At 34.4% G+C, this 72,089-nt stretch overlaps 2 protein-coding genes, 1 long non-coding RNA gene and 1 other non-coding gene across 6 annotated transcripts; 1 reads left to right on the top strand and 3 right to left on the bottom strand.

Moving 5' to 3' along the window:
• Positions 1–2,125: 2,125 nt before the first annotated feature.
• Positions 2,126–2,232, bottom strand: LOC121228470 (small nucleolar RNA R71). The gene has a single exon (XR_005926046.1). It is a non-coding gene; the product is annotated as a small nucleolar RNA R71 (small nucleolar RNA).
• Positions 2,233–18,633: 16,401 nt separating this feature from the next.
• On the top strand, positions 18,634–21,231 carry LOC107948591 (protein MET1, chloroplastic). Its single transcript, XM_016883202.2, has 7 exons — positions 18,634–19,558; positions 19,922–20,028; positions 20,123–20,217; positions 20,327–20,403; positions 20,526–20,646; positions 20,826–20,885; positions 20,975–21,231. Exons 1-7 carry the CDS (start codon positions 19,179–19,181, stop codon positions 21,116–21,118), a joined length of 984 nt encoding a protein of 327 aa, XP_016738691.1. The 5' UTR covers positions 18,634–19,178; the 3' UTR covers positions 21,119–21,231.
• A 16,780-nt stretch (positions 21,232–38,011) lies between these two features.
• Positions 38,012–47,265, bottom strand: LOC107948590 (tRNA-specific adenosine deaminase TAD2). The gene is made up of 8 exons (XM_041111222.1): positions 47,259–47,265; positions 47,140–47,176; positions 45,890–45,956; positions 44,623–44,782; positions 44,407–44,503; positions 39,173–39,273; positions 38,452–38,498; positions 38,012–38,364 (listed from the first exon to the last, which is right to left on the bottom strand). Exons 1-7 carry the CDS (start codon positions 47,263–47,265, stop codon positions 38,461–38,463), a joined length of 507 nt encoding a protein of 168 aa, XP_040967156.1. The 3' UTR covers positions 38,012–38,364; positions 38,452–38,460.
• An 8,057-nt stretch (positions 47,266–55,322) lies between these two features.
• Positions 55,323–59,323, bottom strand: LOC107948589 (uncharacterized). Of its 3 annotated transcripts, XR_001697474.2 has the most exons (5): positions 59,028–59,323; positions 57,514–57,628; positions 57,099–57,322; positions 56,980–57,011; positions 55,323–56,203 (listed from the first exon to the last, which is right to left on the bottom strand). It is a non-coding gene; the product is annotated as an uncharacterized lncRNA (long non-coding RNA). The 3 variants fall into 3 exon arrangements; XR_005925696.1 differs by having other exon boundaries at positions 55,323–57,011; positions 57,099–57,384; positions 59,028–59,303; XR_005925695.1 differs by having other exon boundaries at positions 55,323–57,011; positions 59,028–59,270.
• Between the last annotated feature and the right edge of the window lie 12,766 nt (positions 59,324–72,089).

The following is a 72,089-nucleotide window of genomic DNA, read 5'->3' as shown; positions in this document are numbered from 1 at the left end:
AGGGAATTTAAGCCCTCGAGTGCTACGATGAGGCCTAAGAAAAAGGTCAAATCTGATGGGCCAGTGAGAGTGGGTGATAAACCATAATATATACATATTTTAACCCCATGCTTGGCATATTTTTGGAAGGATTATCATAAGATTTAATGAATTTGATGCTTCTAATCCTTTGATTTCATGTTTTATACATAGGAGAGTTAGGATAGAAAAAAGAGCAAGAAACGGGCCAAAAACGGACGAGTTGGGCCGAATTTAGTGTTCCTTACGGCCTAAGCACTTCCACAAGGGTAATCCACATGCTCGTGTGTGACACACGGGCAGGCCACACGCCCGTGTGTCATGGCCGTGTCGACATTAAACCAATTCAAAATTACATATAGCCTGAGCACCTTCACACGGGCGTGGCACACGGTTGTGTCCCTGTCAAGCCAATGTCTAATTCTATTCAGAAATGGCTAATTTAGGGCTATTTTGGGCATTCCAAAGTCTATATAAACACCCTAGAAGAGGATCAAAGTGACACGTAGTGTAAAAGGCAGAAAATACTCAAGGACAGCCATCGGAATCAGCTCGGAAGCAAGATCTACTTCAAGACTGAAGATCTCTATTCAATTTCCTTAGAAGTTCTTTGGGTTCTTTATGTTTTGTTGTTTTTCCCAATTTTCAGATGTTTTCCTCTATTGTTATCAACTAAACTCCCTAAATACCTAAGGGAGATGAAACCTAAGACGAATCTTATTACTATTTAAATTATATGATAAATACTTGTTCTTATTCTTAATTGTGAGTTTTAGCCCTTGCTTTAGTATTCATGGATATTAATTCAGGTTTTTGATGTGCTTATTCAGTGGAGCAGAAGTCCCTGTTTAAGAGTAGATCATTCATAATTAAGCGGAGTTGCATGCAATCCTAGAGATTGGACGACATAAATCTACCGGATTAGAGTCAAATCTAATAAGGGAATCCATAGATCGAGTTAATGCGACAATAGGGGTTTTAATTAGAAAGAGATTTCGATTAATCAACCTAGAGTCAGTTGTTTTTAGTCTTGAGAGAGATATTAACATAAATCGGGGATTTCTACGGATAAAGTCAAGTGAATAAATCGTCTAATTCAAAAGTAATAAGTGAAGTCTAGGTGGATTCTTCTTTGGGTATTGTCTCCTCCATCGATTTTCCAAAAGTATTTTCCAACTTTAATCTCTATCGTAATCTTAGTTAATTAGATAATTAGTCTTAGATAAAACACTATCTTAATTGTTAGGCTAGATAATAAAAATATAGTAATTACTAGTACTTTTAGTCCTAGTGGATACGATATTTCCAGTCTCACCATAACTATACTACTGTTCGATAGGTGCGCTTGCCTTAAGTCAAATTTTTAGTTAGTTCCACGACCATCAAGTTTTTGACGTTGTTGTCGGGGACTAAGATATTAGGAACGCTTGATTTTTATTACTTTAGCCATTTTTACTTTTATTGCAATTTACTTTTTCTTTTCAAGTTTATTTTTTCTTTTTAATTGCTTCTGGCAGGTGTCTCTAGTTTATAACTAGGAAGAACCCGTCAGGACCTTTGCTTTTTGACAGTGAGATCGAGAGCATAGCTCACAGAAAACAAAGAGAAATAAGGCAAAGTCTATAATACATAGAGGAAGAGCGAGAGGACGATATCCATACTACAACCAAGGAGATGACTAATAATTAGAATAATCTGCTACCTTCTGTGGTTGCTGCAAATCTAGTAAATCAGGATCCTGCTCCTCGTACCATGTATGATTATGCTAAATCTACTTTAACAAGAACTAAATCGAGTATAGTTAGACCTACTATTGCTGTAAATAATTTTGAACTAAAACCTAACACGATTCAAATGATACAACAGTTTGTTCAGTTTGATGGTTTGCAGGACGAGGATCCAAACACCCAATTAGCAATTTTTTTGGAATTCTGCGACACCTTTAAGATCAATGGCGTTTTTGATGATTCGCCTTCGGTTATTTCCCTTTTTATTAAGGAATAAGGCTAAACAGTGACTGAACTCGTTACCACAGGGATCAATCACTACTTGGAAACAAATGACCGAAAAAATTTTACTCGAATATTTTTCGCCAGCTAAAACAGCTAAATTGAGGAATGATATCTCTTCTTTTGTGCAGATGGATTTAGAAACACTATATGAGGCATGGGAGAGATACAAGGATTTATTGAGAAGGTGCCCTCACCATGGATTACCTTTATGGCTACAGGTTCAAACTTTCCACAATGGTTTGAATCCCTCGACGAGACAGGTGGTCAATGCAGCGGCCGATAGAACATTAAATAATAAAAAAGCTTATGAGTTCATTTAAGACATGTCACTAAATAATTATCAGTGGCAAGTCATGAGGACAAAGCCTAATAAAGCAGCCAGTGTTTTCAACCTCGGCGCGGTCACCATGTTATCAAACCAGGTAGAACTCTTAAATAAAAAGATTGATGGCTTATGTGTCTCGACTCAGGTACATCGGTGATGCAATACAGTACAAATGGGGGAGGAATGAATAATACAGAATGCCTAGCCTACGACCCTAGCACTACAAATGAACAAGTCAACTATATAGGTAACAATTCTAGACCTCAGAATAACCCTTATAGTAACACTTATAATGGAGGTTGAAGGAACCATCCCAACTTCCCTTGGGGTGGTCAAGGTAATCAAAGACCACAACCCCCTCCAGGTTTTCAACCACCATATCAATAGGAAAAGAAGCTGAACTCGAGGAGATGTTAACAAAATTCATCTCAGTGTCAGAAATACGTTTCCAAAACACCGAAATAGCACTTAAAAATTAGCAAGCTTCGATTCAAGGTCTCGAGACTCAAATAGTCAGCTTGCTAAACTGATCTCAAAAAGACCACAAGATAGCTTGCCCAACAACACCAAGGCTAACCCAAGAGAGTAGCTTCATGCGATTACTATTCAATATGAAAAAGGGTTAGTTGAGTTCACACCAGAACCAAGGCAAGAAACAGTGGTAAGCCAAAATAAGGTGGATGAATGGCAGAACAAACAAATATCAGTAAGCAGAGAAAACACACCTCGCGTGCCATACCCGAAAGTGAAAAAGAAAGACCGCACAGATGAACAATTCGATAAATTTCTTACCATTTTAAAAAAGTTACATATTAACTTACCGTTTATTGAAGCCCTTTCGCAGATGCCCAACTCGGTTTAATTTTTAAAGGAGCTTCCGGCAAACAAACAGAAGTTAGATGATTCATCGTATGTGGAATTAAATGCAATTTGCTCGGAAATTCTACAAAATAAACTACCCAACAAGTTACAGGATCTAGGGAGTTTCACTATTCCTTGTTTAATCGGTAGTTTAAATGTTGATAATTCTTTAGCCGATTTAGGGGCAAGTATAAATGTCATGCCCTATAAAATGTTTAAACAACTAGGTATTAGGAAACCTAAACAAACTAGGATAAGTATACAACTGGCAGATAAAACTATTAGATTTCCTAGGGGTATTGTTGAGGACGTACTCGTTAAGATTGATAAATTCATTTTCCCAGTAGACTTTGTTGTTTTAAACATGGAAGAGGACGGTGGCGTTCCTTTAATCTTGGGACGACCCTTTTTAACGACTACTAGGACTATTATTGATGTTGGTACAAGAGAATTAACGCTTCGTGTATGTGATGACACGATTAAACCCCAAGCTCGTGATTCTGTCAAAAAGACTAGTGATCGACATGATTACACAAGTTCTTTTAATAGTAGTAACTTTGTTGTTCAACCCTCTTTACAGGAAAAACTTTCGAGAAGTACAAATGAGCCACATTCCAATCCATGTAATGATAAGACTATCCATGAAGAGCGAAGGCTACAAATCAAGGAACTAGATGAATGGCGAACACAGGTTAAGGAGAAACTGAGAATACACGATGAATCAAGGCAATGCCATGACAAACTTAAAGGTGAATCGAATCAACTTAAGGTTGGAGACAAAGTACTGTTAGATGAAGCAGACCCTCGTGTTGCCACTTCTGAACCTAATGGAGAAATCCCTTTTTACGATACTCAATGTTTTCCCATACGGTACAGTTAAGGTAACTCATTCCAAATTCGGCACTTTTAAGGTAAATAGTACTCGTCTAAAACTTTATTTTGATAAGATTTATAGCAGGGATGAGGAGTTTCAACTCCTTGAACCACCATGATTGTGCAAAAATGAGCTGAGTCGAGCTTAGACTATAAATAAGGCTTCTCGGGAGGCAACCTGAGCACTAACACCACTAACCCATTTATTTTATCTATTTTTCGTGTTTTTATATAGGTACAGTGACTCACACGGCCTGGACACACGGACATGTCCTTGGTCATGTGGAAACAGGGTTGAAATTTCCCAAAAACCGACATACACATGGCTTGCGATAAATCCACACGAGCGTGTGACATGGCCGTATGGTCGGCGTGTCCTAGACCGTGTGCAAACTGGAGCTAAATTTTCAAATTTCATACAAGTCAGAGAGTTACACGGATAAGGCACACGGTCGTGTGTTCAGACACACGGGCATGTGAGAAACCACATGGGCGTGGGAGAAACGAACAACAAAGCACACAGTCGTGCGATACGACCGTGTGGCCCAACACAGACCTCACATGATCATGTCCCCTATTAAACCCTAACCCCTCTTTTCTTCTTTCTCTTACTTTGTCTTTTTCCTCTCTTCTTCAACTCCCAGCCACCATAACTTTTACCCCAATTCCGGCTACCATAGTTCCTTCTCACTCAGTCTGACCACTATAGTCCCTCACCCTCATCTCGCCGAACCCGTCTCAACCACCCTCTCTCCCTTGCGCACAAACACCTAGCCACCAGTCAACAACCATTCCCTCCATCCTGATTCGGACCCCCCAATCCCACTCACGCCTCAAGCCCCACGCCCTAGCCGTTTGATCGACCCATTAACTCAACCCTCTCATTTTCCTCTTGCCTCGCACGTCAGCCCCATTCCCCTCGGCCCTCATACTTCACCAGCCACCCTGCGCGCACCTTTCATTCTGACCAACCCTCGCCTATTCAGCTACCCCCCTTCTGTCGACCACCGTTCGTACCCTTGTCAACCATTCTACACGCCGTCGGTTAATTCTTCCACCATTTTCTTTCTTTTGTTTATCTTATTTATTTTTAATTTTCCTTTTTTATTATCATTTTATTTTTATCATCCTTTATTTGTGTTCATTATTTTGACTTTAAGTTGGTTCTGATGATTTCTATTTTGATGCATAATAATTTAGGTCAGTTCTTATTATTTTAACTCTATTATTGCTGCTATTCCATTCTTCATACCCCTTGTTTAATTCATTATGCTAGTCGTATTTGTCTCATTCAACCGATTTGTTTTAACATAGTTTTTTACTTACTTATTTCTTCTTTTAGTTACTTTTCTGATTAGGATTATTTTATATTTTTAGGTACATCATGACAAACACTCGAGGCAAGAAAACTGTCGTCCCCGCATTGAAAAAATGGAAGGGCCCTGGTTCGACCTCCTCTTCCAGCGCACCCACTGAGATTCGTCAACCTATCTCCGATTTTAGGCAGGCCCCCATGAGGACCTATACTAGCACATCGAGTTTGACCACTTGGGTTGGGTCGTTGCATTGATTGGGCCGCTTTGGAGTAGGTCCAATTAACCGATGACGTGCGTGCCACCATCGCTACCACTCCTTTGGATCACTTCTTCAATATCGTCATATCGATTTATACGGAGCTTACCTTGGAGTTCAGTGCCTCCTTCTCGGCCCAGCAGGTCATGGCAATCCACAACGAGCCAAACACTATTTTTTTCCGCCTCGGTGGCCTGATGCGACACATGAGTGTCCCAGAGTTCAGTGTTGCCATGAGAATCTACACGGAGGAATTCATCTCTACCTAGAACTTCCTTCGACTTCATCGACACATCCATCACACACCTTCGCGTTGTTGGACCGATCTTACCAATAGCCAGACTACATATGACGCGAGTCGCTCAAAGGCGACTTCTCTCCCTCCAGTCTTACGGTACATCCACGCCCTTCTAGCTCACACTTTAACCGGTTAGAGAGAGAGCACCGGTATCATCAGCACTTACGACGCATACTTCCTCTGGAGCATGGCCTACGGCCATATTATCGATTTGGCATACTTCGTCGTACTATCATTATGCCATCAGATTGAGTGACATTGGAGGGCCCCCATTTGCTTAGGCTCTGACGTGACTCACATCACTCGATATTTTGGTCTCCTTAACACACCGAAGCAATACTCAACGCTTACCTTAGCAGGCCAAATGTCCCCTCAGAGCATCTCGAACATGACACATATGATGATGATCGAGCGACGCCGTGGCGTAGATCCTCCTCAGTACCGATTATTGTATTCTGACACTCAGAATAATGATAAGGACTTCGCTGATGATGTTCTTCCCTATCACGAGGATCCACCACAGCCTCCACCATCAAGTCACCACCATGCTCCTTCTGCTACCAGCTTTCGAAGAGTATCCTTTGAGGAGTTTACTGATTTTTGTCAGTACTGTACTCAGAGATTCGATAGTATTGATGTGAAGCTCGATAGTTTCTATGTGACTTTGCAGCAGATTCGCGAGCACCTTCATATCGCTCTTTCAACACCACCGGCTCACGACTCTTATGCTGAGGACCACTGAGTCCACTTGTGTTATTTTTATTTTTATTTTTATGTTCCTTTTTCTTTTTATGTTTATTTTTCTCTTATATTTTGAACTATGTGTTTATTTTAAATAATTATTCCTAATCGAGTTCTAATCCTTTAATCCCCTTCGACAAGTTGTATTTATTTTCTTAATAGTAGATCCAACTCATGCACATCATTAGCCATATCTACAATTTTCAATTTCATTATTCCAAGGATTGCTTCCAAAAATTCAGGGTAGTTTCACTTCTCTCCCTTTCTTATGATATTATGCATCTATTGTTATCTATCTTTGTACATTGAGGACATGTACATCTTAAGTGTGGGGAGGTTATTTATATAATTATCAGAAAATCCCTAAATTTTTATCTCATTCTCAAACAATTTTCTCATATTATTATTAGAGTGAATTCTGATTGAATTATAATTTTTATTGATATGTTTTGAATTAAATCATAGGAAATTATGCATTGATTGTTTAAACCTTAAGACATTAGGGAATCAAGCAAGATAAGTTGACTTTTGAGAATTAAAATTGCTAGGTTATTTCCCTGAATTGAGATATTATCTTGAAGTTTTGAATTTGCAGGATTGACATCAAAAGTCATAATTTTAGTGAGATCTTAAGCATGTAGAGCATATATCCTTTCTTGCTCACTTTTATTATTGCTTATGAGTGTGTCAATACTGATCTGTTATTCTAGAACTTGCTTCGATTATACATGTCGAGACCACACCATTGATTTGATATACCGAGATGACAAAGGCACTTAGGTTTTAACCCATTTACCCCATAAAAAGCCTACCCACATAATTGGCCTCTGGTGAATCCCTTTGAGCCTTAACCATTGCTTCTTGATTTTTCCCCTTAATGTTAATCCACAACTTAACCCTTTTTGATTCGTTAAGAATTTCTCCCTTTTCATTGATTCCTTTTTTATTGAGATTTGATTTGATTAGTTACCTAACTATTTTCGTTCATTCCAGTTGCTGAATTATTTCTTATTATGTACTTTTCATTATTGTACTTGTTCTTATTCTTAAAAATAAAAAATTGTATATTTATATTCATTCAATTACATATTGTTTTTAAAGAGCTTGGATAAGTTAAGGTTATTATATTGAGGGGAAAGTTCACTTCATCTTAGAAAGTTTTATTTCTGGCACCTGTTTGTAATTCAGTAATTAGCTTTATTCTTCTAAGTTGGGTAATTTATTAAATTAATCTCGATTCTAACCTTCTTTTCAGCCTTCATCACACCTTTAACCCAAGCCCCATTACAACCCTATTAAATACATTTTGATTCGTGTATCGTTTTATTTATAGTGGTGGAGATTTGATTTTCATGCAAGCCTATGGTAATAACTTTTCATGTTTGACTATTGAGTGCTTAATTATTGAACCTTAAACACTTCGAGTGATTTGAGTGAATCTTTAGTGAGGATGCCAACTCTTGTCAATTTGGAATTAAAGGTGATTACTTAGATAAAGGGAGATACCTATGATTTTATGATTAAAATGCTCAACTTGGATTGTTTGAAACTTTGATGTTCTTTTAGTTGAATTCTAAATGTGTGATTATCTGTGGATTACTTCGAAACATTTTTTTATGAGAATTATAAGTTAAGAAGAATTAATTTTAATTGTGAGTTGAGAATTTTGCTTAAGGACAAGCAAATGCTTAAGTGTAGGGATATTTGATAAACCATAATATATACATATTTTTACCCCATGCTTGACATATTTTTGGAAGGATTATCATAATATTTAATGAATTTGATATTTCTAATCCTTTGATTTCATGTTTTATCTACAGGAGAGCTTAGAATAGAAAAAAGAGCAAGAAACGGGCCAAAAATAGACAAGTTAGGCCGAATTCAGTGTTCCACACGGCCTAGGCACTTCCACACAGGTAATCTATACGCATGCGTGTGACACACGGACAGGCCACACGCCTATGTATCATGGATGTATCAACATTAAACCAAGTCAGAATTACACACGACCTGAGCACCTTCACACCGGCGTAGCACACGACCGTGTCCCTGTCAAGCTAATGTCTAATTCTAATCGAAAAAGGCTAATTTTGAGCTATTTTAGGAATTCCAAAGTCTAAATAAACACCCTAGAAGAGGATCAAAGTGACACAGGCAGAAAATACTCAAGGACAACCATCGGAATCAGCTCAGAAGCAGGAACTACTTCAAGACTGAAGATCTCTATTCAATTTCCTTAGAAGTTCTTTGGGTTCTTTATGTTTTGTTATTTTTCCCAATTTTGAGATGTATTCATCTATTGTTATGAACTAAACTCTCTAAATACCTAAGGGAGATGAAACCTAAGATGAATATTATTACTATTTGAATTATATGATAAATACTTGTTCTTATTCTTAATTGTGAGTTTTAAATCTTGCTTCAATATTCATGGATATTAGTTCAGGTTTTTGATGTGCTTATTCAGTAAAAGTCCCTGTTTAAGAGTAGATCATTCATAATTAAGCGGAGTTGCATGCAATCCTAGAGATAGGATGACATAAATCTGCTGGATTAGAGTCATATCTAATAAGGGAATCTATAGATCGAGTTAATGCGACAATAAGGGTTTTAATTAGAAAGAGATTTCGATTAATCAACCTAGAGTCAGTTATTTTTAGTCTCAAGAGAGATATTAACATAAATTGGAGATTTCTACAGATTTAGTCAAGTGAATAAATCGTCTAATTCAGAAGTAATAAGTGAAGTCTAAGTGGATTTTTCCTTGGGTATTGTCTCCTCCATCGGTTTTTCAACAGTATTTTCCAACTTTAATCTCTGTCGTAATCTTAGTTAATTAGATAATTAGTCTTAGCTTAAACACTCTCTTAATTGTTAGGCTAGATAATAAAAAGATAGTAATTACTAGTACTTTTAGTCCTCGTGGGTATGATATTTCCGGTCTCACCATAACTATACTACTATTCGATAGGTGCACTTGCCTTAAGTTGAATTTTTAGTTAGTTTCACGACCATCAGTGGGGCCTCCTGCTACACCTTCTGGGGTGGCGCTATGTGCGCACCATGGTAGACGCCATCCAGGCGAGTGTTGGAGGACTACTTGGGTGTGCTTGAGATGTGGTTGACTGAGCACCGCGTTTGGGATTGCTCGTTGAGAACTGATCAGGTGCAAGCTCCTAGTTCTTGTACTTTACAGCCACCGAGGGTAGTTCAACAGCCATCTAGTGGCCGAGGTCAGGCCAAGGGTGGTAATGGTATGAGTCAAGGTTAGAGAGCAACGAGCAGAGGTGCTAGATCGACTGAGGTGAGGCAGCCTGCACTGGTTTATGCTGCACGTCGCTATGAGGACCGAGATGCTCCGGACATCGTCATGGGTATGTTTTTAATTTATAATGTACCTTTTCTTGCATTAATAGACATAGGCTCTACACACTCCTAAATTGCTAGCAATGTGTCTGAAACTTTGGGGACTCTAGTTGAGAATAATGATAGTGAGGTGACTGTGTTGAGCCCATTGGGACAATCTATCTGAGTTAGTAGGTTGTATAGAGACGTTCCGTTAGAGGTTCAAGGAACAGTATTTCTGGTTGATCTGATGAAACTTTCGTTTGGGGAGTTCGATTTGATATTGGGGATGAATTGGCTGGTAAAGCACCGAGTAAGCTTGGATTGTGTGACAAAGAGAGTCGTTTGAAGAACCGAAGAGGATATTGAGGTAATTTTGATTGGAGAGCATCGAAATTATTTGACTAATGTGATTTCTACGCTGGTGGCAGAAAAGTTTGTTCGGAAAGGATGTGAGGCATTATTAGCCTGCATTAATGTTTCTGATCCTGGAGACTCTTCCGTTGAGGTTATTAGAACTGCGAGGGACTTTCCAGATGTATTTTCTGAGGAACTACCGGGTTTGCCTCTGAGCCGAGAGGTGAAGTTTGAGATTAAGTTGATTTCTGGTACAGCTCCAGTGTCTATCGCACCCTATCGAATGGCACCGAAAGAGCTGACAGAACTTAAAGCTTAGATCTAGGAGCTATTAGATCGCGGGTTCATTCACCCCAGTGTGTCTCCATGGGGAACACCTGTTCTATTTGTAGAAAAGAAAGATGGGTCAATCCGGATGTGTATCGATTATCGGCAGCTGAACAAGCTAACAATTAAGAATAAGTACCCACTTCTAAGGATTAATGATTTATTCGACAAGTTTAGAGGGGCTTATGTGTTCTCCAAGATTAACTTGCACTATGGGTATCATCAGTTGAGTGTAAATGAGGCTGACGTGCATAAAGCAGCATTTAGGACTCGTTATGGTCATTATGAGTTCTTAATGATGCCCTTTGGGTTGACTAATGCACTAGTGGCATTTATGGACTTAATGAACCAAGTGTTCTAAACCTATCTGATCAGTTTGTGATGGTGTTCATCAATGATATTTTGGTGTATTCTAAGTCTGAGGATGAGCACGATGGGCATCTGAGAGTGGCATTGCAGATTCTACAAGAGAAACAGCTGTATACGAAGTTCAACAAGTGTGAGTTCTAGCTTCGAGAAGTAACATTCTTGGGACATGTGGTTTCAATTGAAGGGATTCACGTTGCTCCTAGTAAGATTGAGGCTGTGTTGAGTTGGAAACAGCCAAAGAATGTGTTTGAGATCCGCAACTTTCTGGGGCTAGCAGGATATTATCGACGTTTCATATAAGGGTTCTCTTTGATCGCAGCTCTGATGACTAAGCTTTTACGTAAGGAAGTTCCTTTCATTTGGACTGAGGCACAGTAGGAGAGTTTTGATAAGCTTAAGAATGTTCTGACTCAAGCTCCTTTTTTGATACAACCTGAGCCCGATAAAGACTTTGTGGCATATAGTGATGCATCATATGTGGGTCTGGGTTGCATTCTGATGCAAGATGGTAAGGTAGTTGCTTATGCGTCTCGTCAGCTTAAGATGCATGAGGCCAACTATCCGACGCATGATCTGGAGTTGGCAATAATAGTCTTTGCCCTGAAAATTTAGAGGTACTATCTGTATGGTGAGAAGTGTACTATTTACACTGATCATAAGAGCCTCAAATATCTCCTCACCCAGAAGGAGTTAAATCTTAGGCAGTGTAGATGCGTTAAACTACTTAAGGATTACGACTGCACTATCGAGTACTACCCTAGTAAGGCCAATGTGGCGGTCGATGCGTTAAGCTGTAGGGCTATGACTGATCTGAGAGTGATGTTCGCTCGACTTAGTTTCTTCAACAATGGAACTCTGTTGGTAGAACTTTAGGTTAGACTGACATTGATTGATCAGATCAGAGATAAACAGATAGGGGATAAGTCTCTAGAGTTGCGTTTCTGTTAGGCTGAAAGTGGTACTGCTACAGAATTTGAGATTAATAAGGATAGAGTATTGTGTTTCCGCGGTCGGATTTGTGTACCGAATGATAAGGACTTAAGACAGTCGATTCTAAAGGAAACGCATAGTAGCCCTTATGCTGTGCATCTCAGTGGGAACAAGATGTTCTAAGATCTGTAAGAATTATACTAGTGGCCAGGGTTGAAGGGTGAGGTTACTGACTTCGTTGCTCACTGCTTGACTTGTCAGCAGATTAAGGCTGAGTATCAGTTACCTTCAGATTTGCTGCAGTCGATTAAGATACCGTTATGGAAATGAAAGCGCGTAACGGTGGACTTCCTTAGTGGGTTGCCTCTAACACCCACTAAAAAAGATTCTGTCTGGGTTATCGTAGATTGATTGACCAAATCTACGCACTTCGTCCCGGTCAGGACAGACTTTTCTTTGCAAAAGTTGGCTAAGCTTTATATTTCTAAAATAGTGAAGTTGCATGGGGTACCTGTCTTGATCATCTCTGATAGGGATCCTCGTTTCACGTCTCGATTCTAAAAAAAACTATATGAGGCTCTAGGTTCAAGGTTAGACTTCAGTACTACTTTCCATCATCAGACAGATAGTCAGTCGGAGAGGGTAATTCAGATACTGGAGGACATGTTAAGGAGCTGTGTTATTGATTTCTGAGGCAATTGGAAGGAGTACTTGCCATTAGTAGAGTTCACCTATAATAACAGCTTCCAGTCTAGCATCCAAATGGCAACTTACGAGGCACTGTATGGTCGTAAGTGTCGTATTCCCTTGTGCTAGACTGAGTTGGGTGAGCGACGTATTCTAGGTCCGGAATTGGTTTTTGAAACTAAAGATAAAGTTAGATTGATTTGGGAGTGACTGAAAGCGACTTCTGATAGGCAGAAGTCATATGTAGATCTAAAATATTGAAAGATTGAGTATGCTGTGGGAGACTTCATTTTTCTCAAGGTCTCGCCATAGAAGAAGGTACTGAGGTTCAGTTGTAAGGGCAAGCTGAGCCCTCAGTTTATTGGGCCGTACTGGATTCGAAACGAGTAGGGTCAGTCGCTTATCAGTTAGAGCTACCTCTGGAGTTGGATCGGATTTATGACGTGTTCCACGTCTCTATGTTGAGGCGCTACTGCTCTGATCCCACGTACATTGTGCCTGTTAAGGAAATTAAGGTTCGATCAGATCTGACCTTTGAGGAGGAGCTAGTTCAAATTCTGGAGCGTGACATTAAAGTTCTGAGGAGGAAATTCATTCCATTAGCACTGAGGACGCTACGTGGGAGCCTGAGGATGCAATGCGTCAGCAGTATCCTCACATGTTCTGATCAAGTAAATTTCGAGGCCAAAATTTACTTTTATGGGGTAGAGTTGTAACGCCCTAAATTTTACGTTTTTGATTTTGCGATTAATTGACACAACTGTGTATTTGCTTCAGTGGTTAAGTGTTCTGGGTATGTGTGAAAGGTCCCAAGTTCATGCCTTGGCTTTGGAAAATTTTGGCTTTTTCCTGAATTAATCCTTAACTTCCAGTCAACAGGCTTGTATTTAACTATTTGTAATTCTTATCAGGATGGGCCTGTTAGTCTGGTGGTTAAGATGCGTGTTGCTGTGTGGGAGGTCTAGAGTTCGAATCCCTGTGCAATCAAGAGAGTTTATTTTTGTTCGATGGCCTGTCAGAATTTCAATTGGATCGAAATTATGAGTAGTAGAGATAATCAAGGGATTTGGGGGGGAAAGTTATCAGTTTTCATTTTTGTTTCTCTAAAACTTTTTACGTTTCCTTCTTCCATCTTTCTCTATTGAAATTCTCCTAAAATTCTCTATTTTTTCTTTTTTTCATTTTCCCTTTCTTGAGTATTGATTTTCTCTTGCATCGAGGAATGCGTTAGTGCGGTTTCGATAAGTGGTTTTGGTGCCTTAAAGTTATGGTTTTTAAGATGATAATTGGGTTTTGTTTTGTTAATTGTTTTGACAGCCGAAAATCTAGTGTAAGAGGTTGTTCTAGTGTCGAATCTTAGTGGGAAGCATTCGTGATTCACAAAGTAAGGGTTGTATGTTCGAAAAGTGTCAAATCTGTTTTAGGGTTTTTGTTCAATTCGATCGTTTAAGGGATTAACTGAGTAAAACATGTTTGAGTATAGGTTTAGGTTTACTCGGGAGTGATTACACATCGAAGTTAAACCAGGTGTGTACCTAGAAACACAGAAAACGAGAATCGACGAAAGTCGAAAAATGAAACTATCGATGCCACACGGGTATGTGATCGACAAAGTAGATTATGCACGTGTGGAATTCTGGGCCAGGCCGTGTGATCCATACAGCCAAGGCTAATTTGGGCCATGTAGGCTACATGGGCGTGTGGGCCCACACAGGCAGGCCACATGGGCGTGTAAGCCTAATTTTCTGAAATACTCTGAATGGTTGCTCGGGTCGCCTAAGTCGATTGAGACCTACTGTAGAGTCGATGAGAGTTACTTGACCCTTGATTTCGTGATTTGATTATGTTATATACGTGCCTTAGCATACACACCAATTTGTATGTATGATCTATTAATTGCATATTTGCATGTCATGTATTGTATGCTGCGTTGCATCAAGGTTGGGTTAATGTATATGGAAGAAGTGTTCTGAAAGGCTCCTAAGCCTGATATCTAGTAGCACAGCTGCAATTATCTGATTATGTGCTGCACTCGGTACAGCATGGTGTGTAGGGATGAGTGGGTCGATTTTATCCCCACATGGTGTGTAGGGTTGGACAGAGCTGGTGTGTAGAGGCTGGTGCGTAGGACTTTGTTTAATCTGTTCTGTTCTGCATATTGTATCTAGGATGGGCCAAGGCCCTAATACATATGTCTGATTCTGTATCTGAATGGGCCAAGGCCTACATTGATTTCTATAAGGGGCTTTGGCCAAGACTGATTCTGATTATGATGTAATGTATTGTTGTATGCATGATTTTCTTTGGGGATTACACACCGAGTTGCGAAGACTCACCCTTTTTCTATTTAATCTTATAGGTAATCCCCAAACTTGACGAATCAGTGAGGCAGAGGACTCGTGGGTGGCCACACATAAATATTTAGACTGTTTTTCCATTAAATCCAGTTTTTAATTATTTATTTGGAGTTTTTAATGTAATTCTGGAGTTAGAGCATTTGGTTTTCATTCGAGACTTATTACAGTTTTGTGATTATTTAAACTGCAACTCATCAAAATATGGTTTTCCTAAAACTAAGGTTTTTGTAAATAAAAATGATTTTACTTAAAATTAATTATTTGGGTTTCAAAAGCTTCCACGTAAAAGAGATGGTTTGAATCAAATCAATTAGAACTGGGATTCCCAAACAGAGTAAAAGCTAATAAATGGAACGATTTGAAGGTCAATACATTTTTTTAAAACACTCTCATGTGACTTCACCAGATCCGACCATAACATCCAGGTCGGGTTTGGGGTGTTACATTTAGAGCTTTGCACTTGATCTATTAGAGGAGGAGCAAGCCGCATTCTTTGCAACAAATGTCTATGTTGAAGTTTGGCATAAGAGGCTTGGGCATTGCAATCATCCAGCTATTGTGAAATTGCAAAGAAAGGAATTGATTAAATGTCTCCTTTGTCTTGAATCTGAAATTCCAGATTTTAGATCTTGCCAACAAGGAAAACAATTGAGACTTCCATTCAAGCAATCAACTTGGAGAGCTATTGAAAAGATGCAATTGATACACACTGATCTAGCTGGACCTCACAACACCCTATCTCTCAATGGAAGTAGGTTTTTTTTATCTTTATTGATGACTACTCTTGAATGTGTAGGACTATTTTCTCAAATTCAAGTTAGAAGTTGGTGATGTATTCTTGCAATTCAAGCAAAGGATTGAAACACAAAGTGGACACAAAATTCTAGCTTTGAGATCTGATAATGGCAAGGAGAACACCTCCAATCAATTTAATATTTTCTACGACGAAACAGGGATTGAATATCAACTCGTTGCTCCATACACTCTGCAACAAAATAGAGTCAGCGAGAGAAAGAATTGTACCATAATAAAGATGGCTAGATGTTTGATGTTTGAGAAGAACTTCCAAGGGAATATTGGGTAGAAGTGGTGTACACTGCAGTTTTCTTTCTTAATAGGCTTCCTACAAAAGCTGTTGGAAGAATAACTTTATATAAAGCCTAGTATGGTTTTAAACCTTCTTTAAAAAATATCAAAGTATTTAGATGCTTGTGCTTTGTTTATGTTCCTTAGATCAAAGTGGATAAATTAGCTAAAAAGGTGAAATAAGGGATCTTCGTTGGCTACAGTAGAATCTCAAAAGCTTACAAAATTTTCCAACCAAACACTAAGAAAATTTTGTTTAACAGAGATGTTCATTTCATGAAGAATGATGAGTAGAATTGGGTAGGAAAACAAGTAGCTATGGTACCTAATCAAGTTTCAAAATTGCAACTCAAGGAAGATGAGTTGGTTGATGATATGCCCGTTAGAGGTATGAGGTCACTTTCTAATATTTACCAAAGATGCAATGTGGTTGTACTCGAACCAACATATTACTAATAGGTTGAGAAGGATCCAAAATGGATTACAACACTGAAGAAGGAGCTCATGATGATCGTATAAAATAAAACATGAAAGTTGGTAAAAACACCTACAGATAGAAAAGCGATTGGAGTGAAGTGGGTATTTAGAACCAAGCTAAATCTCGATGTCTCAATCAACAAGCATAAAGCTAGACTTTTTGCGAAAGGGTATGCTCAAATTTTTTATGTTGATTTTTCTGATAGTTTTGCTCCTGTAGCTACATAAAAGGGCTGAAAAGTCTATCAACTTGATGTTAAAGCAACATTCTTCAATGCCTTCTTGGAGGAAGAGATTTACGTTGAGCAACCTGATGGTTTTGTTGTGAAATGGCAAGAAGATGATATGTACTTGTTCAAAAAAAGCCTTGTATAGCCTGAAACAGGCGCCAAGAGTGTGGTACAGCAAAATTGATGAACATTTAATGTAATTGGATTGCAAAAGAAGTCTCAATAAAGCTACCCTTTACATAAAAGGTAATGAAATCAATTTTATTGTTGTTTCCTTATATGTGTATGATGGTCAGAAAAAGTAATAAAGAACTTGTGAGAAAGTTCAAAGAAGATATGGAGCAAACTTTCGAGATGACGGATTTGGGAGAAATGACTTACATTCTATTAATGGAATTAAAGTAGAAAAATGAAGAAGTGTTCATTGGTTAGAAGAAGTATGCTAAGGAAATTCTGAAAAAATCTAGAATAGATGAATGCAAGAGTGTAGATACTCCAAAAGTCGCAAAGAAGATAAAGCTGAAAAGTCGATGAAAACTTCTACAAAAGTCTAGTTGATTGCCTGATGTATCTAATGACTACAAGACTTGATATCTTACATTTTATAAGTCTAGTATCCAGATTTATGATTTGTGCAACTGAAACACATCTTACAATTGCTAAAAGAGTCCCTAGATATGTGAGAGGGACATTGGATTATGGAACCGAATTTTGTGCAAATCAAGATTATGTTTTGCAAGGGTATTCAAATAATGATTAGGGAGGTTCACTTGATAATTTGAAAAGCACTTCAAGTTACTGTTTCGAGTTTGATTCAGGTGTGTTCTTATGGTGTTGCAAAAAGCATAATATGGCGTCACAATCTACAACAAAACCTGAATTTTTGCAGCTAGTGTTGTTGTCAATCAAGCTTTTTGGTTAAGAAAAGTTTTAGTGGATTTGAATCTGAAACAAGAAGGATGCACAGAAGCGTTCGTTGATAATCAAGCTACAATTTCTATCTCTAACAATCTTGTTTTTCATAGGAAAACGAAACACTTCAATATCAAATTACTTTCTCTTAGAGAAGTGCAGAAAGAAGGTTTAGTTGGTTTAAAGTATTGCAAATTTGAATTTCAACTAGTTGATATATTTACAAAACCCTTACCAAGAAGCAAGTTTAAGTTTCTTAGAGAGAAACTTGGAGTTTGCTGCAACCAAAGCAATGAGGAATGTTGAAGTTGTACTTCAGCTGCTGCAAGATTTGGTCAAAACAAATTTTACTATTTTTTTTTCATTTTTTAAACCGTTTCATTATTTTAACTAATTTTAGAAGTTTGTTGATCATGAAATCGGGTAGTTTCTTAATTCTAGAATGTAATTGTTATATTTTTCATGTATTTAAATAACACTTCAACTGAATAAAAATCAACTGAATAAAAAAAAGTAACTTCACTAACAATTATTTCATTTTTTTCTTCTGCTGATATTTATTTTTGTTTCTTTTAATTTACAGGAAAATTTATTCCGACAATAATGTACTGAGATCAAGAAATAGAGTAGCTGACTGGGTGGTAAAGAGAACTAAGTTAGGCTCTTATCCCCTTTCTGGAATTTTTCTATTCCTGATTATCTCAAAATCCTCTTGTAATTCTCTCTCATGAATGAAATTATTATCTTTTGTTCAATAGCTGTGTAGACCATTGAGTGAGATGAGAGGAGGAGAGAGAGATTTTTCTTTTCCCTTCTTTTAAGGTCTCGCTGTCTTTGGGTGATGCACTGCGCTGATTTCTTTTTTATAATATATATATATTGGTGGCTGCATTAAAGTAGGTAAGTTTTACTGTGGCAATTTTTTCAGGAACCGTAAAAAACCCCTCTCTTTCGCTCTGCCAATTCTTGGAATGGAGAATTCATAAACTCTCACACTGCCCCCCCTGCTATATTTCTTCTTTGGCTTTTCCTTTTTTTCGATCTGATTCAATACTTCTATAAAAGTCTGTTCTTTTTCCATTCTTGAATGTGGGAATTTCTTTCTCTTTGGTTTGGATAATGAAATATATTGTAAATCTCTTTCCTTTTTTATACGTATGGGAAGAAATTGCTGGATCTGGGAGTGCCACGTGCTTTCATTTGGTTCAATAGAAAATTAACGAATCCAATCCACATCTGGTTTCCGACCAATCATATCATTCCTGTGATACAACCATGGCATTGGCTCCCACCACTTATCCCTCCTATCCTTGCTCTAACACTTGCTCACTGTTACCAGAGCCACTCAAAAGTTAAAAAACCTTCTGTTTTGTTAGCGTAGCAAATAGCAATACAACCATGGCTTTGGCTCCCACCACTTATCCCTCCTATCTCTGCTCTAACACTTGCTCACCCTTACACAGAGCCACTCAACCTCTCCTTTCTTCAACCAGGCATGTAGGAGTTAGATTCAACAGCAAGTGTTCAGCGTCTTTCTGCAGTGGCAAGGAGCAGCTAAAGCCATGGATTTTGGTAGCGAAAGCATCGGAAGGTGAGTCCCAAACCACAGAGCAGGAAGAGCAGCAGTACGAGGAGTATGAGGTAGAGATTGAGCAGCCTTATGGGCTCAAATTCAGAAAAGGCAGAGATGGTGGGACTTACATTGATGCTATTCAGCCTGGTGGAGCTGCTGACAAGGCTGGGGTTTTCACCGTTGGGGACAAAGTACTTGCCACCAGGTTAGCTTTTCTATTCATTCTTTTTCATTAGCAAAAGCAAACCTGCTGATAGCACCCATAGCCAACCTACTATTGCTAATTAAGAGGTGTGGACTTTAGAAGGCATTGCCACACTAATGTATTAATGAAATGAAAGATTGCCAGCTGCCCATCAAAAGACTCTACCAGTGTCAATTTATGGGCAATTTGCCTCGGATTAATGTTTCACCGTGACCCTTTCTCACACCTTCAACCATTTTTATCACATGAATCAAATTTTGTCACTGAGTGTTGTAATTGAATATCTGGTTAATGTTCAAGCTCTCGGTCTCATAGAGTGTTAAAATTAGAAGGTGACTTAATGAACCATTTATGGGAATGCAGTGCAGTGTTTGGAACAGAAATATGGCCGGCCGCCGAATATGGGAGGACAATGTACACCATCCGCCAGAGAATTGGTCCATTGCTTATGAAAATGCAGAAAAGATATGGTAAGTTATTATCCTTTGTTCATAATTAAATTGCCCCTTATGAACACTGCATCATAAGCTAAAAAATGTCAGCATTTCTTATATATTTTTCCAGGGAAGGTTGATGAAGGAGGCGAGTTAACAGAGAAGGAGATTATTAGAGCTGAGAGGAACTCAGGTGTAATTAGTGACAGAGTGAGGGAAATCCAAGTAAGTAGTACTTTCACTATCATTTTATAACCTTCACTGTATTAAAGTAATAAAATTTTCTGTGTCATAACAACAATATAATGTCCGCAACTTGCTGCTTGAATCTCAGATGCAAAACTATATGAGGAAAAAGGAACAAAAAGAACGCAGGGAAACGGATCTTCGTGAAGGGTTGCAATTATACAAGTACTCTTGTGACTTGATCTCAGAACTTTACTTATCCTTTGCTCATGCTTATATCATATTTCACCACATAACCAATTATATTTAAGCACTAAATATCTTGTTCGTTTTCTATCATCGGGAAGGAGCGGCAATTACGAGCAAGCGCTGGAGAAATTCGAGTCTGTACTGGGATCAAAGCCAGAGCCTAATGAAGCAGCTGTAGCAAGTTACAATGTTGCTTGCTGTTATTCAAAGCTTAATCAGGTAGGTTGATAAAAAAAAATTTCCTTGCATCTTTCCCATACTTGATTCCTTGGTATAATTAATATAATTCATCTCTTAATATCTTCATTTAACATTGAGAATAATATCATACAGGTTGTAATATAACTTTAATGCAATGTGCACCTCATATGGTTGTAATACATTGGAAATGTTTACAGATTCAAGCTGGTCTATCAGCACTTAAAGATGCCTTGGAGGCAGGATTTGAAGACTTTAAGGTGATAATCAATTGCGTTGCATTACATTGGTGTCGAGTTTTTAGACGAGCCTATTAACCGAACTTTGTTGTTAATTTTGTGTTAAACAGAGAATCCGGACGGATCCAGACCTGGCCAATTTAAAAAACTCAGAGCAATTTGAGCCACTGCTTAAAAGGTTTGATGAATCATTTATCAATGAGAATGCCATCAATGCCATTAAATCTTTATTTGGCATTTTCAACCAGAAATAGAAAAAGCCCTACACCAAAGGATATTTGTGTTATAGTATAATTTTGCTCACAAGTTCGATTTATTTTCGTCAATCCATCTTTAATAAAAATTGGGGTTTTGTCCATTTTTGTTATTCAAAAATGTGTTGATGGTATCTGCAGTTTACAAAACGTTCATTCTTTCTGCCTTTCCAATTATATTGAAACTTCATTCATGCTTTTCATCTGTAAATACCAAAACAGGATTTATTCGTGCTTAAAATATTTGCAATGTATTATTATGCCATACATCTTTAAAAATGATTCTTGGTTTTTATTTCCAAGGGAGATCAAAACAATTTGAATATAAAATAATCCCAACTTAAATTAAATAAATTCTTAATAAAAAGGCTATTTTACTTGGAAGAAAATATTAAAATTTGTACAACTTGAATTACGAAATACTTTTTGAAATTTAATTCCTTACTAGTGTAATAATAGTTATAATATAATAGTTAGATATAAAATAAATAATAGTTAATACAAATTTAAATTTGAAATTAGAAAGATGATTAATAACTTGTAAAAAATAAAATCTTTAAAAAAAAACGAAATTTTTTTCTTCTCTTTGCTAAAAATAAAGTATATGAGTGGTAATATATCAATTAATTTAATTTATTACTAATTCATAGTAAAAATAATACTCCCATCAAATTTATTTCTTTATCACTCAATAATTTCATATTTATATACAATTAGAAAATAACCTGCACAATGTTATCGTCGGATAGAATTATTATTCTATTTATCATATTAATTTAAAACAGAAATTTTGATTTAATATAATTATTATATAATTTTCTTTATAAAAAAATATAATGACTAAATAAGAACAGAAAAGAAAAAGGAAAAAAATGAATTTGTTTGGAAAGCTACTAATAATTAAATTTTAATATAATTACTTATAATTACATATTTTTAACATATTTGAATAATCATTTCAATTAGTAAATTTGATAAAACATCAATTCTTATGAGTAATAGGAGGAGGAGGTTGAAAATGGAGGGATTTGCACAAGTTGTTATTCGTAATGAATTAAAACTTTTTTTTCTTTTTATTCATTTAAAAAGGTGTAATTCCATTTAAAGAGGTAAACATATCTAGAGAATTAAAATTCTTTATTATTACAGCTTAATTTAATTAATATCTTAATAACTACACTTTCTTACAATTATATTATCAAATATCTAAAGACATTATGAATAAATTGAACAAAAGTAATTATGATAACTTAGTTTATTATAACAAAGATAGATGAATACAAGATGAAACATAAGAGTTTGTCTTAATATGAACAACAATTTAGAAAGAAAGGATGAGTTTTATGGGGCAAAGCTAGAAATTTAATGTTGGGATCAAAATAAAATTATAATTGGGAAGGACTAGACTTGCTTCTGTTCTATTTAAACAAGGGGCCAAAGCCCTTACCTTCATTACGCCGTAACTATCCACTAATTTTGATGCTCAACCATTCACCTCTTTCAAATTATGGTTTGGTTTTCCCCTCAACGATCTCTATATGTTATATCAAATTCTTGATGTCACTAGTGGTCAGGATGAGCTTCCCTTCTGCTTTAGAATTTTTTAAATTTATATTGATCCATTTCTTACCTCTATTCAAGAGTTTACATTTGCTAATTTCTTGATCCTCCATATACAAAAAAAATCAATCTCAAAAGAACTCTTGCTTGGAGTTGTAAATTTGCATAAAATATTCTACAATAGAAAATTGCATGATTGTTATTGTCTTTCACCATAGCCATGCCCCTAATGCTATCTTGTTCTCTCCCTCTTTACATTGGCTGAGACAAATTCCAATGGATTTCATTGCCATCTTCTTTTCTCAATTCTTTAATTCTATTGGAGTTATTACATCTATCATTCATTTTCCTTGCTATATCTTCTTCCGCAAATGTCTTCGTTATAAAATTGTAGTAGCATCTAATAAAACAAATAGTACCTATTGGGTTGGTTTTAGATCCTCTAAAGATTAGGACATTTCTCACCCTCCAAATTCCCCAAAAGGTACAAGTGAAGAGTGATCAATAGAATTCTCTAGCTACTTTAATGGTCGGGTAATCCAACGTGAGCTGCTATAAGATCCATTTCACAACCATGTTAAGACCAAACTCTTGAATTCTAAGAGAAAATTGGTGTTATGAATGAACCAAAGGCCACCGAACCAAGGAACCAAACTGAACCTCCATCCAAAACTATCACGGCCATACGTCAAAGAAGGCTTCCTCTGAAATTCAAGTATTTTGTCATATAGCCCACATCAGCAAGAGCATAACGGCTATAAGAATACTATAAGAAGAGCAGAAGGAATATGATTGGAATATGCTTCTTGTCAATAGAAAATTGTTCTTTTCTCACCTAATTCTCTGAAGTGTAATGTGGATTTTTTTTTTACTGAAAAGGAATTCCATCCTCAACCTTTCTCAATTTCTGTCCAATCCCATTCTAGAAACTGCTAGATTCCATCCACAACATCGATGCTTTCATTGACTATCGGAAAATATAGCGAGTGGAACCAGACTCAAGTTACTCGACGAAAATGTCAAACCTGTCCAACAATCAATTGCACAACTCTGCAAAGACGTTGATAATCTTACTAAATCCTTTGCTTCTCAACACCAGATGTTGCAAGAATTCCTCACTCGGCTGCCAGTTATTTCCACAGTTTCACCTCCCAAATTAGGGTCCCATAGCATGTCACAACCAACCGACTCTTCTTCCATTGGCCCTTACAAACCCGCACCGATTCAGTTTTCTAGGTTTTTAGGTACAAATCCAGATCGTTGGGTGTTGCAAGCAGAACATTATTTTACTTTTTACAATATCCAGGAACAGGATACACTGACCATTGCTTCCTTTTATCTTGACGATGATGCTGCAGAGTGGTTGGATTAGATGTATTGAAATAAACAACTTTCGAGGTGGACTCATTTTACGACGGCTCTGGTCAAGCGTTTTCGATCTCGTGACCTAGAGTCACTTGAAGGATAGCTTGCCAAGCTGCAACAAACGTCTACAGTTCAGGCCTATCGTGCACGGTTTGAGGCTATTACAAACCACACTATGTTTTTACCCCCGTTGTTCCTGGTTCAATGTTTTATTTTGGGCCTTCGACCCGATAATAAAACCGTGTCTTGATCCATCGGCCCACAGACTTAGAAGATGCCATTGGACTGGCCCATCTTCATCAGCAACGTCTTGCCCTAGAGAAGGGCTCGGGTCGACCATCCTTGGGAACAGGCAGACCACTTCTTCCTACTCTGAAACTACAACCTCTGGCGCAAGTGTCTCCATCACCGCCCTCATCAACCCAAAACTTCGCCACACCGTCGAGTGATGCTAAGGTTCCCTTTCATTGGCTTTCATCTTCGGAAGCAGCTCAACGCCGGCACAAGACATTTGCTACCATTGTGACTAGAAATACACTTGGGATCACAAGTGCAAATCGGAACCGCAATTGTTGTTGTTCGAGGACAACCGACAAAGTTCTCCAGTTCTTGAATCTGCCCTGGACTCTACGGTGGCCGAAAACCTGCAACTAAAGGAGTTAATGACTGAATCGACAATTTCCTATAATGCTCTGGCAGACAGTTGTTCTACATCAACGTTGCGATTCACAGGTCAAGTACATGGTAAAACTATTCAGATTCTTTTAGATGAGGGTAGCACCCATAATTTTGTGCAAACCAGAGTGGCATCTTATCTACGACTTCCAATCGAAACGACTACTCAATTTTTCATATTAGTTGGAAATGGATACCGTTTAAATTGTTCGGACATCAGTCGCAAGGTACCACTAGTCATCCAAGGCCAAGAAATTTCTGTGGATTTTCATGTTTTACCATTACATGGTTGGGATATGGTGTTAGGCATTGAGTGGTTAGCCACATTGGGACCAGTGGTTACCGATTATGCATTTTCGATTTTCCAATTTACGTATAATGGTCATAAAGTTTGTTGGCAAGGCAACCGATTTCCTGTGGCTCAGCTCATCCAATACAATGCTCTTCATCGATTGTAGTCAACACAGGCCATTGCTGAATTTTATCTCCTAGAAGTAATAACCACCTCCAACGGGTCAGTATCTTCCTATCCATCTGATATTGCTTCTATTTTGGCTTAATTTTCAGATATCTTCAGTAAACCCCAGGGTCTTCCATCGTCAAAAACCTGTGACCATGCAATTCATCTCCTACCCAACACAAATCCGGTTCAGGTACATCCCTATCGGAATCCGCATTTAAAAAGAAAAAAAGATGGAAAAATTGGTTACTAAAATGCTCAACGATGGGATTATTCGACCTAACACTAGTCCATTTTCATCTCCAATTATTCTCATCCAAAAAAAAGAGGATACTTTACGTTTTTGTGTGGACTATCGTGCTCTTAACATGGTTACAATTTGCGACCGATTTTCCATTCCGTCCATAGATGAATTATTTGAAAATTTGCATGGAGCTCCATATTTTTCAAAGTTGGATCTCTTAGCCGGATATCATCAAATCTGAATTAGTGCAGGTGATGAATTTAAAATGGCTTTTCGCACTCACAATGTGCAGTGTGCATTACGAATTCTTGGTAATGTCATTCGGTCTTACAAATGCACCCTCTACCTTTCAAGCACTGATGAATGACATTTTCAGACCAATTCTTCGACAATTTGTTCTTGTCTTTTTCGACGACATACTGATCTATAGCGCAACGTGGACCTTGCATTTGGACCCTCTTCGACAGGTTCTTCAGCTCTTACGTTCTCACCATTTGGTATCAAAACAGTCCAAATGTTTATTTGGACAAGAATCTGTGGGTTACTTGGGCCATATCATTTCAGCCCAAGGTGTTGCGGTTGACCCAGACAAGATTTAGGCCATTGTCCATTTGCTCACACTGACAACAATCAAAGACATTCACGCATTTTTGGGCTTGGTTGCGTATTACCGACATTTTATAAACAAGTATGCAACAGTAGCTTGCCTATTAACCGATTTACTTAAAAAGGGCTCTTTTAAGTAGACACCGACAGCAAGCCTGACCTTCTCATAATTACAAAAACTATTGGCATCAACCCCTATACTCCAACTTCCAGATTTGTCTAAGCCCTTCACGGTTAAAACTGATGCTTCAAGTATCGGCATTGGCACCATTCTATCTCAAGATGGCCATCCCATCGCATTTTTCAGTGAAAATTTTTTTCCTTGCCAACAAGCCGCATCCACTTATAATTGGGAGATGTATGTTATTACCCAAGCCATCACAAAATGGTGGCAATATTTATTGGGTCGCCGATTCATTATCGTTACAGATCAACAGCCCTTAAAAAGCCTTACGAAGTAGATCATCTAGACACCCGACCAATAAAAATGGGTCGACAAACTATCGAGATATGATTTTGAGATTGTCTATCGTCCAAGCAAGCATAACCACGTCGCAGATATCCTTTCACGACCTCCAGTAGCTTCCTTGTTTGCTATTATAGGTCCAAAGTTTTCTATCATCGCAGTAATATGTGAGGCCAATCAAGCTCACCCTGAGTTATTAACCTGGCATGCTCAACTTCGTGCCCATCCTAAATCCCCTCTAGGTTATACGAATCACAACAGTCTCTTATTTTTTCACGATCGCCTCATCATTTCATCTGATTCCCCCCTTTCGGCACCAATTTTTAAATGAGTTTCATTCTACTCCGATAAGTGGACATGCAAGAATCACTCGAACATTCCATCGACTTACTTCAAAAAAAAATTGGAAAGGAATGCATGGTGATGTTCACCAATTTGTCTCTAAATGTTCAGTCTGTCAACAAATGAAAGACTCCATCGTTGCGCCCCTCTGGCTTCAATCTCTGCCAATTCCAACTTTGGTGTTCGAAGACATCTCAATGGATTTTATTATCGGGTTACCACCTTTACAAGGGAAAGCTATTATCATGGTGGTCGTAGATCGTCTCTCCAAATATAGACATTTCTTACCTCTTCCTAGTGATTTTTCGAGTCTCACAATTGGATCAACCTTTGTTACAGGCATTATTCGTCTTCATGGAATTCCCCGAGCAATAGTCACAAATCGAGATCCTCATTTTATTCGAGATTTCTAGAAGAAAATTCATCGCCTACATGGCGCCACTCTCGCTATAAGTACCTTTTATCACCCACAAACCGATGGCCAGACAGAGGCCCTTAACAAATGTCTGGAAATGTACTTTCGTTGCTTCACAACCAATACTCCTCACAACTGGGTTACAATGTTGCCTTGGGCAGAATATTGGTACAACACAGCTTATCAAACCACCACTCAAATGACACCCTTCGAAGCCCTTTAGGATGACCACCACCAACTCTTGTCACCTACTCTAGTCCAGTATGTCAAAGGAACAACAAGAGCACCTTTAGTCGAACAACACATTCTTGATCGAGATGTAGTACTTACTCACTTAAAACAAAATCTTTTAAAGGCACAAAATTGGATGAAACTTATTACTGACAAACACCGTCGAGACTTATTCTTTAATGAGGGTGATTGGGTTTACGTCAAACTCCAACCTTTTCTTCAAAATTCATTACGACTTCACTGTCACCATAAGCTTAGTTGACGTTTCTTTGGACCCTTCAAAGTAATCAGTCGGATTGGTACTATCGTTAATTAGACCTACCCGTAGAGGATAAAATTCACCCGGTCTTCCATGTTTCCCTCATTCGCCAAAACAAAGCATTCTCGATCAACAAGTTACACCTCTACACTTAGTTGAGGCAACAAACACACTCATCTTAACTCCAGTAGCTATTCTCAACAAACGAGTCATCGAGCGTTCTGACCATTTCATTGATCAATTCTTGATACGTTGGGAAGGGCTCTCCAACAATAATGCCGCCTGGGAAGACAAAGATCATGAAACCTTTCCAGATTGGAACCTTAAGGATAAGGTCCCTTTTGAACAGAGGGTAACATTATGAAACGAAAAAATATAGAGTTTGTTGTTAAGGATCGAGTATTCTTAAAAATCTCACCGTGGAAGAATGGCTTTGTTTTAGAAAAAAGGAAAAGTTGAGCCCGAGGTTTATCGGGTCGTATGAAATCATTGAAAGAGTCAGTCCTATAGCTTACAGATTAGCTCTACTTCCGAAACTTGAAAAGATTCATAATGTTTTTCATGTTTCAATGCTGAAGCGATATAGATCACATCCTTCACATATAATTGCTCCCTATGAGGTGGAGATTCGGCCTGATCTGTCATATTTTGAAGAACCGATCAAGATTTTAGCATGCGAGGTAAAGGAACTCTGAAACAAAATAGTACCGTTAGTTAAAGTCTTGTGGAATCGTAATGGAGTTGAAGAGGCTACGTGGGAGACAGAAGAACTGATGAGTTCATAGTATCTGAATCTATTCACTAATAAGAAATTTTGAGGATGAAATTTCCTAAGAGGGGAGAGTTGTATCAGTTCGTTTTTAGTGGTGTCGAAAATAGTGGTTTTGAGATCATAATTTTAATGAGTAAATTATTATTTTATTATTTATTTAATGCCTATGGGATTATATTAAGGTCATGTAAAAGATTTGTTAAGAAACTTTAGAGTTTAAACAGTTATTTAGGTGAAAAGGACTAAATCGTTAAAAGTGTAAAAGTTGAATTCTATTAGTTAAAATGGCTAAATGGCTATGGAAAGGAAAGCTAATGGACTAAGACAGTAATTATACCATTCAAAGAGTTAGTGGATAGTTATATACAAGGTTTTATTGAAAATTTTGATTAGTAATAAGGGTAGAATGGTAAAAATAGTAAATAAGCATAAAATTAAATAAGCTAAAAATCATCATCTTTTTCATTTTTTTCTTCAAAACCGATTCTTCATGGAAGCTTAGCTAGGTTTTTATTCAAACTTTATTTCTCCCTTGCATGGTATGTATTCAAGCCCTGTTTTTAATGATTTTTATGTTTTGAGTTCTTTTTAGCTTAATCTAGCTAGCCTAGGGGTTAATTTGCAAAAAATTTAAATATTGAGGGACTTACCATGGATTTTTTTAATGTATTTTAAAGTTATTTGATGGATTAGTAATCTTGGTTGTTAAATAAACATGTTTTGTTAAGTGATTTTGATGAATTTTTGAAATAAGGATTAAATTGTTAAAAGTATAAATCCATGGGTTTGGTTGTGAAATGTTGGTAATAATGGGATGTTTCAAGGTATCTTGTAACATTGGTTAAATTGGATTTTGGTTAAAATGGCTAAATTTCAAGTTATGAGCTTAAGGACTAAATTATGAAAAGTTAATATGTTAAGGGCAATTTTGTAATTTTTCATAAATATGAATTATGGATTAAATTAAATTCTAGAAGTACTTAATTGAATGAAACTATTGTTTTAGATCACGAGCGTGTTGACAATCGTGGAAAAGAAAAGATTGCGGAGTAGCTTCTGTACTTTTCGATTACTGCAAACCAGTCCTGTAAATTCATTTTATGTATATGCATGGTTATATTCAATTCATTGTTAATGATTTAATCTTTTAGTTCTAATTTGTATTGTTATTTAAATGTTGAATCGTACTGTATTTTCAAATGCGATGTTATTCAGGCTTAGTGTTGATGTTATTCAAGTTTAGTGTAGGTGTTATTCAGACTTAGTGCCGGTGTTATTCAGGCTTAGTGTTTAGCAGGTTTAGATTCAAGCTTAGTGCCTAGCAAACTTAGTGCCGATTTTATTCAGGCTTAGTGCCTAGTAGGCTTAATGCCGGTGTTAATCAGGTTTAGTGCCTAGCAAGCTTAGTGCCATTGTTATTTAAGCTTAATGCCTAGAAGGCTTGATACCGGTGTAGTAAATGATAACGTCCCTTGGAAATTTGATAATTGATAGTAAACGAGTTGACTTATCGAACTTATTAAGCTTCTTTGTGCTTATTCGTTTAATTTGATTTTTGTTAGACTCTTGAAATCGTATCATCAATTGGATCAACTTGGAAGCTTACACAATATCATCTATACCTTGGTAGTCATTTCGTGCTTGTTTTGATGTTGGTTAAAAGTGGCATGTAATAAGAAGAGTCTTGTAGTAATATGATAATTTGTGGTGGAATTAGATGTTATAAATGGTCATTTTGATATTTGTATGATAGGCTTCACATTTTGGTGTTTATGCTTGTAAATATGATAAGTGATGCATACATATAATATTTGAAATAGTTTGAATTATGATTGTGTTGGTGTTTAGGTTAGTTGATGGAAATAGGTTGTAAATGTGTGATTTTACAATAATGTTTGATACAATTATGGTACCTTTGAATGATATATTGTTTAGATGAATTAGGTTGTTTGAAATAACATGTTTAGGTGTGTTTGAATGATATTTAGATCCCTTGAATGTATGTCCAAATGGTATGTCCAAATGGTATGGTTGGATTGGTATGAACTTGACTTGAAATGGCTTGAATTTAGGGTTAAATTATGGATCACACGGTCGTGTGTCAATTGAAATTTTTTAGTATTTCAAGTCAGTGAGTTACACGACTTGGCACCCGGCCTTTGACACGGTCGTGTGACCCTACTTAGTGAGCTACATGGGTGAGGACACGAGCTGGGACACAGCCGTGTGCCCATTTGTTTGAATGTTACATGGCCTAGGCTATGTCACACGGCCTGCCCACACGATTGTGTGACATCTATTTTCCAATTTTTTCAACTTTTTCCCAAATCTTCTACTTTGTTTCAAGTTAGTCCCAAATTGCTTCTAAGTCAATTTTAGGGCCTCAAAGGCTCGATTTAGAGACCAAATGCATATGTTTGATTGTATTTTTAATGTGATTTACTTAAGTAATATTTAATTATTATATTGAGATGTATTAAGGCTAAATGTTTTCCAACGATACAATAATGTTTCCTAACCATAATCCGGCGACAGAGACGAATTAGGGGTGTTCCAGCTATTAACATTATTGTTTGTTTTATTATACTTTTAACATTATCATATTATAAAATAACATATAATTTTATACATAAATCATTTATAAACCATCCACCATACTTAATATGGGTTAATTGCCTCATAAAACCCTCTAATTATGATTTTATAAACATTTCACACATATAAACTAATAGCGATTAACTTTTTCAACTTTTACGATTTAGTCCTTTTACTTAATTAACTATCAAATCACTAAAATTTCTAGACCAGACTTCAGTACACCTATATAACAACCCTGTAAATATTTAATAAAAATATTTACGGACTCAGTTTACAGAAACGAGGTCCTAATACCTCATTTTCGAAAACCACTTGACTTAAAGGAAAAACCACTTGTACTAAACTAATCATTCAATTAGCAGAAATTATCATATCAAAATTCAATATAATACCATATTTGACTCATAAATATTAAATAATAATACTTACAGACTCACCCATTAGTTCTATGGTCCCGAAATCACTATTTCCAACACTACTGAAAAATGGGTTGTTACAAAAACGACAACAATAATAGTGGTAATAGGAAACCACATAATGGGAAGTGGAAGCCCAAGAATAAACCAAAGGGGCCAGTGAGATGCTTCATTTGTAAAGGTCCACACATTGTGAGGGACTTTCCAAAATGATCCATGCTTTTTGCTATCAAAAGGGATGAATATCCAAATAAGCATCAATGAAGCTTAGTTTGATCATGCATTCAGTTAAAGCGAATAGGATTAGGGAGAGTGAAAAAAGCCAATGGAGTGCTTCTTATGTTGTGGTTTGCATAGGATGCGGGACTGTCTAGAGTTATCCGAGACATCTGCGAAGAGTAAAGGAAACAAAGTAGAGCCAAAGAGTGAGGCTTTGAAGTTTGGTTCAATGATACTCAATTCTGCGAAAGCGAATAGGGATCGCAAGTAAAAAGGGTTGATGTTTGTGGACATCAACATTACAAGCCGAATAAGGAATGCTCCTATTGATATAGGGGCATCTGATCTGTTCATATCGGAGAAAGTCATGGATAAACTTGGTCCCTCAATTAGCAAATCGACCAAAAAGATCAAGGCGGTTAATTCCAAAAATGTCCCAATAATGGAAGTACCTGTAACACCCTTATCCCGTAACCGTCGCCAGAATAAGTACGGGGCATTACCAGACAGACAGAACATTTCAGACCGACTTAGAATCACAGATATCACATAACATTAATACATAAGCAATCATCAACAATTCATCCGTTATGATGGTCTATGAGACCTAAAACATACTTTTAAGGAAAGTCGGAATTAAACCGAACACATTCATAAATTTCAGAACTCAGAAAATTTTTCAATTCTGTTGAGGTCACACGCCCATGTAACCAGGCCGTGTGCCTCACAAGGGCACCAGACATGCCCATGTGATCTAACCGTGCCAAAACAGAGCATACATACTGACCTTCACCCACGGCCAACAGTCACGCCCGTGTGCTATGGCCGTGTGATACTTAGCTAGCTACTGACTTGAGCCCACGGCCATATGACACACCCATGTGTCTTAACCGTGTGATCTTAAGAAGTTACTGCTTTGCATACACCGCCACAAGGCACGCCCGTGTTCCCTGACCATGTGGCACAATACAGGCTTGGTTTAAGTCAACTTGTCACCCCTATTTGGTTCATTCCTAAAAGCAATATTAAACAACTTATATACCAAAATTTTTAGCCAATTCCATGCTCAACATATGCTTCATTATGAATAAATCATCATCATTCAATAACCTATTCAAATCCATACCAAAACACATTAAAAATCTTATTACAACATGCCAAAATACTCATTTCATAACTCACTTATGGCACCTTCTAACCCATGCTTAAACTTACCATTTCCTCAACTTAGCATATTTCAAAATAACCACCACATACAAGGCTATATAACCATTACAAACATACACAGTTTGGCATCACAAACTATTACCAAAACTAAGCACAAACATACCATTTGCTAGCCAACTCTCATGGCATAACATATATACATATCAAAGCTTAAATACATATACATTCTAGCCTATACATGTCATACCTAAAAATATTTACATTTTCAAAAGTACCAAAATGAGTTCGATAGTATGGTGATGATCCTTGACGGTCCTCGAGCTTGTGGTAACTTCGATATCTATAAAATAATTCAAGCACACACACAAAGTAAGCCTTCAAAAGCTTAGTAAGCTCGTACTAAAATTATCAACAGTATATAAACATAAAACATCAATACATAAATATATATAAATTCTCAAATCATCTATCAAATCTATACCAATCCGATCCATAAGTTCATAATAATTCAATGAACTTTACCTAGATAATGTCATCTACCACAAAGGTATCATACATACCTAGATCTTCCAATACTTATTCACTTTCATTCTTACCTCTTACTTGAGTAATTCAAGACTTTCCGTAAATTATTCATACTTTAACATCTGCACACTTAGTGCTATAAGGGTTAGCGGAAACTAAAATGATTCCGCACACTTAGTGTCATTTCAGTTAGCCGAAGCTAAGTTGGTATCGCACACTTAGTGCCTTATATATCCGAAGCTATTCCAACTCGCACACTTAGTGCCATTTGTAGCCGAAGTTATATTAAACCGCACACTTAGTGCCAAGCATAGTCGAATAACATTATGCTCAATCGTAATCAAATATCTATACAATTTATGCATTACCAATGCATTAAAACATAGCTCTAACATCATTTATTACGTACGAACTTACCTCGCACTCGGAATTGTCGATTTGAATTGTCTACTCGATAACCTTCGACTTTCCTCGATCTAAGTCTGAATTCCTCCTTTCTTGATCTATATGTTTTCAAAATTAACTTTTTTATTCACCAAATAATTCAGTTCAATCCATAAACACATATTTAGGGCATTTTACAAACTAGCCCTCATATTTTCACATTTCGACACTTTAGTCCCTATTTCACAAATTCACAAAATACACATAATTTGCTTATACACAAGCTTATTCGAATTCTCCTAGTACTCATACTAGTCCACACATTTCATTTATTTCACATTTTAGTCCCTCAAAATAACATTTTTATAATTTAGCCCAAATTGCTCAAATTCATCGAAAATCCAAAAATAAAACATTCAAACCCAACATCAAACTTTCTTAATTCATCATATAACATCACAAATCTCATGAATTCATCCATGGCACATTTTCAAATCATGAACAAAATCAGAAATTGAGGCATGGGCTAGTTACAATACTTAACAACGATCACAAAAACGTAGAAATTATCAACAACCGATCAAAACTCATACCTTAATTAATCCTTGTGTGTGCCGAAACTTAAAGCTCTTCAAACATAGGTTTTATTTTCTATTTTCGGTGGATGAACATACATAATGGCCTTATTTTTCATGTTTTTTTATAATGATATTTACATAGTAAACATTTTACCATTATAACCTTTGTTAAACCATTATAAAATCAGATAATGGATGGTTATTAATGTCCATTCAAACTTCCAATGGTCAAATAACCACATAAGGAACTCTCATTTAAAAAGCCATATCAAATAGACACTTTAACAAGTAGCAGGAAACTTTTACATTTTACGCGATTAGGTCCTTTTTCAAAATTAAGCATACAAACATTCAAATTTTCATACAAGAATTTCACACATGCTCATTCACATATAATAGGCACGGAAAATAATATTAAAATATCTTTCTAATTCAGATATGTGGTCCCGAAACCACTATTTCGACTAGGGTCAAAACCGGACTATTATAGTACCACCAAGAGTTGAGCTACAGATCGCTAAGTGGAAAAACAAGGAACACTTTAAGGTAATTCATTTAGATGATTACGAATTTGTTCTTAGCTTGAATTTTCTCGACCGAATTAATATTTTATTGCTTTCGTTTGTCAATTGTATGTGCATCTTGGATACTCAACAACAATGTGTTGTGCTGGTAAGTCGAGACTCGATGGGTGGAACCAAGTTACTGTCAACAATCTAGCTAGATGAGAATGTTCATTGTGGGAAAAACATAAACTTGGTAGGTCAGAATGGTAAAAAGCCCCCTTGAAAATATTACAAGTTCAACAAATCGATGAGAAGCCTATTAAGTTATCAATGGGGCTACCACCTATGAGAAAGGTGAGTTGTGCATAAAACTTCAAGGAAAAAGTAATGATGCAAACTGAGCAGTCAAATCGAGTAAATGCTATGAGCGAGGTGCATCCCAAACACTTTTCTAGTGTTATACATTTTGAATTACAGTTGGCTTGGCAAAGACACGAGCCCTTTCAGAGTCTTGAAGCAGGTAGGCCAAAGGGCTTACAAACTAGAGTTAGTGACAATACTCAAGGTTAAGCCAGTGTTCAATGTGAAGGTACCAAAGCCTATTTGTGAGGATCAAGGGGATCCTAATCGAGGCGAATCACAATGGGGGCAAGTAAGAGTGGTGGACTCTTGTAAACAAAATGTACGAAAAAGAAACAGTTCGAGTTAAACGACAGTAGAGACATAAGCCAAGGCAATTGTTCTAAGGGGCGGGACTATCCGACAGAGAGACTAGGTGGGAATTAGTCAAGGCATTGAGGCAGTTCCAAGATGAGTTAAACCAGCATCATTCCGAGGACGCCATGAGGGCATCGTGAGAATGGGTGGGGGAGAAATTCATAGGTAGCGAATCAAAGCTCGTGGCCATTGTGCATAGAATGCCCATGGAGGTCAACTGATTAAATGGGGTTTATTTGACCCACTTGAACTTGCTCGACTCGTGGAGCATATGGAGAAACTCATCTACTTAAAGCCTTGGAGGCCCTGTGAAGCACTTCAATAAAACTAGAGTTACCAAGGTAATTAATATAAATTATAAGGGATAAAGATGTATAGAGTTGAAATCTCTTAGGACTCTCAATTGTAGATAAGTTATAATCTTGACTGTCAATGTAACTTAATATGTACCGTTGGTTTTGGAAGAGCTCAACTATAAATAGAGATCTCCCTCTTCATTTGTAATCATCCCATTGATAGTTAAAGAATATATTTGAGAGCATTTACTCAAATATTTGGTGTGTATTGCTTTCTTGTGGGTTTTTCAATTCTCTCATTGCTTCTTCATTTTGAGACCACTTCTACTATATTTTTCGAGTGTTAGGCTGACTTAGATAAATTCAAAGCAAAAAAGTTACTTAAGGCCACACTATTTATCAGACTCAAGTTCTAATCCCATGACAGACCTAGAAGTAACAAGCCCAACAATCTAACCATTTTACAAAACTGAAAATTAAATGAATTAATTAAAACCAAGTGAATTGAGTTTAAAATTTATTTAAACCCAAGGGTGGATTTATTAAGGAGCAAGAGAGGCCATCCCCCACTAAAAGAAATTAAAAACCCTTTTTGGTATAGGTGTTTTCTATTTTAAATTTCTTTATTAGATACATTTATACCGGAAAAAAATTAAATTATTTTTAAAAAAATTATATTTCATGATTGTTTTGTTATAAAGATAAATAGTAAATATATTAACTTAAAAGTTTTTTTTTCTTAAATATTAGTTTCTCCTACAAGTTCAATCAAATTATTTATTTTCGTTCACTTTCTAATTGAACACAAGAGAATGCGTTCTTTCTTTTTTTTTCCACTTTCAAACTATCTTTGTTGTGAAGATATTGAAGGTAAGTGGAATGTTTTAACTTGATATTCAAGTTTTCAGTTTTGATTTTTATGTTTTGTTAGTTTTTTATATATATTTTTTCAAATTTATATGTTTTTTGGATTTTTTATTATAAATTTTAATAACAATTTGGTGAAAGTCTAAAGTAAAAAAAAATACAATTATATATTTTATGGTAAGCCTAAGTTTATGGGTTTTTTTTTAATTTCGGCCTATAACTGTGATATTTTAAATATAAAGATTCTTTTATAATTATTTTAATATAGAAATTAGTTAATTTTTTTTATAGAATTTACATATATAGTTTACAATGATAAACATAATAAAATATCTTAATTGAAATAGAGTTAGTCTTAAATCTTTTTTTTCCCTAATCTTTGATTTAACATGACAACATGTCTTTGAAAAAGATGGTTAATTTCGAATATCAAATTGACAACAAAATAATTCTAATTCTTTTTTTATAAAGAAGCGGATGCAAATTTTATTAGAGAATGTGTTATACTATTTAATATTATGACAAAACTTTCATAATCCTCACGAGGTAACTCTACCTTATGAAAGTGAATTTTTTTTTTTTTGAGAGAGTTAGATCTCAACAAAAGCAAGACCAATCCAACAAAAGAATTTTGTAAAATAAAATTAATTTAAGATCTTTTCAATAAAAACTAATATGAAACTCAAAAAGAGGTAGATATAAATTAATAAACAACTTTAAACAAAGCCTTAAAATGGATAAGATACACAATCTCAAACAAATTAAATTTATTACAAAAACCGTGTGAAGCTAAGATTTTTCGTTTTCAAAATTTTGACAAATCTAAATCAAAGAAAATGAAAGAAATAAGGGTGGGCATTCACAGTACCATTTGGATAGTTTGAATGGAATATAGTACCGCATGAAGTAAAAAAAAACCACCTAATTTCAAAAAATAATGAAACATATTTTTAATCCATAGTCTCAATTTACAATTATATACATAGATGATATGTTCGTCAAAACTAATTTATTCCAAAGAAAAGTAAAATTTTTAAGTAATTATGTCACCTAAAGAACCAATATTCCAATAGAATCTCCATTAGAATATGCTAATAGATTCCATGACCAAATATTAGATAAGATATAGCTTCAAAAAAATTTAATAACCTTAAATTATGTCATGTAATATATATTGGAATTATATGTACATATACACAAGTAAAATACCTCGCCGAAGAAAAACTTAATAGAAACCCTTCAAGCCCATATTTGTTATAAAATAGTTGACAATTTTTATAAGTAGCCCCTGAAGATTAACGAATTTATCAATATGATACTTGTTCTTTAAGAATGTTCAAGCTACCTATCCTATCAAACCATCAAACTGTTGATCTACCTAACACTAACACAGTTAAATATGACTTATAATGTGGCTTTGACAAATCCGACACTGACATGCGACAGCACGCTAGAACAACATGCCATTACCATTGTCAAACTCCAACCAGCTTTGTCTTGACTTGTTATTTGCTTTTCTCTTTGCAGTTCTATCGCCAACATTTGATCAGCCCTAAATCACCTTACAGCACCAAAACCCTTACAAGAAATTAGAAACAAAGAACATCACTCAAGAAACTAGGCAAGAGAAGTATTTTGAAATCACTTAGAAAAGAATATACCAACCTATATTTATCACTCAACTTTAACGAGAGGCCTATGAGGCTTTGGAGCTGAAAGATACCAAAAGTAATTTGATGAATAATAAGATTGACATAATTTTTTCTTTTTCTTTTTAAAAAAAAGAAATAAAGAAAAATGCTGAAACAACAATCCAAACCTTGCTATGTTACGAGACCTCTGTATATAATTCATATATGAATTAAACAAAAGAAAACATATCAGCTAAATGAGCAGGTATAATACCTTCCTAACAAGAGATTAATCACATCTACACAAATGACTTAACAAAATTTATTATAAGCTTGTAGTATAATCTTGCCTACTAATATTTTTCCATTGCATATTTACGCGTACACCAAATCTAGTCTACTCTTAGATATGATTTGACCAACACCATCCTTTCAGACTATTTTTCATAATTTTACCCAATTTCAACATATTTTCACCTGAATTGTATACTTTACAGATTCAGGAGTACTGTTTCACAAGGATATGGATTTTAGCAATATGCTAACATGATATCCAAGATTGCATCAAGCTCTACTTCCTAGATAACAACTCCACTATTATAGCGGTCTTAAACTCTGGAAAATGTTTGACATGAGGTTGGAATTTTCTTACTAATCTAACATTCCTAGATAACTCTTTGTTTATATTTCTTTCTTTCATAAACTGACTTAATAGACTAGAAATTCCCCAACGCATTGAAGCAGAAATTACATACCATTAGGATTCCCCTGTTCATAGAAACTTCGGAAAAGAGAGATTGCTTCTGAGGACATTAATCCCCCTGTACATTTGAAACCTCTTTGTGGAACTTTATCACTAAAAGAACAAAGAAAATTTAAAATAAGGCATCCATTTGAATTGCAAAATGTTCCAATAATGAAGAGGATGAATGCAGATAGAAAGAAATTTCAGCATTAATGGGTTATTAGTTTCCACATATTAGAGAAAAAAAAAAGAAAAGAAAAAGGAAAGTCCAATGAAGAGACAATATAAGCACATTATCAAGAAATATTGCATTAACAAGGATGACATTCCCTTCTACACATTATTTGAGATGATAAATATAGAAGCACTTTCTTTTTGGTCTGTTTTATCTTTCAAAAAGCTTAGTAGGTACGCTACCCACACTCTATTTCTATAGAGAGAGAGAGAGAGAGAGTCCTTCAGGATCTGGTCTCAAATTAGTTTAGAATTAGAAAAGCAACCAGAATTGTCATTTATTCTGTGAATGTAACAATAACTGAGACAACTTCTAGAGCAACATTCAATATATATACAGGGAAGGAGAAATGTTGTCCTTCCATAAAAATGATATAGTCGGGGCAGAGAAAGCCAAATAGCAATGCAATAAAAGGGATTAGTGATGTAAAGGCCAGAGAAAACATGGATAAATCAAGTTTTTTCAGAAGAGAAGATGAAAGTCTGCTTCAAAAAGGGTATTAGGATTCAAAGAGGTGGTGGAATTGGCAAGGCAAGACAGAGAGGGTGAAAAAACAATGCAAACATTAAGGAGGTTAGTCTTACTTCAAGGAAATGCTTGAAAACAGGATACCTAAAAACTGACAAAGAACCTTCTGTTGGCTCAATGATCTAACTTACATATTCTATTTCTTTTTTAAATTCAACTCTTTAATTCCATTACATGCTATTGTCTTGGGTGATTATCAGAGTGAGCTTATCTCCACTAATTCAGAGCGATGCTCGATTAAAGTTATGCTTAACTGACGATCTAACATTACTTTTTAGTGATTTCCATCATAATCACTTCACCTCATGATGATCCAAGAGGACCACGAGGCCTCATTGATCGCACGGGGTGGCAGTTAGGAGGTGAATCTGTTGATTAGCTCAAATCTATACTCAGAACCTAGTTTAACTCAAAAGATCGCTAGTTTGAAGATTGGAAGATCACATCTGTTTTATATTACCTTGGCTCATATACTTTAGGAAGGTCACAATGTGTCTCATCTTCAAAAACTAAAAAATGCAATTTATTTTAAGACACATACAAGCCCGATCACAAAGCAATGGCCATGAAAATGAAGAAAAAGTCAAAATACAAAGATACGATGTTGTGTTAGAATTCTAAGAAAATTCCAACTAATGCATTTAGCAAACAGAAAATAAAATTGATTTCTAAAAAAGAAAATAGTATATATATTTTATGTTAACATTTACTCATCAAAGAAACTAGAAAAAGAAAAGGATAAGTAAATTGCATGATGCCACTAGATATAACTAATAAGTACATGGAATCAATTTACTTGTTTGACATGAATAAAACAAATGCAGATTGCAGAAGGTTCCTACTACTTGATTATATATATGCTGGTTACCAGTTAGCTACCTTAATTCAACTGTGATGAATAGTTGGAATTACTTCATTTGTTATTGGTGATTTTTCTCCTTTTAGAAAAGACAAAAAGAAAGGGGAGAATATTTCATGTCAGATTTCAGTTTCCTAATTAAGGAATATTTGAGTGTACCAAATAGGATTCTGTAAATATTTTATCCCTAACTTTAAGGCTGTTTTTAAGGTACAGCATCCCTAGAAGTAGTCTGTTCGCTAGTGTAAAGTTTCCTAAGTTAGGCTCACTATGTCTATAAATATTTGTGTAATTTCTTGTGAAAAATATAATTGAAATAGCCTGTTTTTAACATGGTATCAGAGCTTTTTTAGCCCGATTTCTGGATTTTTTTTCTTTGTCTGGCGATTTTTTTTTCCTGATTCCAACCAGCCCTCAAGCCTGTAAAATTTGTTCAAACGAAACATGACTAAAACTGTCAAGATCAGTAACACTGGGGATGTCTCAGAAGTTTCTGTGAACAACTCAAACCCAACAAGTGAGTTTCAGAACATCCAAGTAGCCTACAGGCTAAATGGGAAAAATTACCTGAAGTGGTCTCAACTGGTTCGTACGTTCTTGAAGGGAAGAGGAAAACTGAGTCACTTACTCGGAACTGGACCTAAAGAAGGAGATCCTAAGTTTGATGCTAGGGATGAACAAGACTATGGTAATGTCTTGGTTATGGAACTCTAAGATGCCAGAAATCAGTGATACATGCATGTTTCTTAACACATCCAAAGAAATATGGGAAGCTGTGAAACAGACTTATTCTAAAGTTCGAGATGCTGCTCAAATTTATGAAATCAAGACTAAGATTTCATCTACCAAGCAAGGAAGTCAATCAATCACGGAGTATTCCAATCTGTTGCAAAGTTTATGGCAAGAGATGGATCATTACCAATGCATTCAAATGAACTGCCATGATGGAGCACTCCTGAAAAGGTTCGTTGAAAAGGATCGAATTTATGATTTTCTTGCTGGACTAAATGTTGAGTTTGATGCAGTAAGAGTTCAAATACTTGGTAAAGAGGAACTACCATCACTAAATGAGACAATTGCAATTGTTCGTGCTGAGGAAGGAAGAAGAGGAGTTATGGTTGAAAACAGTCAAGTGGATAGTTCAGCCTTGGTTACAAAAGCTGTAAGTGAGAGGAGATTTGGCCTGGAGCAGCCAAATAGTGAAGATAATAGACTGACAGAACGTACAAAGCCTATTAACAGGGATTCTGTATGGTGCACCTACTGTAAAAAGGCCCGTCACACTAAAGAAAGATGCTCGAAACTCCATGGGAAGCCACAGACAACAAACAAAAATTTTTCAGAAAAAGGTGGACAACCAAAGGGACAAGGGCAAGCATATACAGCAAGACAGCTGGATGGAAAAAATAATTCTCAGGAATCACCTGTTGAATTCAATAAAGAAGAAATTGAGAAGTTAAAAAATTTGCTGGGATCATTGGAAAAATCTTCTTCAACAGGTACTTGTAGTTTGGCTTTTTCAGGTATATCCTCTTTTCAAGATTCTAAAGTCTCAGATACAGTCACCAAAAGTTCCTGGGTCATTGACTCAGGAGCTACGGACGACATGACCCACTCCTCACAAAAAAATTTGTTTCATATACACCTTGCCCTAGTAGTAGAAAAATAACAGTAGCCGATGGTTCTGTGATCACAGTGGCTGGTCAGGGTGATATTGTTATAAACAAAACCCTTACTCTTAAAAATCTCCTTCATGTTCCAAAACTATTTACCAATCTTTTATCCATTCAAAGAATTACCAAAGACTCTAACTGTAAAGTGGTTTTCTATCACAATCGATGTCCTTTTCAGGAACAGAATATGAGGAGGATGATTGGACATGCTAAGGAAGTAAATGGCCTATACTATCTTGAAGAATCCAGTGAAGAAGTTAGTGCTCTGAATTCCTCACCTTCATCTTTCATATCCGAATCTATTAAAACCAATAAAGACCAAATTTGGCTCTATCATCTTCGCCTTGGTCATCCACCATTTAGAGTCCTTAAAATTATGTTTCCTTCATTGTTCAAATGATTGACTGTTGAAAAATTTCATTGTGATATCTGTGAACTTGCCAAACATAAACGTACCTAAAAAAGGCTTTGTACGGACTAAAACAGTCCCCGAGGGCTTGGTTTGGAAGATTTACCAAAGTAATGCTCAAGTTGGGGTATAAACAGAGTCAAGGAGATCACACTGTTTGTAAAACACTCATCTTCAGGGGGAGTGACTGCTTTATTAGTCTATGTTGATGACATTATAGTGACTGGTGATGATCTAGAAGGAATGGAGAATTTAAAGAAATGCCTAGTAAAAGAATTTGAAGTCAAAGAGCTCGGTAAGTTAAAATATTTCCTTGGTATTGAAATGGCACACTCTCGGGAAGGAATATTCATATCTCAGCAAAAATACATAGTTGATTTGTTGACAGAGATGGGCAAGTTGGGCTGTAAACCAGCAGAGACACCCATAGAGGTGAACCACAAACTTGGAAATGCACTAGAAGATGCAGCAGTTGATAAAAGGTCATATCAAAGACTTGTGGGGAAGCTCATTTACTTGTCTCATACCAGACCAGATATTGCCTATACAGTAGGTGTTGTAAGTCAGTTTATGCACAATCCCAAAGAATCACATCTTAGAGCCTTATATCAGATTCTACAGTACTTAAAGGGCACGCCAGGCAAAGGAATCCTATTTAAAAAGGGGGAGAATTTAACCCTTGAAGCCTATACTGATGCAGATTATGCAGGATCTATGGTTGATAGAAGATCAACCTCGGGCTATTGTACTTTCCTAGGAGGCAACCTTGTGAGTTGGAGGAGTAAAAAACAAAATGTTGTGGCTAGATCTAGTGCAGAAGCTGAATTTAGGGCGATGGCTCTTGGAGTTTGTGAGTTGTTATGGCTAAAAATTATTTTGGAAGATTTGAAGATCAAGTGGGAAGGTCCAATGAAGTTGTATTGCGATAATAAGTCTGCTATCAATACTGCACATAATCCAGTTCAACATGATCGAACGAAGCACGTTGAGGTTGACAGACATTTTATAAAGGAAAAACTGGACAGTGGCTTAATTTGCACTCCATTTGTGTCCACTGATGGTCAACTAGCAGACATACTTACCAAAGGATTGTCTGGGAAGTTGTTTCAGAAATTAGTAAGCAAGCTGAGAATGGATGATATCCACTTCCCAGCTTGAGGGGGAGTGTCAGATTTCAGTTTCCTAATTAAGGAATATTTGAGTGTATCAAATAGGATTCTGTAAATATTTTATCCCTAACTTTAAGGCTGTTTTTAAGGTATAGCATCCCTAGAATTAGTCTGTTTCCTAGTGTAAAGTTTCCTAAGTTAGGCTCACTATGTCTATAAATATTTATGTAATTTCTTGTGAAAAATATAATTGAAATAGCCTGTTTTTAACATTTCACATGCAATATAATTATACTGATAACAAATTCAGAGCATCATAAAATAATAAGTTGAAACTCAACTAGATGAAGACAATGGAAAAACAATGGTGATTAAAATAATACAAAATAAAAGGTAAACATTTGCATGCAAGAATGAATTCCAAAACAAACCTGATGAAAGGCTCTGAGTAACTTGAATGCAAGGATAAAATTGATCCGCACCCTCCAAATTTCTCATTTGCACAACCATAATATACTTCCTTTATGCCTAAATGAGAAAATATCCATCAAGAACCAGGATAATGAAAAAAGTAATAACAAAAAAATATATATATTCATAATAATGTATTGATACACTAAAGCATTGTAATTGGAAAAGAACCATACCAAGAAATGACAAAGCTGCAGCACACATTATGCATGGTTCACATGTAACATACAAAATACATTGTGAAAAGTTTTTAGCCACTTCTGCTTTTGAAAGTCCGTCTCTCTGCCACATCTCTAGAAGATTATCTATGGCTTCCATTTCTGCATGCCTTGTTGCCTACACCATGAAAAAGTGGTACAATTCACATGAGCTAACAAGGAAGAAGTAATTTTGAATAATAGTCCATCGACACACAAAAAGTAAACTATAACAGAGGTCTAGAGACTCAGGACATGACCAAAAGTATGATAAGTGATAACTTTACTGACTTCTGGTCAAATTTGTGTAAAATGAATACTATTTTGTGAGGCAGCCACCTGCACCCATAACCTGGGGTGGGGATTCATATAATATTTTCCTCATATGAAAAAATTTGTAATGCCAAGGAAAAACATAAAGCAAATGCTCTTAGTAAAATGATAATAGAAAATAAGAGATCAAAATTAAGTTAGCCATTCAAAAAAAAACGGAGGAAAGTGAATAAGAAGAGGAGGCAGAAAAGGAGGCATGTTTGTCTTGCTTGTCTGAGATCCAAAAAAGAAACACAATTTTTAGTTTTGCTCTCGGAAGACTACCAAAAAAAATCCATGGATACAGAACAAGGAAGCCCAAAATAAACAAACCAACAAGCCTTTCACTGTTACTACTTCAAAAATTTTACAAATAATATTTGAGGATATTGTATATTCTTGAGGCCAACATAAGTATCCTGAAAAAAAAGTTGAGCATGCTAAAGAAGGGCTAACATAAAAAAATGTAGTACTACTTTTGGCTAAGAAATATTAGATCATTTTTCATTTTCCATCTCTATAGATCATCTACTTCCACCTGGTGGAAGTTAAAACAATGAAAGATAAAAAAAAGACCAAGGGATTTTTCTTAGTTAGATTTGACTAAGAATATAATGCTGCTTGTACAAATCTAATTAATTTCATGCATGCTTAATGACATGTACATCTTTATATCAAATTTTCCTTAAAAATAATCAACAACATTGGATTGTTCTTCAATTTCAGGCCAGATAATAAGTTATGTTACTAGCAACAACCGACAGATTACTGTTACAAGATGGAAAGCATATGAAAGCCAAGTCTCAAGAAAATTATGCGTAAACAAGCAAAAAGGTTTCCCATAAACATGCATCCACACAAGAAGAAAGGAGAGATCAAGGAGGCATAATATGAAAACGTCAAACTGATGAAAGAAAGGGCAAGATTTATTTACATTTCGTGTCTCAGTGGTTCGATTTCTACCCAAGGCTATAAGCTCCCCATCCTTGATGATTACGCAACTGGTAGATAAAAGGTATGGTGAAAAGAAAAAAATTGCATTGAAATTTTGCTCTTGGACTATGTGTCATCGACTTGATCAAAAGAAGACAATTTAGTCTCCAAATTAAAGCACAGACAAAGATAATGAGGAACTATTTATGTTAACAGATATCTGATGAAGTTTATAGCAACGTAAAATTCTGGTTGTAGCAATAGAGGTATTGCTACATGATTCAAAACTTTGTAATCAATTACAAGAATGTTAACAATTTCTTATGCTTTAACACTCACAACAATATAAAACTTAACCCACGAGTCTATGACATGGTGCAACCAATGAAGACCAAGAACTTAGTGATATTTTGATTTATAGATTAATCATGAGACCAAAAAAATAATTATGTGCTTGACAATGCTATTTTCTTTTAGTCTTAAGTTTATAACTTGTTCTTTTTATTGGTCAAATCTTTGTGTCATTAAATTTTGCTATCTTCTAGGTAGAACTAATGCACCCATCAGAAAAGTCATTACTTCTTTTCTTTTTTATTTAAATGTTCAAATTAGGTGACCCTTGAAGGCAATAATTACATTGTTTAGAAGCAGGCCTTTGTTTTGGTGACAAGAATTTGTTTAAGTTATTACAGAGTTCCATTTTTAATCCTATAGAATGTACTATAAATAGGTCCTCATAAACCTTTTAGGATATTTCAGTTCTTTGTTCACCTTAGTATATTTCTTTATGTCTACCATTGCAAGCAGATTTCATCCAAACATATTAATCATAACACCAAATTCAGCACACTTCCTCAACTCAAAACTTTTTCAAGTGTTTCTAAATCCTAATAATGTTAATTATATAGGTTATAACCAAGGTTATGCTATATAGCATAAACTTGGGCTATAAAAAAGAAAAAATATATATTCTTAACTTTGGTCTACATAAATCTCAAACGTGGATAATACTTTTTTTCCAGATTCCAGAAAACCTAATAAGTTCTTAATTTCTGTTATATAGATTTTGGTATCTTTATGAATTTGTGTCGTGTTGTATTTCATATAATATTTTTAGTTTTTTTTTCCCAGGTCGTGCAAAGTAATGCCAATCTACATTAGTAACAAAAGAGAAGCTAAATTCATATTTTCATCCAATAAAGGGAGAAGGTTGGTTAAGGGAGAAACGAAATTTATGAGATTAATACTTACCCAACAGGCACTTCAAGGCTTTCCAAAGCAAGTTTGCCTGGAAAAGAAGGGGGGGGAGCTGAATTACATGGATTGGATTACCTGGTGAATTGCAAGTTCCATGTATGCAAGATTATCACTTTCCATCTAAGACAATAACAAAGAACAAAGAAAGTGAAGCAAAAGCTAAAAATGACAAAGAGGAAAAATAAGACCAGATTTTAGACGAAATGACTGGTAGCTACTGAAAGAAAAACAAAAATTGAAAAAAAAAACAACTGCCCAAATCCTGCAATTCAAATACCAATATTCAACTACCTAAAAACAAGAAAAGTAAAACCTACGGGTGAGAAATCAGTCGGGTCAGTGCAGAAAAATAAAAAACTGACTTAACCGACTTCCCCTTTTTAAGGAACCAAACCGAACCGACTTTGTTGGAGAACCGATAAAACCAACCCAAATTAGTTTCGGTCCGTTACTGACCAAACCGAGTTTAGTTTGCTTCAATTTTTTTCCCTAACATGATAAAATGACGATAGCAATTGACAAATTCAGTTTACAGCTTCAAATTTAGATTTTTATTTTTTTTATAATTAAAAGAAGGCAACGGGGCCGTAAGTTCTACCAGACCTTAAAATTGGTACCTCTCTTATCACTCAAGCATAATTTTTTAACTTCAGGGAATAGGTCTTCAAAAACCTTAACAGCATATGACCTGCTGGTGCATGACTTCGCCATAAAATCTGCAACTTGATTGGCTTCTCGATACACATGCTTAAAATGCACAGTCAGTTCTTCTTACACATTAACTGATAACAACAGCTTTAAACTCGATTCAAAGGTCATATGACTGGAGGGTTGAGTCTATTTGTAATCCAAAAAATTGCTGATAACATCAGCATAATTGAAGGCTAATGGATGCAAAATGCTACTTAATTAAAACAGTTTTAGTAAAATGAAGAAGAGGTCCATCTTAAAGAAACGATTTCAGTCAAATATAAATAACCCCAAATCGCAGCAAATATAATTAGAAAGAAAAAAGAAACCCTAAAAATTACCTGAGAACCGAAAAAGGCGAACTGGTCAGCGGCAGCGCGAAAACGAGAGAGGGAGACCTTACTCCGACCGACGACCGATGGACAGAGATTAAAAAAGGAAAAAAGAATAGAAATAAAAGAACAAGAAAGAAAGGGCAACAGAAGGGAGGAACGGGTTTTAGGAGAGAATGTAGAAAGGACTAAGGTGAAAGACAAAGAGAAGAAGAAGAAGTGCAGCAACTGTTTTAAGAAATTTGGGCAAGTTGAAATTGTTAGAATGGCCAGATGTTCTGACAGTGAAAAGGGAGAACATTCAATATTCACGACTATAAAGGAAAAGGAGAATATTGCATCCTAGATCCCTGTACGTTTGAATTGTTTCTATTCAACCCTTGGGTCGCTGGGTACAATTTTTTTTTTCTTTTCCTTTCTATTTTGTAATTATTTTGAATTGTTGTTTTTTTTTCTTTTGCATCTACGATCTCAGTTAGAATTATTAGCACATGGTGTCGATGAATTGAAATTCAAATTCATGTTGAGTATATGCTTTGATATATCATGTATTTGTATATGTGTGCTTTGATATATATATATATATATATATTCACACATCTATATGGCCATGCAATATGCTAAAATGAAAGGGGTGCATGGGAATGAGAACTACAACCACTAAATCATCTCATAGCACAACCATGTTTAGTATCAATGTGATACTTGTTCTTTAAGAATGTTTAAAATTTTTATGAGTAGCTTTTGAAGATTAACAAATTTATCAGTGTGATATTCATTGTTTAAGAATGTTTAATCTACTTATCGTATCAAAACATCGAATTGCTTTTCTACCTACCACTAGAGGTGTGCATGGGCCGGGCCGGGTAGGTTTAGGTTTGGACCTATCCCATACAAAATTTTAGGCCCATTTTTTAGGCTCGAACCCGGCCCGACCCAAAATATGGGTCTAAAAATTTATCCAAGCCCAACCCGGCCCATATTAATTTTTTTTAATTTATTTCATTAAATAAAAAATTTTAAAATATAATAAATCATCAAATACATTTAAAACAAATATTAAAATAAGAAACAAATAAAAATTATATTAAAACAATTCTTAAAACAATACACAAATTTAAAATATAATAAAAAGTGATTATATTAAAATTAAAAATAAAATATAAATATGATTAAAAATAAAAATATATATATTTAGTATATAATTCGGGCCGAGCCCGGGCCAAAAAAGTTTTACCCGAACCTGGTCTGTTTTCTAAACGGGCCTCATTTTTTTGTCCAAATTTATATTTTGGGCCTATATTTTTACTCAAACCCTCCTATTTTTTAGATGAACCTTCTGGTCGGGCCGAGTAGCCCGGCCCATGCACACCTCTATCTACCACTAACACATTTAAATATGTCTTATAATGTGGCTTTCCGAAGCAAGTTTTGCCTAGAAAAAGAAGGGGGGGCTGAATTACAGTAGCAACATTACAGAAGTTAGATTAGGAAAAGGAAGAAAAAGAATGATCGGGATTACCTGGTGAATTGCAAGTACCATGTATGCTACTGAAAGAACAAAAAATGAATAAAAAATAAGAGAGAACAAAGAAAGTGAAGCAAAAGCTAAAAATGACAAAGAGGAAAAATAAGACCAGATTTTAGACGAAATGATTGGTAGCTACTGAAAGAACAAAAAATGAATAAAAAATAACAACAATTGCCCAAATCCTACAATCCGAATACCAATATTCAAAACCCTAAAAAAGAAAAGTAAAACCATAAACAAATACAAAATATAGAACAAAAAACTGAATTCAAATGAATGAAATAACGAAAGAAAACGTATCTCAAATGTAATGGTTTTGGAGAAGAAATCAAAAGAAGAATACGAAAAAAATGGCCCCAAGAAATGGGATAAATAAAAATATTATAATTTTTGAAATATATAGATTATAAAAAGAGAAAAAATTCATTGTTTTTTCTTAATCAATAAATTGATTTTTTTTATATATTTTGAGTTCTTTCAGATTCTTATTTTATTTAATTTTTATTTGAGATCAAATAAATGGTTCTCACCAACACAGTCCCTCAAAGTTGATCAAAATCAGTTAAGGTTCTGTTTGTTTGTCTAAAATATTTTCAGGAGATAATTTTTAGAAAATGATTTACTTTTTTGAAAATAGTTTACTTTTCTTGTGTTTAGATGAATTGTGTAAAATATTTTCTATTGTTTGACAGATTTTTTGAAATTATTTTTCAAAAAATCTGTTTTTAAATATATTAATAAATTTATATTTAAATTAATACTAAAAATTAATAACATTATCCAAATGCATAATTAGTAGTATACCACATGATAACAATAATATTGTTCAAGTGCATAATTAATATTACACCATATTAAAAGTATCAATATCTTCAACCTTAAGAAAATTTTTGAAGCCAAATTTTTCTATGCTTCTTATTTTTAATTAAAAAAGCTTTGGCCTCGAATTCATGACTCACTAGATAATCAAACACAAAACACAGGAAGTCATCATCAAATCCTTCTACCTCCATCGACATCACTTCTTCGTAAAGATATGGCTATTTTACTAAACTGACCAAAAAAAATTTCATATTTACAAAAATGACCCAAGATCAAAAATAATCACCAAAATTACCTGAAATGAACAGTAGATTGGGGTTTTGGCCTGTCAATGGTTGGCACCAACTCGTATTTTGCACACATGATTGCCTAATGATTGTGTCAAACTTTAAAAAATTAATTTTTTTGGTTTTGGCCTGCCAATGGCCGGCACCAGGGTATTTTTTTAAACCGTATCATAGTGGTATATAAAAAATACGAGTTTTAAAAAAAAATTGGTGCTGGCTTGTCAATGGCCATCACCAGTATTAAAAAAAAATTTGAAATTTTTTTAGTGCTGGCCTACTACTGGCCGGCACCAAAATACGAGTTTTCAAAAAAAAAAATTTAGTGCTGGCCTGTCAATGGCCGGACCAGTATTAAAAAAAAAGTTGAAATTTTTTTGGTGCTGGCCTATCAATGGCCGGCACCAAAATACGAGTTTTAAAAAAAAAATTGAAAACTCGTATTTTGGTACCGGCCATTGACAGGCTAGCACAAAACTTTTTTTTTGAAAACTCGTATTTTGGTGCCGGCCAATAGCAGGCCAGCACCAAAAAAATTTCAAATTTTTTTTAATACTGATGCCGGCCATTAACAAGCCAGCACAAAAAATTTTTTTTGAAAACTCGTATTTTGGTGCCGGCCAGTAGCAAGCCAGCACCAAAAAAATTTCAATTTTTTTTAATAATTTTTTTTAAAAAAACCGTATTTTTTGTATACCAGTATGATACGGTTTGAAAAAAAAATACCCTGGTACCCGCCATTGACAGGCCAAAACCAAAAAAATTAATTTTTTAAAGCCTGACAAAATCATTAAGCAATCTTGTGTGCAAAATACGAGTTGGTGCCGGCCATTGACAGGCCAAAACCTCAATCTACTGTTCATTTCAGGTCATTTTGGTGATTGTTTTTGAACCTGGGTCATTTTGTAAATATGAATTTTTTTGGGTCAGTTTGGTAAAATAGCCTAAAGATGTGGTATCTTATCCGCAGTAAATTGTTCCAAAGCATTAGCAATTTTGCCAAGTTGTTCACCCACAAATTTAATTTGTTCATCAATGACACTTTCTTGAGCATTTTTTCTTTTACGTTTGGATGTGCCAGATGAAGATACCTTTGTTCTTATCTCTTCAGTATCTTCATTGTCGCAGTCTATAGGCACTGAATCTTGGTTACCATCATCCAAATTTATGTCCGTAAATGTTCTGGCAAAACTCCCTGTTACCATATCTTTGCCAACAACCAAAACCATTTCATCATAATGATCAATACTTTTATTCAAAAATGGTTCATACTTCTTGTGTGCATGTTAGATATTATACACAATTAGAATAACAAGTAAAAAAATAATTGAAATATACTTAACATATATATACATATATTACATCACTGCTGCATCATATGTCGCTCTATCACATGTGATCATTTTCATGTTATCATCCCATCCAAAACCACTTTCATCCTGAATTGTGCATATAATCTGCCACTAGTTTTTTACAATCCTCAAATGATTTTTCACATGCTTCGCATCGCATTGGACTTGAAATTTTTCTGAAATAGCTTCGGCAACTCAATTAATAGAAACTGTTAGAAGGCTTATTTCCTTTCTGGGCCTCTTCTGCTAGAATTTCAAAAAAAAGATATTCCATCAGTTTTGTCCACCTGAATTGCTTGGAGGTCCCTTCTTTGTTGCCCTTACCCATTCTACATTAATAATTATCATTGTCAATCATTTCAATATCCAACAAACTTAAAATATAATAAATTCAATATGTAACAAATTCAATACATAATAATTTTAAAATACAACAAACTAAAATTTCAATATCACTATTCAACCAATATTAACAAAAAAAAATTTAATACAAAAACATACATAACATAGAAACAATAACCCTAAGCTCTAAACCTACCTAATATTTCTAGCCATATAATTAGTCCACATAGTTTGTACAATTTCGTCTCTCTTAGCAGACCATTCTCTTACTTCTTATCTTTCTTCTCACTCCGTAAGAGTCGGTATTATTAAATCAGACTCAGGCTCCTCGTATAATCCTTGATTAAGTAAATCACTAGGATCAACTCCTATTATATAATTATTAATGATACAATAAGCCAAAACTATATCTACTTGAATTTAAAAATTCCAAAATGGTTCAGCATCTAATATACGAAACCGTTTCTTCAAAATTCTAAAAACACGTTCAATAGTGATTTGCAATGATGAATGACGAAGATTAAAGAGTTCCTTTGCATTTTCAGGCCATTAAGCACTAAACTCTTTTAAATGATATCAGACACTACGGTATGGGATAATATATCCGTTTCGGATGCCATATCCAGCATCAGCAAAATAATATTTACCTACAATTTAACAAAACATAATTATTACTAAAAATTACAAGCTTACTAGAACTATTTGATATTTAATGTTTTATAATTCTTACCTTTCAGAATTCTTACCTTCCGAAATTCTTAATCCTCTTGTGCGTGAAAGTACATCACTTAAAATACGAGAATCATGTGCACTACCTTCCCAACCAGCTAGAACATAGGAAAATTTTAAATCAAATGTAATGACAGCCAATACATTTTGTGTTGTCCCCCCTTTTACGGCTACGAAATCTTCCTCGAATGCTAAATGGAATGGATGCACGAACATGAGTTTCACCTAATGCTCCAATACAATCTTCAAAATAAGGATAACACTTGGGTTATTTCTGATTTCACTAGGAGTTGACTCATCAGGTAATCTAATAACTAGCTTATACAATTTCAAAATAGCTCTCAATACAACCCTAAAGTAACGGTGAATTGTCTCAGTTGATCTATAATATCTAGATTGAATCACTCGAAACCTTACATTATGACCAATTATATGTAAAAATATAACTACTTGCTCCCTAATATTCACCGATTTAGTTGATTATAACAAATTATTTCTACTAAGAATATCACACAAATTAAAAAAAACTATCGGTCTCATCCTTATCACATCAATACAACATTGGTCACCACTATATAAAATACTATTAATATAATTTTCTCTTTCATAATCTCGATTCACACGAGGGTGAGAAGCAATTTCTTTCCTAGTTTTTAATTTTTTAATCCAGAGAGCCCCAAAAGCTAAAACTGAAGCCATGACTCCAACAATTACATTTTGATCTTGATTACGATCCATCTACACAAAATAATGCCACAAAAATATTTGATCACTACAAAAAAGATGCAAACTTTTCATAAGATCACATGTATGACTAAAGTTATCATTACTAAAGTTACCATGACTAAAAGGAATGAAGTTAACTAGCCAACCCCAACTTAAATAATAACAAAAAAAAGAAACATAATTCAAGACATATTCATCACAAATTGTAGTACCCAATAGAACAAATTTTGCATAGAACCCCCCCCCCAAAAAAAAAGAACTTCTAGAAACACGGATCTTATATATAATCCACAAAATGAGATTTAACCATATTTCTATTACATTGAATGGCATATATAGTTTGTAAACTAGAAACCTAAGATAACAGGTTTATCCCATACATTTGAACCTAGTTTCTTTAGAAGTTATTCAGACTCAGAGAGCAATTAAACAATAAAATCTCAAAAACATAAGATGGACAATTTCTTCCTTATCAAGGAATGGAGAGCTTTATTAATGTATTTAGGAATCTAACAAAAGAACAAAAAAAACAAACAAAAGAACAGTCCCAAGTTATTGATAACACTAGTTATAATAGTACAACCAATTCAAATTCAAATTTTAATGTTTCTTTTTTCAAACTATATATATATATAAATTACATGTTACCGAAACAAGGAAAAGGTAATTACATGCTTTCCCTTTTTTTAACAAGTCAAACATATTATTAGAATTTGTTAAAGATTGTGTAACCCGAATATCATATTTTGTTAAATAAATAAATACAGTGACAAACTAATAAAATTTGTGGGGGTAAGAAGTCGAAGGTTGTATAAAACTATACTTCTAATTTTAATTAGAAAAAAATTTAAAAAAATATATTTAATTTAATTTTATTGTTTTAAATAATCAACTATATTGAGTATGCAATATCTAAAATTTTAAAGTAACTAGCTTTTATATTAACTGAGATTAATTAAAATGTAATCTATTAATCATTCAATCTTCATATTTTATTAACATATACATTCCTAATAATTAACATATAAATTATGTTTTCCTTCATTCGTAAAGGTTTTGCGTTGATAAATCTCAACAAAACAAGTAAAACCATTTGTTCTCGACCAGAACATTAATTCAACCAATTCAAACGTAAATTGATAAATCATACAATACAGTAATCCAACCTAAACTCAATACTTTACAACCCATTTTTATCTTCCCCAATGTTTTAGAGGCCCAACCACCACTCTTTTTTAAAATTTTAACATACTTTTTCATCTTTTCCAATGGTTTTTTAGAGACCTAAGCAGGTTAGCAATGCAACACTTATTTTTCTTTTTCATTTTATATTTATATAACATTTTAAAAATTAAAAAAAGAAAGAAAGAAAAAGAAAAACTAAATTATATCATAACCTTAAAAAGTCACATTGTTAAAAAGTCCTGATACAGTACATGAAAGAACAAGAAAATCATCACCATGAAAATATGATAACAACATATGTGATAGGGTTTTCAGAACAATAAAAAGAATAGGGGGCTACACTGTACTGAATTTTACATAAAAGAGCACAACAGTAATCCCCCAACAATGAAACCAAAATGCTCCACAGAAGATTAACAACGGGAAACCTACAAAAAACGAACCCACCGTCGCACCAATTGCTCAACATGTGATTTCAATTCATACCTCAGCCACAACCAAAAAACAGCTCCCAAAAACAAAAACAGCTCCCAAAACAACCACAATCAAATGCGACAAACAAACAACCAATCCGATTTGATTGAATTGCATTCCATTGTTATAAAAACCTACTCCTTCGAAATCAACACCTAAGCCATCACTGCAACCTCATTACTTACCAAAATGACCGCCCTATCCTTAACCTCACCTGCACAATAACCAGATAATAAAACCAGAAAACAACCCCAGCAACATTAAAAAGAACCGAACCCAACCCAACCCAACCCAAACAAAACCCAAACCCTCCTCCATCCACACAACAATACTCCAAATACTCCAATTCATACCTCGAAAGCAAAACCAACACACAATGACCATAAAAACAACTATGAGCAGTAATCAAACCCGAATAATAGACAGAAATCCTACTCCAATTCAGACAAAAACATCCAGAAAAATTCCAGCAAACAAAACACCAACATCACAACCAACTAACTAATAAGACTCCCACAAATATCACATAAATCCCTTTTTCTTATAGCCATTTATGCACATCCTTTACCGATTGTAGTCAACCAAAAAATCCTGCAGCAACCAAACATCAAATAAACAATAATCACACCCTAAGATTTCCAAGTCGTCATAAACAATTCAATCCCAAACACCCATCACAAAAATTCTATGCCATCCCATAAGCTGTTTAAACGTCCTTAACATCTTCCAATAATTCCCTTCACACCATCAACATTTCATAAAAGTTAGCATTCTTTAAGCGATCAAAACCTGTGTCTTTTTCCGGGTAAAGGAATAGCTACAGAGGAGGGGGGGAGTTGAACAAAGCCAAACAGAAACAACAAAGCGAGAAACTGAAACTCATACTCAAGGTTGTATGAATGAAGGAATGCTTGAAACAGAACATGAAATACAAACAGATTACAAACCGTAGGATACAAACTCCGGCTACACTGATTCCGTTCCTACAATATCTCAATCTCTCCACACACACACACAAGGATACAAACTCAATCATTCATACTTCTAAAGAAGCCCCATCAAAGCAATAAAATCCATTAAGAAAATAAAAATCTTGTAATAAATTCCAACAGAAAAGCCCGTAAAAGTTTCACCTTGAATATCAAGCCAAGCACAACAAATCCATTCTCAAGCATTTCGAAACAGTACTTCGAACTAAACAAAAGAGCACCAATAATCAAAGCTAAAACCCTTTTCCACTAAATCCAAAATTATCCCAAAAAGAAAAATCCCAGAGATTCAATATAACCTTCAAAGCCCCATCTATCGAACAATAATAACAAAATTTCACCGATAATCGAAAAATATGGGGAAATTTGGGAAATTACCTGAGAAGAGAGGAAACAGCAGCGTGTATTGCCTGAGAAGAGAAGATATGCGACGGACTAAGGAAAAAGGGAAGAGATATATAAGAAGTTGAAGAACGGATGAAGGAGAGAAATTTTACCTGGATGAAGAAGGAGATGGAAAATGTCTTACTGAAAAGAAATCGGCAAGACATTTTCCCCAAATTGCAAGTCAATTTACCCGTGTCTTGGAAAACATTTTCCAAATGTAAAATGTTTTCAAGCTTCCAAACACCATAAAACCAGGAAAACATTTTCTGGAAAATGTTTTCCTGGCTTCCAACGGACCCTAATTTTCACTAATGACATTCCTCTTGGAGTGAGTCTGTGCAAGTCAACCAATCATCATCATCTCGATACCAAAGTTGCAATGAATATCTACAATGGCTAAAAAAAAAAAAAAAATTCTTCCTGATAGTTTGCTAGAAGCTACAACAGCAATGTCCCATCATATATATTGAATTAAGAATAGAAACAAAGTTGGTTTAAAGCAAAATTACGAGTGAATTAACTTACATGACGAGTGAGAATGGTGCGAACAAAGCGAACTGCAGCAAATAATAAGTATTTTTCCCTTCTACAAGTCAATAACAAAACTTTTTCTATAACATTGTTAAAGATAAAATTACACCTGCAAGCAATGAAGATAAGGTAATTAACACCCAAACCAAAATATTAAAATAATATTTAAGTAATTAAAATGATATTTAAGTAATTAAAATAATAATAATGCATTAAATGTAAAAATAATATTAAATTAATTAAATTTAAGCCATCTTCAGCGACAATTATTGAAATTAATTCAAAGGAGTCGCTTTCTTTCATTAGTATTATTCCATACATAATTTTATCAGCATAATTATTATTGATCATCTTTCAAACGAATCAATGTTTAAGACATATTGCGTACTGTTTAGGAAATAAAGGGATCATTATGCATAAATAAACTTAAAAGCTAAGTTATGGTGCAATAGGGTAGCATTACAAACTTATTATAAATGTGCTATAGAGGCCCACAAGTTAAGTAAACTTCTAGATTAAATTGAGATTTTACTATCCCTCTGTTCTCTAATGAGAGACCTTGGATGACCCAAGAGAAAATGATTCTAACATGCATGATCCATACTCAAACTGAATGGCCCAAAGCAATAGCATCTTTTACATAAAAGACTACAATTTCGACGGTTTCAATGAGTAACTAATAACTGCTAAATGCTAATTGTTTTTCGAATATCAAATGTGACAGTAAGACTGCAGAACCATACAGTCTGTGGGTTTTAATGAATAAACAATTTAAGCCAGCATCTTAATTCCATTTAGAGAACACATGAAATGCCAATAATCAACATGAAATGCCAATAATCAACAAGATCAGCACCTTGCAAGGACAATCAATAAGCACACTTAACAATATGCAGTCACTCCATGGACCATACTAATCAAACGCCTTTAACACCATAACAAGACCAAACAATAAGACTTCAAAACTATATGTACTGTGGTTTTTAATGAACGAACTATGTAAGCCAACATCTAAATCCATTTAGAGAAGACATAAAATGCCAATAATCAACAGGATCATCACATTGCATAGATAATAAGCACACTTAACAATATGCAGCCACTCCATGGACCATACTAATCAAAGTCCTTTAACACCATAGCCTATGACCAAATATGACAATAAGACTTCAGAAACATACATTCTGTGGTTTTTAATGAATAAACAATTTAAGCCAACATCTTAATTCCATGAAATGCCAATAATCAACAAGATCATCACATTGCAATGACAATCAATAAGCACACTTAACAATAAAGAAAATACCAAATTAAACCAGTATGATTACTTCATTGAAGAACCACAAAGTATTCTTAGTTAAATAATCACTTTAGTAATTCACCAAAACAAAACAGCATCTTGTTCTTGACTTAATATTTTTAAGTAAACTATTTTTAATAAAATTTACATTAAAATGCACCAGCACATGAAGTAAAACGAGAGAAAGAGAGAGAGATCATCGGCGTACCATTTTTGTCCCTTCGAATTTTGAAGTTAATTCCCAGCTTCCGGTTATTTAAAAGAAATATGCAAAACAAAAAAAGGAGGCCGCCGACGGAGATGCAGCAGCAGCGGGCTGCCGACGAAGAAGCAGCAGAGGGCTGCCGATTTGGGGAATTTAGGGGGAAAAATAAAGGGAATCGGGGTAGGGGAGAAGCAGTTTGGGAAAAATAAAATGGGGGAAAAAAAAAGAAGAGATTTCAGGGCGTTTGGGGGGGGGGGGGAACCGATTTTGGAAAAATATACACAAAAACAAAAAATTCTAAAATATGAAAAGAAAAAAAACCTTTAAAAAAATTTTATCTTTTGTATTAATTATATATTCTTTCAATATTTTAGGAAATTAAATTAAAATTTTTAATTTACTAATTAATTTTGTTTCTTTAAAGTTGCATGGGTTAATAATTTTTTTAATTTTAATATATATGAAGTTTATCTATTATCTCTTAAATAATTATTGTAAATTATTTTAAATATATATACCAAAAAAAACTTTAAAATTATTTTAAATGATTATTTTAATTTTTTTCATTTTTAACATATATTTTTCTATGTTTTTACTATCAAATTTTTTCTATCTGTCATTAATTTTTTTTGAAGATTTTAAATATTAAATTAAAAATAAATTGTATTCTAATTAATATAAAAAACTAGTTAAATAATAAATAGAAAATTATGAAAGAGTGCATGAGTTGTCGAAAAGATTACATTATAGCCACTTGGATGATGGGTAAAAATACAAGGAGCAAAACTACGACTTTTGTTTAAAATAAAATATTTTTTTCTGCGTTTTTATCAAAATCCCTAAATATAAACCATAAAATCTAACCACCAAACCTCAAACCCCAAACCTTAAACTCTATACCATAAACATTAACTCATAAATCATAAAATTCTAAACCACAAACCCTAAAAGATAAATCATAAACTCTAAACCATAACCCCAAACTATAAACCCTAACCCTAAATCATATATCATAAGCCCTAAAATAAAATGAATCTTTGCGGAGTTTTTATAAAAAATGCCGCTATTGCTTACCTTTTGTGGCGTTTCTCATAAACGCTGCTAATGCTTGACTTTTCTAATGACATATGAGCAATTTTTATATTCAATTATTAATCTTTCATATCAATTTTAAATAAATATTTTTTTAAAATTTCAGTAATATTTAAAAGAATTAGATAAAATTTAAAATTTTTATATAATTTTTTATGTAAGAAAACAAAAACAAAAACAAAATATGAAAAATATGAAAAAAAAAGCTTTAAAAAAAGTTTCTCTATATATTCTTTCAATATTTTAGGAAATTTAAATAACTTTTTCAATTTACTAAATAATTTTGTTTCTCTAGTGATGCATGAGTTAGCAATTTTTTTAAAATAATTTAAACTATAATGATAATTTTAATATATTAAAATAAATATTATCTTTTACAATTATATAACAAAATAATTTAATATATAAATTAAAAAAACAAACAATCATATACCAAAAAAACTTTAAAATTATTTTAGATAATAATATTTTAATTTTTTTTCATTTTTGACATTTATTTTTTTATGTTTTTACTTTCAAATTTTTTCTACGTGTCATTAATTTTTTCTGAAGATTTTAAATATTAAATTAAAAATAAATTATTTTTTTAATTAATATAAAGAAACTAGTTAAATAATAAATAGAAAAGGATGAAAGAGTGGATGCATGGGTGAGAATACAGGGTTTTTTTGCGGCGTTTTGACACTACCAGACCTTTTGCGACTTTTTTATCATAAACACCACTACTGCTTGACCTTTTGCGACATTTTTATCATAAACGCCGCTACTGCTTGACCTTTTGCAGTGTTTATATAAACGATATAAACGCCGCTATAGCTCTAACCTTTTGCAGTGTTTTTTTATTAACGCCACTAACGTATAAATTTTGCGGCGTTTTTTGTCCAAACGCCACTAAAAACACAGCTAAAAACCTGTTTTACTGTAGTGAAAAATGAAGTAGAGGTCCTAAAGAGTATGGTCATCAATTTAGAAGTAAGAAATTAGTAGATGGAAGTGAAGAAAATTAAAAGAAAAGAGACGGATAGTACTGAAGTTGAAGAAGAAAAGGGAAGCGAAGCAAAGGGGAGGAAGTTCTTGATAAAAGAGATTATTTCCTGTATTGACTTTATTTTTATTTCAAAGAATTGAGTTTGATATGTTCTGATTGGATTGTATGATATGTAAATTTAATCAAAATATATAATAAAAATAGAAAGTATTTTTAGAATGAATGATATATGAAGACATTTAATTTGTATGACTAAATTGAATATGTGAATTTAATCATGAGAAATGTTGAGGTAAATAAATGAATATCTTACTAACATATGAATTTGTATGACTAAATTGAATAATAAACAAAAGTATTATAATTATATACATCCAATTGAAAGTTAATGCAAAGAATTATGGAAAAGTAAATATTTTCACTAAAACAATTTTTGGACAGCAATAGTAGCTTCACTTTGAAAACTCACCCAAAATTATAGAAATTGAGTTAGAGATTGAACCAAATATGAAATTAAATCCCATTAGGTGTAGTTTTGTATAGAAGAAATAGTGAAACCACTGGAATTGTAAATTATGAGATAAATAAATTTAAGTGAGACAATGTTAGATTGATTTTGGGTTCTCTTATTCTGACTTTGAAAAAATCATTTAAAATTGTACAAATATATTTAGGAGATGAAAATTATACTTAATGAATCTATTTTTAGAAGAAATAAACGACAACATTATACGAATCTTGTACTGAAAGATAAATAATATTTAGTGAAGAAGAGTCAGAGCTACCAAGTAGCAGAATAGGAGAAAAAATGAAAGAAAAAAACTATATTAATTGACTTATGTGAAAATTCTAAAATTTTTATGGTAAAAATTTCATTTATCCTAGTTTCAAAAACAACAATAGGATCTTAATTTTGAATTTTGTAGGCCGAGTTATAAATAATTTAGTGACTACTACTCAAGTAGACAGTCTTGCTAAGGGTATGTGTAATTAGTGAATGAATAATTAATATTACATATAAGCATGTTATGCTAAAAGTCAGAGATTCTCATATATATACATGTACATATAGGATGTGGAATGAAGAGGAGGAAGAAAAAATAGAAGAGTTGTAATACTAAGAAGTTTATATAAATGATGGAATTGCTAATATGTAAGAGAATTTTAAATGAAATTGTTTGGACATTAGGTGAGTGATTTTTATATGATAAATTAATGAAGTATTATATGGATTTAAATTGATTGGTACATGTGTGGGGTTATGTGGTATTGATCTTAACACAAAAATAAAGAAGTTTTAACTTGTTTAGCATAAGAAGACTCAGGGTTGCAACAATGGTCACAAGCAACATAAGCATCTGAAAACCTAGTGTCACGACACTGGTCCTATGATTTTGCGATACTAGCTCTATTTTCCTCTGCCTTGTTTTTTTATCTGAAAAAGTCCTGAACGAACTCCAAATACAATCAAACTTTAGAGAAAACCTTAAAATGTTACAAAAAACCTTAATGACTTTAAAAAGGATTAAAAAAATGAGAAGAACATGAATAATAAAAATTGGCTCTTGAATAAAGTATTTGTCCCGAAATGTAGTGTAACACCCCTTAACCCTTATCCGTCGCCGAAACAGGGTTACAGAGCATTATCGGACTTTTCAGATCAAATACGAACATTACATAATCATTTAACATACACATCATAATTTAATCATATTGTCCCAAAATATGTATTAGAAACAAATCGGGTACTTTAGGAATTTTTTGCGAAATTTCAAAAATTTTCCTAGGTGCAGGGGACACAAGCTCATGTGTTAGCCGTGTGTCTCACACGGTTCAGTCACATGCCCGTGTGTCTGGTCGTGTAGACTCAAAATGAACCTTAGACATCAAGTTTATCCTTTCCTGCAACCTTGAACACCAAACAACTTAAAAACAAGTAATTCAACCAATTCAAAACACCAGCAAATACCTTTAAAATATATCAAAACAATCAACCTAGTTACCTAACCAAAGTACCCTCATAGGTACTTCAATTATATTATCAAAACATTTCAATGAGACACCATTCAAAACCAATTTAAAAAAATGCCAATTTCAATCCAAATTTGCCTATATCATGTTCATTTATACATTAACTTAAGCATGACATACTATATCCTCAACATAAACACATATATTCATATATATAATCAACCAATATTTACTTATAATCTTATTTACAATCATTCCACAAAATAGTAAACATTTAGATGCCCTAGGTACATGCCGACACAAAAAGAAGTATATATCACCACATTTTGAGTTCAGGATTGTTGATGGATGCTGAATCGGTGACCAAATCAAGTACCTAACCTGCGCATGGAAAACAATCGTACACTGAGTATAAACTAAGTGGTATTTCTATAATCCGAATGATTTAAAGTAAAATAATAAATCATACGCATTAAATCATACAATAAACATAGTCATACCATTAACCAATTCATAGATAAAACATTTATAACTCATTCAATTCTTATCAATTTGCTATCGCAAATAGCTTTTTACAATATGAACACAATTCATGTGTCTCGAACCATATTTCAATTCATCATTCAATATCAATCATAACACTGTTTTATTCAATTACCCCTATTAACAGGACTCGGACTCGAACGGATACACGGATCCAACCAAAATACACTAGTTTAGCACCCAGTGCCTCATCGGATAATTTAAAGTAATAAGTTGACACCCAATGACTCAACGGCCATGCAGCAGTAAATTGGTACCCAGTACCTCATCGAATTTATCCGAAGTATTAATTTGACACCTAGTGTCTCATCAACTTGAAGTCGAAGTATCCCTGAACTCTTTCAATCCTATGGCATGCCATCTATATTCGACTCAGCCCGATACAGTTAATAAGGTTTCCAATCATTTTTCAAATACAACCAATATTCATTTCAATTCAAATAATCAATATGTTCAATATATATATACCAATTCAATCAATATAAATTCAATAAATTCATCACATACTAAATCAATCCGTTTAAATTGTAAAAACACAATAATTCTCACATCAACACTTACCATATACATTAAATAAATATTACAACAATTAATAATTCTCACATACTAAGCTACTCATCGTTGACTTTTTTTCCCCTGTTAGCCGAGATTTTCAGTACAACGTTAGCTACAGAATTGAAACAATTGAAATTCATCAGTACAATACGAGTTCACATTGAATATTTCAATTTTTATTCAACTTTTTCTCAAATTCCAATTTAGTCCATAAACCGAGACTAACTTTATTTCTTTAAAACTAATTTCATGTTTTCATTCAATTTCCACTTTAGACTAATTTCAACTCTCTAATTTCACTTAAATCCCTAAATTTTGAAAATTTCTCAATTTAGTCCCTATTACTCAAAACTTATAATTTATTTTACAATTCAATCATTTTCTCAATTCTAACTTAATATTCTATCAATTTAACCCTTAATACTCAAATTATTCAACATGAACAATATCTAAAAATCCAATAATTTCTAAAATTTCAACATGGGTTAAGTAGTATTTAATACTAGGACTCTAAAAATATAAAATTTACAAGAAAAGAGACTAAATTGACTTACCAATTAAGCTTTTCTCCTTAAAACCCTACGCTTTTCTCCTTTTCTTTCTCCTTTTTTCCTTCTCTGTTTCATTTCAAATGTTTCTTTCTATTTCATTTCATTTATTTGTTTTACTTATTTATTTAATTAGACTAATATAATATCATAAAATAATAACATAATAATATAATAATTTACTTAAATAATACGTAAATAATAATTATTACAAATATATGTATATAAATGTTACACATGTTATTACCAATACTAAAAACTTGTTAATTTATGGTTTAATTACCTATTTAGTCCCTTTACTTTTTCTTTAATCTATAATTCAACTTTTACCCTATATGCAATCTAGTCTTTATACCTAATTACTCTTAATTTATACAAATTCACCTATTCAAAACCTAATTAACCACACAACTAACTTCGTAAATATTTATTATTTACGAATTCGTTTTACGAAAACGGAGACCGAAAAATACACTTTTTGATACCAATGACTATCGGGTCGTTACAATTCTCCCATTTAATAAATTTTGTCCTCGAAATATACCTGAGAAGAGGTGGGGGTACTGAGATCTCATTGTTTCTTCCGGTTCCCAAGTTGCTTCCTCAACACTATAGCCTCCCCACAATACTTTTACTAATGGAACTCGCTTATTACGTAACTCTTTCACCTCTCGAGCTAATATCTCAACAGGCTCTTTTTCATATGATAAATCGGGTCGGATTTCAATATCCTCTGTCGAAATAACATGAGAGAGATCTGATCTATATCTTCTAAGCATTAAAACATGAAAAACATCATGAATTTTTTTGTAATTCCGAAGGTAAAGCCAAATGGTATGCAACTGGTCTTACTCTTTCCGTGATCTCATACGGCCCAATAAAACGATGACTCAATTTTCCCTTTCGACCAAATCTTAAAATTTTCTTTTAAGGCGAAACTTTAAAAAATACTTTATCGCCGACAGAATACTCAGTACCCTGACGTTTTAAATCTGCATATGATTTCTGTCTGTTGAAAGCTGCCTTCAGTCTATCTCGAATTTTCCTAGCAGTGTCCTCCGTTTCTTGAATTAACTCTAGCCTAATCATTTTTCTTTCATTCAATTCTGTCCAACACACAGGTGATCGGCATCTACGACCATATAAAGCTTTATGCGGAGCCATTTGAATACTCGATTGGAAACTATTATTGTATACAATTCAACCAAAGGTAAATAACATTCCCAACCTGATTCAAAATCAATAACACAAGCACAAAGCATATCTTCTAAAATCTGAATAACTCGCTCAGATTGTCCGTCAGTCTACGGATGGAAAGCTGTGCTAAAGTTAAGTCGAGTGCCAAGAGATTCATGCAACTGTCTCCAAAATCTCGATGTGAATCACGGATCTCGATCAGAGATTATTGATATCGGAATACCATGCAATCTCACAATTTCGTGAATGTAAAATTCAGCAAGTTTTTAAAGTGACCAATTAGTTCTGACTGTTATAAAATGAGCCAATTTCGTAAGCCGATCAACAATCACCCAAATAGCATTTTTCTTACTTACCGACAATGGTAACCCCGTTACAAAATCCATTGTGATACAATCCCATTTCCATTCAGGAATATTAATAGGCTGAAATAATCCAGTAGGAATTTGATGTTCTGCCTTAACTCGTTGACAAGTCAGCATCTCTTTTCATTCCCGACCATCAATATGATTCTCACAGATTTTGATACATTTTTGTTCCTCTAGAATGCAAAGCCAAAAGACTATCATGAGCTTCTCAAAGTATCAACTCTATTAATTCTGAAACATTTGATACATAAATCGGATTACGATATATCAATCAATCATGTTCATCAATGTTGAAATTTTCTAACATGCCATTCTTAACCATTTCTCTTTTCTTCACTAACTTGTCATCTTCTGATTGTGCTGACTTGATTCGATCAAACATCACCAATTTAATTTTTAACTCAGCAAATAAACTTCCATTTTCATTGATACTAAGCAATTGCTTGTAATTCAATTGCTGCTTTTCTACTCAATGCATCAGCCACAACATTAGCTTTACCTGAGTGATAATCAATAACACAATCAAAATCTTTCAGAAATTCTATCCAACGATATTGTCTCAAATTCAATTCCTTTTGAGTTAGAAGATATTTGAGACTTTTATGATCAATATAAATATAACATTTCTCACTGTACAAGTAATGTCTCCATATCTTTAAAGCAAAAATCACAACAGCTAATTCCAGATCATGCGTCGGATAATTACGTTCATGCGGTTTTAATTAACGAGATGCATAAGCTATCATTTTTTCATCTTGCATCAATACACAATCAAGACCACTCAAGGAAGCATCACTATAAATGACAAAATCCTTTCCCGATTCGGGTAATGTCAAAACTGGCGCTTTAACCAACATTTATTTCAATTTCTTAAAACTTTCTTGACATTGATCATCCCAGAAAAACGGAACATTTTTATGCAGTAACCTTGTCATCGGTAAAGCTATCTTTGAAAATCCATTTACAAATCTTCGATAATAACTGGCTAATCCAAGGAAACTACGAACCTCTGACACATTTCTCAGTGCTTTCCACTGAACAATCGCTTCAATCTTTTTCGAATCAACTCTAATTCCATCTACCGAAATAATATGTCCCAAAAATACAACCTTTGATAACATAATTCACATTTGCTAAGCTTCTCGTATAACTGTTTCTCTCGTAGTATTTGTAAAACAGTTCTAAGATGTTGCTCATGTTCAGATTCAGATTTCAAATAGACTAGAATATCATTAATGAAAACTACCACAAACTGTTCCCAATATGGTTGAAAAATACGGTTCATAAGATCCATAAAAGCGGCTGGAGCATTTGTCAATCCAAAAGGCATTACTAAAAATTCATAATGTCTATACCGTGTACGAAATGTTGTCTTTGGTACATCATTTTCTTTCACCTTCAACTGATAATAACTCGATCTCAAATCAATCTTTGAAAAGACAGAAGCTCCTTTTAACTGATCAAATAAATCATCAATACGGGGTAACGAATATTGATTCTTGATTGTCACCTTATTCAATTGTCAGCAATCAATACAAAGTCGCATATAACCTTCCTTCTTTTTGACAAAAAGTACTGGAGCTCCCCACAATAAAGTGCTAGGGTGTATAAAACCACGATCCAATAAGTCCTACAGTTGCACCTTTAATTCTTTTAATTCCGTGGGTGACATATGGTATAGAGGTATTGACACCGGAACTATACTAGGATATACTTCAATTGCAAATTCAACCTCCTGATCTGGTGGTAATCCTGGTAACTCTTCAGGGAATACATCAAGAAATTCACAAACAATTCAAATTTGACTGCATTGGCTTTCAACATAATTTGAATTAATAACATAAGCTAAGAAAGCTTCGCAACCCTGATGAAGAAGTTTATTAGCTCTAATCGTTGAAATAATACAGGTTGACCCACTGGTTTGAATACCATTCACATCAATATTTTCTCCATTTTCACTTTGAACAATAAACTTCTTTTTACAACAATCCAAAATTACCCCATGCTCTGAAAGTCAATCCATTCCTAAAATTATATCAAAATCGCCAAATGGCATTATCAACAAATCAACAGGGAAGATTATGTTATGTATCATTAACGAACATCTCCTACACACCAAATCCACTAGCACAGTTTGCCCCAATGGACTAGACACCGCTATTGATACTCTAGACATCTCAGATTTTAAACTTCCCGACTCAACCAATTTTGTATTGACATATGAATGTGAAGATCCTAGATCTAATAAAGCATAAATAGGTTTCAGATATAATAAAATATACACGTCACAACATCATTTGTATCACCCTCCTCACGGGTCCGTATAACATATGCTTGAGCTGGTGTTCTAACCTCTGATTGTTGAGTAACATCATCATTTCCTTTTTTAGCACCACCCCTGGAAAACGAACCACTTCGATTTGATCATCGACCTCTAGAATCAGGTACCGATCTCTGTGAAGTAACTAGTGTAGCATTCTCATTTTTCAGACAATCTTTAATGAAATGCTCTGTAGATCCACAATGGAAACAGCCTCAACTCAATCTCCAACACTCACCTCGATGTTTTGTAACACCCTTCGCCCGTATCCCTCGCCAGAACAGGGTTCGAGTTGTTACCTGACTTAAACTCAATCAATCACACAAAAACCGTGCCGTAAAATTTCAACCAATTTAAAACTTTTCTTTTCACATGCAATTGGTCCCATATATGGGCTTACGAGGCCCAAAATATACATCTGGGGTGGTTCGAGACCCAACCGAAACTCATGAAAAACTTAGAAAATCTCTTGCATCAAAGCTTCACACGCCAGTGTGGGTATAGAGCACACGCCCGTGTGCTACTACCGTGCATACAAACTTGAAAAACTTAGGTGCAGGGGACACATGGTTGGACAACATGCCCATAGGGGCAGACCATATGCCACACACGGTCTAGACACACGCCCATGTGTTTACCCGTGTGGACAATTACAAGGCTATTTTCCAAGCCATTTGTCACCCTCGCAACATGTGCACATATACTTATCCAATAACATACAACATGGCATAAATGAGCTCTTAAACATCTACAAACGTTATGCTCAAGTCATTTTATTATGCAATAAATACCATAGAATTTGCTCACATCACAAGAGACAGTATCATACATATATATGAATAAACATTTAGGTCCACAACATCATTAGCCAACATAGGCCAATTCACATGGACAAAACACTTTATCAATACAAGCCAACACCTTTGGCTAGATTATAATATCACATATTCAACATTAAAACCCTATACATGCCATAGACTCGAAACACTAGGATTTACTTCCACTAATAGCGTGAACTCGACAGTGTGGTAATATCTCTGATAGCCTCCAACCCGAGCAAACCTGGCAACCCTAGAGAACATGGGAAAGAATGGGGTAAGCTTTACGCTTAGTAAGTTCTTAAGAAAACAATTAGCAGCTCATTTATATGTTTTATCAATGTTTACAACATATACTCAAGTTCACAACAAGCTGTCTTCCTGAGCAACAGTCACTAAATTATTTATAACTGGAGCTACGAAACTCCAAATCAATTGACGTTAATTTTCTCTAAAAATAGACTCATATATCTTCTATCCATAAAATTTTCAGAATTTTTGGTTTGGCCAATCAATACCAGATTTTTCTTAAAGTTTCCTCTATTTCACTATTTGACTAATCTGACCACTCTTCACTACGAGTCCAATTTCTCATTGTACAGAATTCAAAATATGTTTTCGTTGATTTCATTTGAAACTAGACTCATTAAGAAGTCTAAGAATATAAACTTTATCTTATAACCATTTTTGTACAAATTATAATGATTTTCTAAAAACAAAATAGGAGACCCCGAAGTCATTTGATTCTGTCCCACGCCACTTCAAATATCTCATTATCAGCAATTCTTTTGCTTACATGGTTTCTTTTATAAGAAACTAGACTTATTAAGATTTAATTACATAATTTATTTAGCTTCTAACTCAACTCCCACAATTTATGGTGATTTTCCAAAATCAAGTTACTGCTGCTGTCCCAAGTAGATTTATTACAAATTTACTCTTTCACACATTCTTTGCATTGATATTATTTAAACATGTATATCACCAATAAATTTCATCACATATCTATACTTTTACTTAAGCATAATCTCAATACAATACATCATGCTCAATGATTCGCACACAACCATTCAAATTAGCAATTATAAGGTGGTTCTGCACATAGCCCACCCTTATCGATAATTTACGATGGTTTTACCCTTACTCACATATATGACATAGACATTTTCACCTATGCTTCTCAATTCACATTCGTGATTCAATTCCAATCGATCTAACATGCATAAGTACATATCGCATACCTGGCCAACTTAATGTATTGAACGAATTCAATTGTCGATTTAACACAAGGTCTCATAGTTGAACATAAACATGAAACCATTTCTCATATGTACGATTCACATCAATCATCAAATTCATTTAATTCACATGTACATAATTAGGTTGTTCGTACCTGAATAATTTACTTTACGGAATGAATCCACATATAGTATTAGCCCATAGTCTTATAGCACCACACTTTTAATAATTCACTGGCAATTTGCCTGTTAGGTAATAACCTGATTTCATCACCGGCCATAAGCCTGCTAGACCTTTAAGGCTCCGTTCGGCCTTGCTTCTGTGATGGGCTTTTGCCCAAAATCACTTTTTTTCTAAAAGCATTAAAGAACAGCCTCCATCTTTGACCATTTTTCAACTTAACAAAATCACTTTTTTACAGATGAAGAAGTAGCAAATCTGCCACTTTTTTTAAGCCAAAAGTGCTTTTGGCATTATGTGACTTTTTTAGCCTTATGTTTTCTTCTTTCCAGCAGACTACAAGACTGCTAAAGTTATAATAAATAATTAATATTAATTACTTAGAATTTTTTAAAATTAATATTATATATTAAAATATTATCAATAAGTTATAATAAATTATTTTTTATATTATTACTAAAATATCATAATATTAACTAATTTAAACATTATTTAAATACATATTTGTTACTTTATAATATCATGTCTAAAATGAACATTTTATTTCTCAAAAGCACTTTTTGACAGCAATACCAAACACTCAAATTTTAAATTAAACTTTTCAAAAGCACTTCTCAAAAGTACTTTTCCACAGCACTTTTCAAAAGCACTTTTTAAAAGCATTGCCAAACTAGCCCTAAGTCTGAATTCATTCACCGGCATTTCGCCTGCTAGGCTTGAAGCCCGATATCATTTCACCGGCATTATAGCTTGCTAGGCCCGAGGCCCGATATTATCTCACCGGCATTATAGCCTGCTAGGCCCGAAGCCCGATATCATTTCACTGACATTCTAGCCTGCTAGGCCCGAAGCCCGTATATCACATTTCGATAAACAATTCACCTGTTCTTTCACACTTTCATAACTTATACTTCAATTACGTATAACTGAAACACATATCTATGAACAAAGATTTTCATCCTTTCAACCACATAGGGTTTAATTTCTACATTGGAACACATATCTTAGTACATCATTTAATAGTATCAAAGTCGACTAGATATGCTAGTCACATACGGCTCATAACTTTAATTTAATATTCATTCAACACAAAGAACATATGTATATATATACATATATACAATCAAACATTTCTTAATTATGATTATTCAACTCTTAAGCATATAACATGATCAAACACAAACACTTAAGAACTTACCTTGGATTTTATCGAATAACTACGGATTGACTAATCGACTAGTTTCGC

The sequence above is a fragment of the Gossypium hirsutum genome, chromosome A04, assembly GCF_007990345.1.
Source record: "Gossypium hirsutum isolate 1008001.06 chromosome A04, Gossypium_hirsutum_v2.1, whole genome shotgun sequence".
Lineage (NCBI taxonomy): Eukaryota > Viridiplantae > Streptophyta > Magnoliopsida > Malvales > Malvaceae > Gossypium > Gossypium hirsutum.
This window is presented reverse-complemented; position numbering and strand designations above follow the sequence as displayed.

What these genes read in the sequence shown, in the direction of transcription:
- LOC107948591 (XM_016883202.2), top strand. Translation starts at nt 19,179, where the DNA reads ATGGCTTTGGCTCCCACCACTTATCCCTCCTATCTCTGCTCTAACACT. An exon ending in GACAAAGTACTTGCCACCAG is followed by an intron (nt 19,559 to 19,921) that starts GTTAGCTTTTCT and finishes ATGGGAATGCAG; the next exon opens with TGCAGTGTTTGGAACAGAAA. An exon ending in GAAAATGCAGAAAAGATATG is followed by an intron (nt 20,029 to 20,122) that starts GTAAGTTATTAT and finishes ATATTTTTCCAG; the next exon opens with GGAAGGTTGATGAAGGAGGC.
- LOC107948590 (XM_041111222.1), bottom strand. An exon ending in TACTCAGAGCCTTTCATCAG is followed by an intron (nt 39,274 to 44,406) that starts GTTTGTTTTGGA and finishes TTGTTCTTTTAG; the next exon opens with TGATAAAGTTCCACAAAGAG. An exon ending in TGAACAGGGGAATCCTAATG is followed by an intron (nt 38,499 to 39,172) that starts GTATGTAATTTC and finishes GGTATCTTTCAG; the next exon opens with CTCCAAAGCCTCATAGGCCT.